We start from the raw sequence: 72089 nt of genomic DNA on the forward strand, positions 1-72089 counted from the left end.
CTATTTTACCATTTTTAGGTTTAAGCGATTGGTTATCGGCTATTTAAGTTAATTTTTCTTATTTGTCTACGATTTTACACATTGTGTAGAATTTTATAGCGACTCGATGATACCTGTTTAGGTACTTATTCTCCACGACACCAATTCCTAGGTCTGTGATATAATACCATTAGTAATTAGACTACGTCTTGTTTCCTTTACTTGATCATCCAATAAACGAAGCACAAATGTCTTATTAGCAATCTATATAACCCTAACTCAATTGTAATCTACAACTCAGAGTCTTTTGACCAAGAGTTTTCTTGAATTATCTATTTTGTAAAGTTGAAGACACGAATACCTTAGGTCTTGTATTTCAATAAATGTGGTGACTTCCTACCCATCAGCCTTACTAGTGATATTGTCCGCGTTTATTTAAGTATTCTCCTTCTACTTCAAAATGTGTTAGTTATATTCTAAGGCTTATTATTTTAATCTCTTTGATATATTGCTAATGTAAAATTTGCTTGGAGGGTATTTAAAATATAGAGTCTTGACCAAGATCCAATACCTTACAAACTATATGCTTCAATTAAAGTTGCAAATTACAATAACAATAATTATTTTTCAATTTCAAATTAGTCAGCATTAATTATATAAATATTTAATTTTTTATAACAACCCGACAACTGTTTTGAGTATTTGCACTTCGCTCGGTAGTTTACGAGCACGAGTAGCTCCGTATAATGTATTATGACATGTGTGAATCGTCAGTTTTGATTTTCAGGTAATTCGGAATTTATTTGGAAGAATGATTCTCAACTAGGAAGCTTTAAATTGGAAGAGTTGATCAATTTTAACTTTTTAGTATTTGACCTCGGATTGGAGTTTTAATGGTTCCGTTAGCTCCGTTGGGTGATTTTGGACTTAGCAACGTGTCCCGAATTGTGATTTGGATGTCCGTAGTTGAATTTGGCTTGAAATGGCGAAAGTTAGATTTTTGGAAAGTTTGACCGGGAGTGAACTTTTTGATATCGGATTTGGATTGTGGTTCCGGGAATTAAAATAGCTTCGTTATGTCATTTGGGACTTCTGTGCAAAAATTTGGGTTCATTCCGGGTTGGTTTACTATGTTTCGGGATGAGTTATGGAAGTTGAAAAGTTCAAAGTTCATTAAGTTTCATTTGGGGTGCGATTTGTCGTTTCGTTGTTGTTATGGGTGATTTGAGACCTCGAGTAGGTTCGTATTGTGTTTCCGGAGCTGGTATATTCCGACGGGGTCCCGAGGGGCTCAGGTGAGGATCAGACGGATTTCAGATCATTTTGGTACTGTTGTGTTCTACTGATTTCTGGTATCGCAGCCCTTCATCACAATCGCGATTAGCTGACCGCGTTCGCGTAGGGTTGGGGCAAGTCTTCTTCGCATTCGCGTATGAGGGATCACAGACGCGTAGGGTTGAGCTGGGAGTTGGATCTGGAGGCCTTCTTCATCGCATTCGCATAGTTGGAGCCGCGTTCGCAAAGTTTAGAGCCCGCTATGAGTCACGTTCGCGTGGAGTTTGCTGCGAACGCGAAATGTATTTTGGTGGAAGATATTTTGGTTCATCGCGAACGCAATGGATTTCCTGTGTTCGCGTGCGTAGGAGGATGCCTGGGCAAAAGTATAAAGTACTCCGGCCATTTTTACATTTTGGGAGCTATGGAGCTTGGATTAAGGCGATTCTTGAATCAATTTTCACCATGTGGACTAGAGTAAGTGTTCTTTACTCATTTTTAATTTTATATCATGAATCTATCTTCGTTTGCGGCATTTGACAGAGGGTTCCAAAAGAGAAAATTGGGGGGTTTCGTTTAAAGTTTCATAAAGAGAATTTTTGAGTTACGAACATCGATTCAGAGTCGGATTTGAGTGAAACTAGTATGGTTGGACTCGTAATTTAATGAGTTATCGGATTTTGTGAGTTTTATTGGGTTCCGAGGTGCAGGCTCGGGTTAGAATTTTTGGATGATTTTGGGCTTTTGATTAAAGATTCAACATTTACGAATGGGTTTGTTTCCTTTGGAATTACTTGATATATTTGAGTTGCTTTTGGCTAGTTTTGCGCCGTTCGAAGGTCGGTACGCGCGAGATGGAATTTTTTGGAGCATCGCTTGGCTTGCTCGGTATTGAAATTAGCTTGTTCGAGGTAAGTAACACTTCTAAACTTGGTGCTGAGGGTATGAAACCTCAAATTACATGCTATGTGATTGGTATTGAGGTGACAGGCGTGTGGGCGTGCACCATGTGAGTTGTGACTCAGTTATTTTTGTGGTACTGTGTAGTTACCTGATCTTACCTGCTGTGAGCACGTGATTTTTGTTTTACGCGACAATCGCTTCAAAAGAATTAAAAATGTATGTGTCATGCGTAATTTAAACCATGACCCGTTTGTTAGATGGAAAATTACAAAAATACGCATTTTTTCTTTTGTCCTGATTTGTTGCCGTGCTTAATTTTCCCTACTTTTAACATTTTATCCGCGTGAAATAAATATGTTAAGTGTTAATTAGTGGTGCTTGGTTTTATTTAATTAGTTTGTGTATTTAGGAAATTAGAAATAAAGAAAAGAAAACAAAATTTGTTGTAAAACGAATTTGGGCCGTGCCCATTTCAAAATCTGGAGCCCAATTGAACAGCCCAAACCCCCAGTCCAAACAGCCCACCCCCAGGACACAAAACGACGTAGTTTAACACCAAAACTACGTCGTTTCAAGGCCGATCCATCTCAACCATTCAAACCAAACTGATCCAACGGCCAAGATCTCACACCCCGTACCCACTAACAAACCCGACCCGTCTCACCCGGACCGAACCCAAACCCTCAAAATGACACCGTTTCCATTTAAGCCTTCAGATCCAGACCGTAGATCTAGATTGATCTAACGGCCGAGGTTCACCCACCCACTAACTATATAAGCCTAGATCCTTACCCTGCCCCCTAGCCAACACCCCCGCCTTCGTCTTCACCAAACCCATCCCCTTCAAACCCTAGCCGCCCATGCACACCTTCACCAGAAACCCGGCGGCCTGAACGCCGGTGACCTCCACCTGAACACCATAGAACCCCCATGCCATCCTGAACCTAAATCTACCAACCACACACTTCGAATCACCCCCAGGTCCTCGAATCTTCATTTGAAGATTCGAGTCAAAACTCGATCTACACCAACCAACCCCAGCTTCATACCAGACACTCCCCGGACCCTCCTCGTGACCAAACCATATTTGGTTTGGTCCGAATCTAACCAGGGAAGCACGAATATTAGATCTGAGTTTTGAAACCACAAGGTCCCTCGTCACTGGTTCAAAACGGTTCAAACCAAAGAGATTAAGGTCTAATGGACCTTAATCGAAGTGTTTCTCATCTGAGAAACACTTCGATTAAAGTCCGTTCAGCCTTAAGAAAGGTCCGTCCAAATCCGGGTTCAAACTTTTAACTTTTCAAGTTTAAGGTGAATCTGCTTTCTTTTCCTTTATTTGTTTTTAGCCCGTGTGATTTGTTTTAAAAGACTGTTCATATTTGTTTTAATTTTATCAACTTTTGTTTGTCCACTTTGTTTGAACCTCTGTGTTTGTCTGAATCCCTCCCCTCCTATTCTGATGAGGCATGTGTATTGGTTGTATTCCAAATTTGTACTGACTAACTAATTCCTCGAAGTACAATTCTGTTTTAATCAGTATGAGTCGAGTCATGTGTCCCACACTTCTGAATGTCTGATTTTTGGCTACGATTGTGTATGTTAATGCTAATATAGTCGAGTCGACATGCGTCGTCAATTAGTTTCAACTGTCTGAGCATAGTAAATCAACTAGCTTCTGTTGAACATTTGTTGAACCAATTAAAAACCAAATTTGTTTACTTATAGCTGTTGATTTGGATCAGTAATGTAAAAGGGATGTTTGGTTTAAATGCTGAATGGGAGGGCATGTGCACTCTTGCACAGCATGTGCATTGGTGCACCTCATGTGCATTGGTGCACAGCCTGTGGCCTGCATAAAGGTTTTTGTTTAATTTTAAAATGGTTTGACAGCATATGCTGTCAACATATCCTACTGCCCATACTTGCTTTTAGTTAAATAAAATGGAAAAGTTAAATCTGCCAGGGAATGATGGGGTTTTTATACCTAATTAACTAAAGTGGAACTGAAAAAGTTTAAAGGCACATGGGAGGGGTATGGTAATAGTCTGAACAGGCTGTTTAAAAGGGATAGTGTTGAGGCCTATAAGAGGGAAGAGAGCTGGAAATACAAAAAAAAAAAGAGATACACATAGACAGAGGGAGTGGAAGGGATAGAAGGGGTACAACCAACAATCAGAAGCTTTTTCCTCCTATCATTACTGGGTTTCAGTTGTTCAACCTGTTTCAAATCAATTCTGATTCTTTGAAATTCCAGTTGTGTCTATTAGTCGAGTGTTTTCATTGGTTTACTACTGGTCTGGTCTGTCTGGATTTCTGATTCTATTCCACTGGGTGTTGCTGCTATTTGGCTATTACTTTCTATTGGCCATATTTGCATCTCTGCACTCGAGCCTGTTTCTTGCTGTATTGTTTTGCCTGCTGCTATTCTGCCCTGTTGCTGTTGGTGCTGTTACTGCTGCTGCATTTGTTCATTGTTACTCTACTGATTGCCCTTTTTTCTTCAATTGCAAATATTCCCAGGTACACAACCTTTGAACCTTGTATTGTTGAAAGTTTGAAGTTGAAGCAGAAATAAAGAAATGAACACCAGTTTATGTTATAGCATTGGTGTAAAAAGATAGTTCGAATGTTGGTTGGGCCTGTATTCTTACTGCGAACTGCAAATATTCTGTATAAACTAGCATACATTCTGTTTAAGATGAACTGTTAGATAGCATGGCTCAATAGTAATGACAGTATGACATAGACAACATGTTTTGATTTAGTATACATTCAGTTCAGTATAACACTTGTTTGATTTAGTATGACTGTATAACATAGAGTCATGGTAAGCATTGTATGTATTTTGCCTAGACCACTGAATTGACAAAACTGTGATACTGGGTCCGGGATAAATGTATCCCCAAACAAACTCCCATACAGTCACACTAAGAGTATGGCTATGAATGCCAGTTCTCTTGTCAGTTTATTCGTTCCAATACAGGTTCGATACTGGGTTTCGGTACAGATTTTTATTTCGAAATGATGTAATGATTGTTGAGAAAAACTAATAATCATTTTTGGGTTCAATCAGTAGTAATTTTTCCTAATAAAACAGCCGATTTCTTTTATCAATTTCAAATAGGTTAGAGTGTTAAGAATAGAACTTGGAGGTCGTTAAACATAACTCAATATATGTTGTTAGTTTGTTTGCAATCTCCCTTAGCGAATTAATAAGCATATTCACTTGTTGAAGACAAAGCATGCCGTAGCTCTCACCTCATGAACAATCAATCAGGTAACCAAACAAGTTTAGGTTCGGCAAACATAATAAGGATTTAGTCAGTATTTGTCTAAACCAGCAAAATTCGGCATCATCCTTCTCTTTAAAGATAAATGTAGTAAAAATGTAGTCATTGTAGGGTACCCTTCTAAAATAATGAGACGAGCCTCGCCGAATCAAAAGGCGAATTGCGGGGCCCTCAATAATTGGTCATAATAAATACTTAGAATTTGGGACGGGCTGTTTAGTGAATTCCACTGCCCTCCCCGAAGACAATAAACACGTTAGATTCTTTAGGCGCGACTTAATCAAATTACATTCTTAAATTCGGGTGCGCATTTATGTGACCCAAATTCAAATCTCAACGGAGTCGAAATGTGTTAACAACTACGAGTGCATTGATTGTGATGTGGTTCGAGATACATTTTCACGACGTTGCAATTCTATAAAAATAAATGATAATAACAAAAGCGGTTAAAACTTAATAAGAGCACATAAGTCACAACATGTATTTAAATCAGATATTTAGCCATTATAACAATTTAAGCGACCGTGCTAGAACCACGGGATTCGAAGGTGCCTAACACCTTCCCTCGGGTCAACAGAATTCCTTACTTAGAATTTCTGGTTCGTAGACTTCATTTGGAAAAGTCGAAAATCTCCTCGATTTGGGATTCAAGATAAACCGGTGACTTGGGACACCAAAAGCCAAACCTTTCCCAAGTGGCGACTCTGAATTAAATAAATAATCCCATTTCGAATATTGTCACTTAAATTGGAAAAACTCCACCCGCGCATTTAACCCTTCGGGGCCGGGCGCGCAAAAAGGAGGTGTGACACCTGTAACCATGAAATTTCTATGTACTTGAGCTATTAAGCTGTGATTCATGTTATAACCCATGTCTAGGCTACATGTGTTATCCTGTTGGGACCATGAGGTCATATCTGTTGTTGAGTTATCTGCTTTCATTGCATTACATACTCAGTCATACGCATTCATATGCATATCATATCTCAGTCTCTGTTACCATTTATTGATATATTATATTATCATTTTGGGCTAGTTTCATGGCATTGTGAGCCCGAGACACTAGGAAGATTGATGATTGAGTGAAGCCGAGGGCCCGAGTGTAAGTGATATTATGAGATCAGGCTGCATGCAGCAGAATGTTATATTGATTACATTTATGGGATAGGGCTACATGTCGTAGCAGTTATACTGATTTATGATAGCGCTTGGACTGAAGGAGTCCCTCTGGAGTCTGCACACACCCTAGTGAGCGCGGTTAATTATATTGAATGATGGATCTTTTCTAAAGAAGTTATATACCTAGGGATGGATCTTTCCAAAGGGATGGATTTTCCCCTACTCAGTACTGAGTGAGTTATGGTCAGTTGATGTATATATATTCCGGGATGGATCTTCCCTAGGCCGGACTGGCCATATACTGCATTGAGTAATTGAGCATGATAAGTGAAAAGTGTGAGACTGAATACTCTGAGAGTATGAGTAAATGAGTTCATCTTTGAGATACATTGCATTGACATGCACATGACATACATGTATAGAGATGCATTTTCCTTATGTTGTACAGTATCACGCCATTCATGACTTCTCCCACATATTGACATATGGGCATAGAGAAGTATTTTACACTTTCTATCTGGAATGAAAATGAAACATCTTATTTATTGTTGAAAGGGTTTTTTGGGAAAAATTACAGTTTTCAAACTTACTCGTATTTTTGACGATTTCAGTAAAAGATTTGGGTTTTCACTGATATACTTGAAAACGGAACCATTTTTTGGGAAACTATGAAAAAACTAAGCATTTTATCTCTGAGTTACTATTTTTATTAATTGCTTTGCATTGTTATGAACTGTTGTTGGCTATTGGTGTTGCACTTGACCTTTGTTCCAGCTCATCACTACTTTTAACCTAAGGTAAGTTTTGTTACTTATTGAGTATATGGGGTCGGTTGTACTCATACTACAATTCTACATCTTGCATGCAGATGTTGGCTGCTGATGTTGTTGTGATCGACAGGAGTTGGAATTGAAGACATACCTGCATTCTGGTTGTAACTGCCTCTTGTTCATAGTAGCCTTATATTCATAAAACTCTGTTTATGTACTTTTCAAATAGATGATGTATTTACTTCATACCGGCTTTGTAAATTCTATTCTTAGAAGCTCATGATTTGTACTACCAGTTCTTGGGGAATGTATAAGATTTACACATTTTTTTAATTAATTGTCTTTTTAAATTTCATTGGAATTGGATAGGTGTTAATTGCCTTACCTAGCCGGTTGGGTTAGGTACTATCATGACTAGTTGGATTTTGAGTCGTGACAAATTGGTATCAGAGCACTAGGTTCATAGGTTCTACAAGTCATGAACAAGTGTCTAGTAGAGTCTTGCGGATCGGTATGATGATGTCCATACCTATCTTCGAGAGGCTACAGGACATTTAGGATATACTCCCATCTTTCTTTCTTTATCGTGCGACATTGATTCAACTTGAAGCATAACTCTTTGAAATCCTTCCACGCATTTGTATGCGCGTGTGAGCGCTCGGTATCAGCTCGGCATCAATGGCTTGTGATTCCATGGATGAGGTGCGAGATGTAATTTCTATATGCTGATGATGGGCCAGTCTGGAGGACTTGATGCCGGGTTCGAGTGTAGCTTGAGCACAGAGATTTTGGTTGTGTGAGCGCGTGCTTTTGGAATTATACATCCGATAGTGTCTCTATGATTGGAATTCGTGGGTCGATGAGTGGCTGGATGGCTACATGATGAGTATGCTGTTACTGCGAGATGTGTTCATATGGTTTGAATGTGACGAGAAGAGTTTGCTTGAGATGTAGAAAGGATTATCGGGTGCTTGATTTTTGTCTTGATACGACGTATGGTCTCGAGTTATGAGTGTATTGGAGGATCTTTCCTGTTGCTTAATGGCGGAACGAATTAGGTTCTCATGTCTTATTTTTGAGTTCGAACTCAGGAAGATTAAGTGATTGCGTAGTAGTTGTGGCTGTGAAAGAGTATAGAGAGATGCCAGTCTGAGGCAAAGTATGTGGGTTATCTCCTGTGGGGTGTCCTGAGGTTGTGTGATCCCTATGTTATTTGGTAGAGAGTTCAGTTTTACCAGTGAATTATATGTGTTGCTATTTGAGTTTGGATTGCTCGTGGAAGTTGGCTTGATTGTTACAAGGTTGAATACGAGAATTTCAGATGAATTGAGGTGTTAGATAGTTTGTGTTACATGAGCTTATGAAGGATTTAGCTGAATCTCACTATGGTATTATGGCATGAATACACTATGGTTATTATGAGTTATCGACTGTTTTGATCCATGGCTTTGAGCCAAGTGGGGGAGTCTGCTATCACCGATTTGATTGTTTGGTTGTTTGTTGTGCTGGATTTAACTTTGAGGCATACTTGTGAATTAGTTATGACTTGCAAAGATTGAGATCGAGGATGACTCGAGTAAGGAAAATTCTGGATACGGGTTGTAATACTCTATGGTTATATGGAAATCAAGGAATGATTGAGTGGTTATTCGTGAAGGAAGTAGTGTGCATGGAGTAGGGATTTATTTGATTGCATTAAGGTGGGGTTACTTCCTTGGGTGTTGGTGTTCTAATGGGGCATAGGTCGTTCGGTCCGTTTGGTCGGTTTAATTGAGATTTGAGTAGAGTGGAAGACTCTCTAGAATAGTTCTAGTGGGTTCATGATTTATATGTAGCAATTGAGAGTTTTTCGGATTTGTATATGGTTAGAACCTGAGATTTGTATTGGATGTTATCGGGACTCGCGATATTTCTATATCACTGTTTATTATACACTTCAGTATCAAGGAGGTGAAGGAAATAATTTTAGGTTCACATAAGGTTTCTTCAGAGTAGGTGTATCAATTGTGGTGCTTTGGGGTGCTTAAGAGGGAATTTAGCGGCTTATGGGCCTTAGGGCAGTGTGGTTTCATGCTAGGATCTCGTGGATTGAGTTTTGGTTTAGGATCGTGGTGTTCTGACAAGGAGAAGTGTCAACTTGAGGGTAATTCAGAAGGAACTCGGAGAAATAGTACAGCTCGGTAGTAGGTTTATCAGCACTGTATAGGTGTGACCGGTTCTTTGGATGCTTATGATATGGTGGGTTTCTACAGGTGCTTTATGGAAACAATCTTGGGTTTGGCGACCTACTTGGCTTGGTTGAGTTAGAGAGAGTTGATTGTGATGGCTTGATTATGTGCAAATGGGTTCCGGAGAGTTCTCGATGGTTTCTACCATGATTTAAAATGGATATTTCCTACTGGCGTGAGGAGTATATTGCGTGTTGTGATTTTCTCCTGGATGAGATCAAATAGAAGTTTCTTGACTGATCAGGTATGTATTCTGTTGGCGACTCAGAGTTGATCATGAGATTCTCGTATTTTTCCATATGATGGCATGATAGATATGGTGTGTTGTGTAGGATTGAGATTTGCATGTGCAAGTCACGGTTTAGTTTTGAAGGGAAGGTCTTGAATTCTTATACATCATGGACAATTTTTGATGTTTAGATGAATGCTATAACTATTTGGTATTGCCTAATGAGAGTGTGTATTTTAGAAGGTGCACTGTGTTTTGACTTCGGATGCTTCATTGGTATTGCGGTACTCGCCTGGTTGATCGACTGCTGATATTTAGATTTTGCTATATAGCACACAAGAAAATTATTGAAGTATTCCTCGTGGGATGGTCCCGTGTGAGAGATGTGTTAAATATTCGGGCGGTAGAATTGGGTTCAGATATGGTGATTCATGTGTTCTATGAATTTGGAGACCGGGAGTTCTCATAAACAAATTGTTTCGTGGTTGTGGATTGTAAAGATGTGGCCAAAGTTAGCTAGATGATAGTATGCTTTATGGTTCAGTCATTGTGGACTTTCGAAGGGTTATGTATCTATTTGTGGATAACCAGAGTTGATTTGGGGCCCATTGGTAGGCCCAATGAGGATGTATATTCTACACCGGATTGGATTAATTGACTCCGAAACTTCTAGTGTTGAGGAATGTGCCATTCGGTTAAAATTGATTTTTATTCTATCTGATATGTTCTATATGTTACTCTTCCACACTGTGAGGAGTTGTGATCTATTGGTTACATGCACACATGGTGTATTTTTATTTGGGCTTTATAGTGGAATTTGAGCAAGATGGGTATTTGGGTGATGCATGATTGATTGCTTATTGATTATGTTCTTTCAGGTTTGTGTGGAATTGTGTCATTTGCTTCTCCGTGGTTATGGTAATGCATCTTGGGTACTTGATGTTGAATTGCACGTGGTTATTGATTTTGAGCAGGATGACTTGAAGTATTTCATATGGACCAATGTTTGTATGGGATCACGCATTGCAGCGAAGTTATATTGAGATGTGATCCTTTATGTTAGATTCGCATGTTATGGTTCTACGGTGTGTGCTGGGTTTTAGCATTTTGTTGTGGCGGTACTTGTTGCGCTCGCAAGGCGGTTCTCTCGTTTGAGTCATTTTCCATGGTTGCATACATTTGAATTGTTGCGTATTGGTGCATGGATTGCACGGTTTGTGGCTCTGGGCAGTATTGATGTGGCATGTCAGTAGAGTAGTTAGTATTTGATAAGATGAGGCCGTTAGATCTAGGATGGGTGCTATCAGATTTGATTACGGTATATTTGAAAGGATAATATCGCTAATCAGTTTATAAATTGGCTATGGTTCTTGTCGAAGGAGAGGGAGCTCCATGACTTGTTGATCTGATGAATGGTTATGAGTTTTTGCGTGTTTCTTTCATCATCTGTAGTACACAAAGGCTTTAGAACGAGGTTTTGTTTGACATGAGGTTTATTACCGGTATTGGATTATTTTGAGCAGCTACTATGATCGGAAATTTTGTTACGAGTATGCGAACTGTGTGGTATGTCGGGTGATTACATCTTGGGTTGTGGTTATGGCTTGATACAACTTGTTCAGACTTATACAGTATGTAGATGCGAAGTTCGGGTCTTGTAGTAAATTTTGAATATTGGGAATTGGATTCTGTGGTTTACGGATTATGGTTGAAGTAATGATCTTCAGTTATATTATGTTGTCGCGCCTATATGGACTAGGGTGACGTGGGATCACCCCCGGGGATGTGCCTGTTAAGATTACACAACGGTTTGGCGGCTTTGGAACAACTCTGGGCACGTTAAAGGACGAACATACGTTTAAGTGGGGGAGTATGCTGACAGTCATTTTAAGAATTTGTACTTCGCTCGGTAGTTTACGAGCATGAGTAGCTCCGTATGATGTATTATGACTTGTGCGAATCGTCTGTTTTTGTTTTCAAGTAATTCGGAATTTATTTAGAAGAATAATTCTCAACTAGAAACTTTAAATTGGAAGAATGGACCAAGTTTGGCTTTTTAGTATTTGACCTCGGATTGGAGTTTTGATGGTTCCGCTAGCTCCGTTGGGTGATTTTGGAGTTCAGAGGGTGTCCGAATCGTGATTTGGAGGTCCGTAGTGGAATTTGACTTGAAATGGCGAAAGTTGGATTTTGGAATGTTTGATCGGGAGTGGACTTTTTGATATCGGATGCAGATTATGGTTCAGGGAATTGGAATAGCTTCTTTATATCATTTGGGACTTGTGTGAAAAATATGGGTTCATTTTAAGTTGGTTTGCTATGTTTCGGCACGAGTTATGGAAATTGAAAAGTTCAAAGTTCATCAAGTTTGATTTGGGGTGAATTTGTCGTTTCATTGTTGGTATGGGTGATTTGAGGCCTCGAGTAGGTCCTTGTTGTATTTCGAGACTTGTTGGTCCATTCGGGCGGGGTCCCAAGGGGTTCGGGTGAGGATCGGGCGAATTTCGGATCATTTTGGCACTGTTGTATTTTGTTGATTTCTGGTGTCACAACCCTTCGTCGCGATCGGATTAGCTGACCGCATTCGCAGGGTTGGGGCAAGTCTTCTTCACGTATGGGGGATCGCGTACGCGTAGGGTTGAGCTGGGAGCCGGAGCTGGAGGACTTCTACATCGCGTTCGCGTAGTTGGAGCCACGTTCGTGAAGTTCAGAGCTTGTTGTGAGTCGCGTTCGTGAGGAGTTTACTGCGAATGCGAAGTGTATTTTGGTGTCAGATATTTTTGTTCATCGCGAACGTGATGGATTTCCCGTGTTCACATAGGAGGATGCCTGGGCAGAAGTATAAAGTACTCTATTTTGAGGGTTTCAACCATTTTTACATTTTGGGAGCTATGGAGCTCGGATTGAGGCGATTCTTGAAGAAATTTTCACCATGTGGACTAGGATATGTGTTCTTTACTCATTTTTGATTTTATTTCATGAATATATCTTGGTTTTCGACTTTTGATTGAGGGTTCCAAAAGAGAAAATTGGGGGTTTTAGCCTAAAGTTCCATAAAATGAATTTTATAGTTTTGAACATCGATTTGGAGTAGGATTTTGAGTGAAACTAGCATGGTTGGACTCGTAATTGAATGAGTTGTCAGATTTTGTGAGTTTTATTGGGTTCCGAGGTGCGGGCTCGAGTTGGAATTTTTGGATGATTTTGGGCTTTTGATTAAAGATTCAACATATATCGATGGGTTTGTTTCCTTTGGTGTTGCTTGATGTATTTGAGTTGCTTTTGGCTAGTTTTGGGCCGTTCAGAGGTCGGTACGCGAGAGATGGAATTTTTTGGAGCATCACTTGGCTTGCTCGGTATTGGAATTAGCTTGTTTGAGGTAAGCAACATTTCTAAACTTGGTGCTGAAGGTATGAAACCCTGAATTACATGTTATGTGATTGGTGTTGAGCTGATGCACATGCTAGGTGACGGGCGTGTGGGCATGCACCATGTGAATTGTGACTCCGTTTATTTCTATGGTACTGTGTGGTTACCTGATCTTACCTGTAACCATGAAATTTCTACGTACTTGAGCTATTGAGTTGAGATCCATGTTAGAAATCATGTCTAGGCTATATGCTTAACCTGTTGGGACCCACTAAGGTCATTACTGTTGTTGAGTTATCTGCTTTCATTACATTACATTCTCAGTCATATGCATTCATATGCCCATCATATCTCAGTCTCTATTACCATTTATTAACACATCATATCATCATTTTGGGCTAGTTTCATGGCATTGCGATTCCGAGAGACTAGAAAGATTAATGACTGAGCGAGGCCGAGGACCTGAGTGTGAGTGATTTTATGGGATCGGGCTGCACGCCGTAGCATGTTATATTGATTACATTAATGGTATCGGGTTGCACGCTCCAACAGTTATACTTATTTGTTATAGCGCTTGGGCTGAAGGAGGCCCTCCGGAGTCTGCACACACCCCTAGTGAGCCCTGTTTATTATATTGAGGGATGGATCTTCCCTAGATATGGATTTTGTCCAAAGTAGTTATATACATGGGGATGGATCTTCCCCACGGGCTGGATTTGACCCTACTTAGTACTGAGTGAGTGATGGTTAGTTGATGTATATATATTCCGAGATGGATCTTCTCTGGGCCGGATTGGCCATATACAGTACTGAGTGATTGAGCATGATGAGTGAAAAGTGTGAGACAGTGAGATTGAGTACTCTAAGAGTGTGAGTACATGAGTTCATCTCTGAGATATATTGCATTGACATGCACATGACATACATGCATAGAGATGCATTTTCCTCATGCTATACGGTATAACTCCATTCATGACTTCTCGCACATATTGACATATGAGCATAGAGAGGTATTTTACACTTGCTATCTGGAATGAAAATGAAACATCTTATTTATTATTGAAAGTATTTTTGGAAAAAATTATAGTTTTCAAACTTTCTCGTATTTACGACGATTTCGGTAAAGGATTTGGGTTTTCACTAATGTACTTGAAAAGCGGAACCGTTTTCCGGGAAACTATGAAAAAGCTGAGCATTTTATCTTTGAGTTACTACTTTTATTACTTGCTTTGCGTTGTTATGAACTGTTGTTGGCTATTGGTGTTGGACCCAACCTTTATTCCAGCTCGTCACTACTTTCAATCTAAGGTTAGTTTTGTTACTTATTGAGTACATGAGTCAGTTGTACTCATACTACACTTCTACACCTTGCGTGCATATGTTGGCTGCTGATGTTATTGTGATCGACGAGAGATGGACCGGTTGTAGCTGCCTCTTGTTCTTGGTAGCCTTATATCCATAAAACTCTGTTTATGTATTTTTCAAACAGATGATGTATCTACTTCATACCAGCTTTGTAAATTCGATTCTTAGAAGCTCATGATTTGTACTACAAATTTTTGGGTAATATATAAGATTCAGACATTTTCTTTTAATTAATTGTCTTATTAAATTTCATTGGAATTGGATAAATGTTAATTGGCTTACCTAGCAGGTTGGGTTAGGTGTCATCACTACTAGTTAAATTTTGGATCGCGACATTTTTATTCATCTACATAAATGATTTCCTTGTAGTATACATACATATATATACACGTACTGCCTGATCATATGTACCTCGGGACCCAAGCCGATTTGGGCCTCGCTCTTCGCATCTCTCACATGCTTGAGAGAGAGAGTATGTGTGTGTTAATGGAGCAATATGTAATTAGATTAACCAGTCGTGCATGCAACCACAATAAGTTAATGATAATCCATTAATTAGACAACTCTTAAAAGTCATTTGGTCGACAAATTCCACAAGAAATATGGGAAGAATAAAAATATGGTGATAAAGCCATGACGCTAACCTTTTTGAAAAGATGACAACGAATAACATTCAAATCAATCTATGATTAACTTGATAGTGAAACTACATTTAAATAATGTTCCCCTGTTATCCCAATAGCAATTCGATTAGTGATATGACTCTGTATTGACTTGTGAAGATCAAAAGATAAGCTTTTAATTTTTAAGTGCTAGATTAAACAAATGTTGAAATTAGTACTAAAGTGTCTATTGAAGTTAGGTTCTTATTTTCATTTTGACACTTTAATTAAGGTTAGTTCCTATTGAATACTTCACAATGAAAATTGATATCAACTTTAAGGGACTATTTATATATTTGGTCAATAAATAAATTAAGAGAGAATATAAGTTACGAGCTAGTTCGATCGAAGTTCAATAATTTTGGTCCAAAAGTTATATTTGTCTTAACAAATATATTGAATTAATTTATTAACTTAGAATCTCATTGCTCAAAAGGACTAGAATCTCAAATTTGTAAAGTTTAAATGCTAACTCATCCTTTGAATTAGTGTTAGGTTCAATAGTTTGGAACTCTTCGGGACAAAAATCGTGACTATAATTGGCATGACTTTTCGACACCTTTTCTTTTTCTTTCTTTTTGATGAATTGACACAAAAAATAAACAATTTTATAATAACTTTGAAAGTGTGGTACAATAAGCACGCAACAAAATGAGCGAGGCATTCCAAAAGTGTTACGAAGAAACCACTAAAAATATATCCACTATATAGTGGTGGAAATGTAAGCCATGTGTCGTTTCATATAACACTATATAAAGCAATATATATAAATGGTATCTAATTGCTGCTAGTGCACACTTGTCACAAATTCACATCAAGAGATCTTTTTGCATTGCAAGTTATTCCAGAAAATGGTATATTTTTTTTTTTTGATAATCAACATGAAGTTATTAAAATAGAAGCAAGATTATGGTGGTGGAGTAATAAATACTCTTTCCTTAATTAAAAGTTTCAGGTTCGAGCCCTAAATATATAAAATATCGGACATTAACTGCGATGGCTAGTTTTTTTACTTATTTAATAAACTTAAATGTTAAAATAAAAATTAGGAAACTAAGTAAAGAATTATAAAATATTAAAATAAAAAACTTGTAATGAAATATTCTAGTAATTATAATAGAGTTATAATTTATTTAATATAATTTCAAACTATTAAGTAACTAAGACAATTCATAAAAAAAAATTCAATGCTTAGAGCCTTTTATTTTTATTAATAGAACTTTCAAATCACACATACAAATATAATTCTTTTGAAGAGCACTTAATCTACACAACCACCTTCTAGGAAGAGTTCTATTTGAATTAGGCCTCTTAGTAGCCAATTACAAATTATCATACTAATATTTGTAATCTCCTATATAGCTTCTTTGTAACTTATCTATAATTTCTCTCGGACATTGTTCTGGAATTGACAATGTTGATTGATGTTCCATAAGCTCCATGCCGTCATCGCTCCTAGTGCTAAGTCTCTCATTGTATTCTTCTTCTTTCCAAGTAGTTAATTGTTCAAAACCAAGATTTCTTCTTTCTGAATTAATTCAATCTCTGAATAATACGGAAATTTCTAGACCGTCCTCCGCTAATGAATGTCTATGATCTCCAATTTGAAATCTTGCCGCGCTAAAAGCACTCTATGATGCTATTGACGACGCTTGAATAACCAGTATATCTCGAGCCATTATTGAAAGTGTTGGAAAAGCCTTGCCACGCTCCCTCCACCATGCCAAAAGTTGTTCGTTGCCTTCTTTGTCTTTAATGCTTTCCAATCCTTGATGAAGATAAGAATCAAGTTCATCATCAACAGAGGAATCAAAACCTGTTATATCATCCATATCTTCCCATAGAACTTCTACTCTAGACTTAGAAGTAGAAGGAGCAGTTTCACCACCTGTTGTTTCCATAGATTTATATTTATCAAACATTGATCTAGCATAAGAATATATGCTAGCTTGGCAGTCTTCGAGAGATGGTTGTTCATTTTTTTGAATTGCTAAATTCTCATAAATTTTATGTATAAGTCCCTTTGCACCTCTTTTTTTTTTGAAAGATGGGTTAAGTAGAGTAGAAATTAAATAAACTTGAAGAATAGGGAAAAAATACTTTTTAAATTTTGAAATTATTTCATTAATGGCCGGTGCATAAGTTGGATTTGTTTTATACTTACCAAATATAACAGAAATTCCACAAATATACCATAATATTTGTGAAATAGTCGGATAATATATACCAGAAAATTATTTTGTAGCATAATAAAAATTTTCTAAAAATTTAGTAAGTTTTTTTTATCTCATCCCAATCAGAATTAACAATTTGATCAGCGGGGATACCATTGTCAGGACCCCAGTTCGCCCTTCGTGAACTGTCGTGACGGCATATATAAACATAAATAGAACCAACTAAAAACTGCAGAATAAACATAAATAGAACGTTTTGAGATGTCGCTCGGCATATACAATAAAAACTCTCAACTGAAATAACTCCCTGTCACGATCCAAATTTCACTAAGGGTCATGATGGCGCCGACACCGCTGTCAGGCAAGCCAACCAAAATACTTAATTAAATTCTTATCTTAATAATTTTGAAAATAAATTTTTCCTTCAATTCAGCTAGTAAAATATAATCTTTGCAAAAGAAAGGTAAATAAAAGAATGTTTAGAAGCAAATATAGAATACCCCAGAGTCATCCCAGAACCCGGTGTCACAAGTGCATGAGCTATTTCTAGGAAGCAATACAATACAACAACCGTCCGGAATACAAATTGGACAGAAGATAAATACAATAATCTGGAAGAGACTCTACTAGCTACAGGTCGTCTCGAGAAGTGCAGCTCACCTAAGTATCGGCATCAACCACGCGGCTAAGCCCACCAGGCCACTAGTGACGCATGTGCCTGTGCAACAAAAATGCACAGCAAGTGTAGTATGAGTACGAAAATAACGTGTACCCAATGAATATCCCGTCTAATCTCGAAGAAGTAGAGACGAGAGGTCGACTTCGACACTTACTAGTGGTCCAATAATGATATGTCCGTAATATAATGAATCGAGGATTTATACAAACAGGATTGTAATTCAATAGAGTGAAACATGTAAACAATTCTTTCTTTTATGTGAAATTCCCAAAATTTCCCTTTTCATCATTTACACATATATTCTCAAGCCGGGAAGAGGAAATAACAACTTTAATAAGTTTCAAGGCAAGCAATACAAGCATGCGCAAATCATGTTGAGGTCATACGACCCGATCCAACATTATTTAAACTGTGCACCTCCAGAGGGTCGAATGGCGCGAACCATAGATGCATCTATTTAATCTACTGAAGCATTTAGCTCGTTCCAGAATTTAAACACACACACAGACAATCAAGAAATCATCAGGGAACAATTATCCAAAGAAAACAAATTGTCTTTTAACAATTTAAGAAAATGGAGTTTAAATCTTTTTAGAAATTCATTTACTAATTCGGTGTGATTTAAGCAATTCAAAATTCAATAAGATTACAAATAATCCAAGTATAGCATGCTTTTGGGTCCTAGACTACCCGGACTTAAACATAATAGTAGCTGCGCACGGACTCTCGTCACCTCGTGCGTATGTAGCCCCCATAATTAGAAGCACATATTTAATTATTATTTCTATGGGGACAATTCCCTCTTACAAAGTTAGGAAGGAGACTCACCTCGCTTCGCAGTCCAATAACCAGCTTCCAAGCCCCTTCCGACGACTCAAACCGATGACCCAACGTTCCAAAACTAGCCAAATAACGGGCAAACCAATGAAAATACACCCTAATACTCATAACAATTCAATTTATAACAATTCCTAACCTCGATCGAAAAGTTGACAAAATTGCCCTCGGGCCCATGTGCCCGGGTTCCGAAATTTTTCGAAGATAAACTTTACCCATGAACTCACGAACTCAAATATATGATTTTCTCCTAATTTCATACCCAAAATCGTGGTCAAAATCCAAGAATATGAATTTTTCTAGGTTTTCCTCAAACCCCCAAATTTCTACCAATTTACATGCAAAAATTCATGCATAATCAATGTATTTAACTCAAGATAAGTGGGGTTAGCTTACCTTGTTGATGATGATGAAAAACCCAACTTGAAGCTCTCCAAATCGCCCACACCAACTGAAAATGGGAGAAAAATGACCATCTCCCAATTTTTAAAAGAACACACTGCCTCCAGCATTTTCGCACCTACGGTGCACCAGCCGCACCTGCGAAAATTTCTACTGCAGGTGCGGTGCCAGCCAACTCGCTCAAGTTCGCTTCTACGGAGCCAGGGCCGCTTCTGCGGTCTCGCTTCTGCGGAAGGTTCATCGCACCTGCCACCCCAGCCAAGCCTAGCAATTTTCCGCTCCTGCAACACAAGGGCCACTTCTTCGGCTCCGCACCTACGGCCCAAGTCTCGTAGGTGCGGTGACACCAGCAACTTCAGCTCTTCCTCCAAGTTCCAATTCGATCCGTTAACTATCCGGAATCCACCCGAGGCCCCCGGGACCCCGAACAATCATACCAACCTGTACCAAAACACATTACGGACTTGCTCGAGGCCTCAAATCATATCAAACAATGCTAAAATCATGAATCGACCTCCAATCCAAGCTTAATGAACTTTAGAAATTCAAACTTTTACATTCGATGACGAAACATATCAAATCACGTCCGATTGACCTCAAATTTTGTACACAAGTCATATTTGACATACGGACCTACTACAACTTCCGGAATTGGATTCCAACCTCGAAATCAAAAAGTCCACTTCCTGTCAAACTTCTCAAAAACCTTCAAATTTCTTTCTTTAGCCAAATGACTCCAAAACGACCCACGGACCTCCGAATTCACTTTCGATCACGCTTCCAATACCAGAATCATCATACGGAGCTACTCCTAGACTCGGAATCCCAAACGGACATTGATAACACTGAAAGGCACTTCAACCCAAACTTATAAAATTCTTCCAAAAATGCTAACTTCTACAATAGGTGCTGAAACGTTCCTGGGCCTTCCAAAACTCGATCCGGACATACGCCCAAGTCCGAAATCATCATACGAACCTGTTGGAAACTTCGAATCCCAATTCCGAGGTCGTTTACTCAAAAATCCAATTTTAGTTAATTCCTTCAACTTAAAGTTTCTGAAATGAGAATTCTCTTTCCAAATCAACTTCGAACTACCCAAAATTCTATTCCGATAATGCGTACAAGTCATAATACCTGAAGTGAAGCTGCTCATGGCCTCAAACTGCTGAACGACACACTAGAGCTCAAAATGACCGGTTGCATCGTTACATTCTCTCACACTTAAACATACGTTCATCCTTGAACGTTCTAAGAACTACGCTGGGGTTGCCTGAAATCACTATTTAACACCTCGAACACCTACTCGTGCTACCACAACTCAGCTGGGCACCCTAGCTTGACTAATCTGAAGATACCCTTTTTCACTTAGGCAAATAAGCCTTAGAGCCCTATTCCAACATCCGGAATTCTCTGCCAGCCCTGTTTCCAACATACGAACATCGTATCAATCACCACACAATGTACCAGAACATGACTGCATACCCTTTCTGAATTCACACCTTGCACCACTTTATTCACAGAACCACAATAACATTCTCTGAGCATAATAGTCAAAATTCCACGAATCTAAAGCTCCCATTGCACCTCATGACATACATAGGTCTTGATCTAACTCTTACAATACCGCCACGATGAAGGAGATGTGCAGAAATTCATAACCAACTGCCGAATCAACAATAATTGGGTCTATACTCCTAACAAGAACCATCACCTCATTCTGAACCAAATAATGGTCTTAGCTCCTTAATATACTTCATATAATCAGATTGCACTGATCCTAAATCCAATGATCTCGTCTCACCTAGTACGAACTGCTAAGGCAGTAAGCCATCCCGGACATGATCAAAAAGTCTCATATGATGCCACAATGTGCCAATAGACTACCAATTCAAACGTGATACAAAGGAGAACGAACTCTGAAAAAGAAATCCAATTGTCCCGCTTGCGAATCATACATGCGACGCGGTCAACATAATTAAACAAACACCCCACTCGCGAATCATACCTGCGAAGAGGGCACACAACTAATATGAGTTTTCCTTAGAAAAATAGGAAACAAAACACATAAAAATAGATATGGGGAACTGTACTCAACATCACACTGTTGCGGCGCGCAACTCGATCCAAACAACATACCCATGGTGGCGTGCCACCCGATCCCCACATAAAATTCACAAAGGAGTTACACACCGAGCTAGATTGCTCATTACAACAAAATACCGAATATCGGTCACAAGCACGCTAAGTGCATAATATCATCCCTGAGAAGACATATAGCGCAACAAGCTACGAACTCAAGCACAACTAAGGTGCGATATACGATCTGAATCTCAAGAGCAATTCCGCTCATATAACATCATCACTATGTGGAACCTCAACACATAAGAAATTCACCAAGCTGTCTCACAACTCACACGACGCAATTTATCATTACATGAAATAGCTTACGATGAAATAACACCCCGACTACTCTTCTATAAGGAGCGCATTGCTAAATTGAACACATCTGGCCTGATATAGAGCCCATATTCACATTTAAATCCATCCACAGACCTCAAGCTTATTCTGATCGCACAACTAAGCTAATAACCTTTCAAAAGTCCACAATAACTTCCCTTTTGTCATAACACACAAGAACAACCATTATAACCAGAGTAATCCTCCACAGTCCACAACCCAATAGACCGAGTGCCCTCCAGCCATCAATTCTCAATTTAACGTCATCACCACAATCTTCATACTTAGTTTAACTCTTCAATCAATCAAGTGATTACATGCCACACTTATACAACCTTCCCGCGGGGCACGCTCCCACAACCTTCCATGACAAATAACAGGTCTGTACATCCAAACCATCGGCCTCACTAATGCTGAAAAGTGATCAAAAACCCTTGACTAGGATGCAAAGCCTTTTTCACAAAACACCGATATCAGGTGACGCTGAGGACAATACCTACTTACTTTAAACATCCAGACTCCTCTTCTTCTCATCCGAGCTCGTGACATCCTTGTCAACACCGAACTGCAACCTTGATCCTCACTTCAAATTCTATACCACTCACTGCACCCAACATGCCAATATACGATAGAACACGATTTTTATCATAACTCTGGAATCACTAATAGATTAACACTTCATCATATAAAAACTTTTCACTTAACTCACTTTAGGAGAACTATAGCAACACACAAGTGAATTCTCATATCCGTAGAATATGCAAATCTCTAACTAGTGGTCTATGCCACCACAGCCCTTCTGGGATCTGCCTATACATAACAGGCCATAACAGTAGAATACTCCTTGAATCACATCAATTACGATGGCCGAGATACCTCGCACATACCGCCACAAATCCCTTGCATAACTTGATCACGCTGAAGGAACTAATCACTACCACAAATATGCCAATTCAACTATGGCTAACCAATCTATCTTCTTCAAATTTATCCTTGATTACCTCAGAAATAATAATAACTCCATTCAACACATAACACACTCCATTCGCACTTATCCAGAGTGACCATGAATCATGAGACCATGCTGTATCAAATCCCATGAACCATTTCATACCTCCCAAATGCTACACTGCAAGTCAAAACACCATAGAACATTCTGTGCCTCTTCTCATAAGCTACTACAAAGCTTGATTCTTAACTGTACCTATAGGCTCGCAATCATTAGGCACCATACTTTGCCCCTCTGAATCCACTAGAACTATTGATTGGAGCCACCCGCTCTGACTTGGCCCCGAATGTATCAACTCCATGATTCTTCTAGCACATGCATACCCCCTCGATGAAGCACCCGACAAAATCACTTCCCTTGAAACCTGTATCTGTACAAGGCATAAATCCTGAATCCTTCTCCAAGTCTAAACATGAGCCAATAAGGCCAACCATAGCACACCTTTAACAATCCCTTTGCTCAAATTACCACCTATGTCCTTTTCCCGTAGTTGAAATAACCCATCAATATGCTAATAACCAAAAACCTCGCAAGTAGTTAACCATGCAACCCAATCATAGGCGTTGGGACTCTCCCACTTAGCTTGAAGCCACTATTACATACCTCTGGAATTCACCAAGATTATTTATCTTTTATTGACATGACCTCGCGTAATTAAACCGCCAGATTCCTTAAAATCCTTCCATTAGCACTTCATGAACACCCTGAATTTCCATTAACATACACATATTCGACCTCTTACCGGAATGGCCAGTAAAATCCTCCGCAGAAGCTTCGCCAACCACGCTACCGCTAACCTGCTCACAGGGAATAACCCACCTGTGGAAATCACTTTCCGACATCTTCCAATGCTGCTGCACGTGGTACAATCACTATGACATCAATAACCCATCCTGAGTCCTAGCTCACTCTCTAGCTGCACAAGTCTATTCACCCCTCGTGGACATCAATTAGATGCGCGACAACATCCTTCCAATTCAAATTTATGTTGTATCCTTCTTCATTTCAAGTAGATCATTTTCATTATATCAAATCTCCTACCGCATAATAGCCCATGCTCCAAATTAAATATGTTTGCCCCAATCACCAATCTCTAAAATTCCCAAATCATTCCAAACTCTCATCAAGGTGCATAGTCATCCTACCACAAAGCCCATATGCAACTCCGCCACTCTCCCACTTTGGCGGAATTCACCCCTTTAATTGACTACTCGATCTTTGCTTCTTATACTTGGCCTCCTAGAAATTTTAACCACCCCTGACACTCCCCACATGTCCTTCCTCATCCTTTGCCGCTCAATTGTTGCCTTAAATAAAAATCTATCTTCTTAACACTTGAATCCACAAATCGCTACTAACTCTAAACCTCTCCAAAGATCATTTTTCTTAAGCTGTCAACATTAGAAACACCGATTCAATCTTGATCCACCGCACCCCGCGATATCTAACAACTGTTTCTCCAATATTATTTCATAATATCTTGCCCCAAAGGTGAATTGCAGAGGACCATAACACCGGCAAACTTAACACATATTATCGACGACGATAACACTATATCGTAGATGAAAATTCCACCATGCTTGAAAATACCAAGTCTCGTTACTTCCCCTACCCAAATCTAGACATTCATAGGCCAATTGCTTTTCCTCCACCAAAAATAAGATACTGAATCTCAGAACCATGTACTGTGCAAACCTCATTTAAAGTCATTCACTGCCCCGACACATGGGCATGTATCCTACCATCACGTCATTACTGTGTGATAATCATTCATGAGCATCAAAACAACCTGTGCACGGATTCAAAGCTCTCAGAGGTACAACCACTAAGCTGAAAGGACAAGATATCCTTCCGCAAGGCGACGACAATAGCCCAATCAACTATACCGGGAGAAACATCCCGCACTACATCCGTAGTACCATTACAATTCTTCAATTCTCGATTTATAACAAGCGCATCGCGTTGCATAAGATTGGATAGGAAGGAAATAAAGGCATAAGTCTCAAAGAATTAAATCGCATGATGAGGAATCAAGAAAGGAAGTGTTCCTAACAACCCTATAGCCTCTCGAAGATAAGTACAGACATCTCTGTACAGATCCGCAAGACTCTACTAGACTCGCTCATGACTCGTGAGACCTACAGGAACCTAGTGCTCTGATACCATGTTGTCACGACCCAAAATCCACTAAGGGTCATGATGGCGCCGGACACCGTTGTCAGGCAAGCCAACCAAAATACTTAATTAAATTCTTATCTTAATAATTTTGAAAACATAAATTTTTCCTTCAATTCAGCTAGTAAAAGATAATCTTTGCAAAAGAAAGGTAAATAAAAGAATGTTCAGAAGCAAACACAGAATACCCCAAAGTCATTCCAGAACCTGGTATCACAAGTGCATGAACTATTTCTAGGAAACAATACAATACAACAACTGTCTGGAATACAAATTGGATAGAAGATAAATATAATAATCTAGAAGAGACTCTACTGGCTGTGGGTCGTCTCGAGAAGTGCAGCTCACCTAAGTCTCCGCATCAACCATGATGCTACACCCACTAGGCCACTAGTGATGCATGTGCCTGTGCAACAAAAATGCACATCAAGTGTAGTATGCGTACGAAAATAACGTGTACCCAATGAGTATCCCGTCTAATCTCGAAGAAGTAGATACGAGATGTTGACCTCGACACATACTAGTGGTCCAATAATGATATGTCCATAATATAATGAATCGAGGATTTATATAAACAGGATTGTAATTCAATAGAGTGAAACATGTAAACAATTCTTTCTTTTATGTGAAATTCCCAAAATTTCCTTTTTCATCATTTACACATATATTCTCAAGCCGGGAAGAGGAAATAACAACTTTAATAAGTTTCAAGGCAAGCAATACAAGCATGCGCAAATCATGCTGAGGTCGTACGACCCGATCCAACATTATTTAAACTGTGCACCACATGAGGGTTTGTGACGACCCGGTCGTCTTAAGAATTAACGCCCCGATCCCCTATTAATTGTTTTTCCCAAGTTTATTTCTGCTATTTTGATTTACCGGGATGTTCGGTTTTGAGTTTCGGAGAGTTTTGGGACACTTAGTCCCTAAATGAGAGCTTAAGTGTTGGAAAGTTGACCGTAGCTAGAACAATGTGAAGATAGCCTTTAAATGGAAATTCGATGGTTCCTTTAGCTCCGTCGGGTGATTTTGGGTCTAGGGGCGTGTTCAGATTGTATTTTGGAGGTCCGCAGCTAATTTAGGTTTGAAATGTCAAAAGTGGAATTTTTTGAAGTTTCCGGTTCTATAGTGAGATTTTGATCCAAGGGTCATAATGAAATTTCGGAAGTTGGAGTAGCTAGTGTTGAATGTGACGTGTGTGCAAAATTTCATGTCATTCGGACGAGGTTTGATAGATTTTTTGATGGAAAGCGTATTTTGAGAATTTTCGAGTTCTTAGGCTCAAATCCATGGTTAATTCGAGGTTTCGATGTTGTTCAAGGTGTTTTAATGATTGGTACAAGTCTGGATAGTGGTTTGTGACTTGTTGGTGCCTTTGGTTGAGGTCCTGGGCCTCGGGATGAATTCAGATGGTTGACGGAAGGATTTTGGAGTTGGAAGTTTGCAGCAACAACTGGTTTTCTATCATAACCGCACCTGCGGTTTGGGTCCCACAGGTGCGGAGCCGCAAAAGCGGCAGAGCAAGTGCAGATGCGGATTTGGGGAGGACCAGCAGGTTCCGCAGATGCGGGTAATTCACTGCAGAAGCGGTACTGCACCTACGGACGGGTAACCGCAGATGCGAAAATTGGCGTTTAAGTGAAAGTCGCAGATGTGAAGTAGTCCTTGCAGAAGCGGGATCGCAGATGCGGTCCCAGGACCACAGATGCGGAAACAGCTAGGCAAAAATATAAAATTTTGAGGGTTTAGTTTCAAAAGTTGAATAATCGATTTGGATCTTGGGAGAGGGTGATTTTGAGAGGAAATTGAAGAGGAGATCATTGGGTAATGATTCTTTAACCCTTTCTAGTCATATTCCATCAATCTATAGTTAGTTTCATCATTTAATTTCGGACTGGAGATGAAAAATTGGGGAAAAGTTGGAAAAAAGTTCTTAGACCTAGAATTCGACTTTTGGTTGGGAATTTGACCTTAGATTTGGATAAATTTGGTATGCATGAACTCGTGAGAGTATAAGAATTTTGAAAATATATATTTTACCCGATTCTGAGATGTGGTCCCGAGGGGTGTTTTGGTCATTTTACCTAATTTCATGCATTAGCTTAGAATTGTTTTGTAGAATCAGTTACTTGAAGTGTTATTTACGTTATGAAATTGAATTGAATAGATGTGAGCCATTTTGAGTCGAATACTCGTGGCAAGAGCGTGGGTTCAGATTGATTATTTAGCCTGTTCGAGGTAAGTGACTTGTCTAACCTTGTGTGGGGGACCTTCCTCTTAGGCTTTGGTATATTTGATATTTGAAATGCGTTGTACGTGAGGCGACGAGTGCATACTTGAGCTAATTGTTGAAAATCCGGTTTTCTTTTAGTAATTTCAATTGTGTTCCTTTTCCTGTTTCATTTTACTTGTAATTTAAACGTGTTGTTAGCTTAGAAAAAGCATGTCTAATTGACTTAACTGTTTAGTTGCTTAAACTGCCTTAATTGAATTATGTGAAGCATGTTAGGTTAGAATTACCTATTTACTTGGTACAAAATTGAGCTTAATTGAGTATTCTTGTGTTGTTGCGGTATGTTTTACTTTGGGACTATGGGACGGCATCCCTGGAGATCCCCCGTACATATTTATGATTTGAACTGAGTTGCGGGATATCGAGAGATCCCTGACACATATATTGAGGATACCTAGAGATCCTCGGAATACCAAGAGATCCCTAGCACATATTGAGGATACCGAGAGATCCTCGGGATACCAAGAGATCCCTAGCATATATTGAGGATACCGAGAGATCTTTGGGATAACAAGAGATCCCTGGAATATTTGAGGGTACTAAGAGATCCTCGTGATACTGAGAGATTCCCGGTTATTTCCTTGTGATTCGTTTTGCCTCTGTTCAGTTATTGAATTCCTTGTTTTCCTGTATTAAATTCTTATCATTACTTTCAACTGTACTGCTTATCTTATATTGTCATGCCTTAATATTCTTTATTTTAATCTCAGTAGGGCCCTGACCTTCCTCATCACTACCCGACCGAGGTTAGGCTTGGCACTTACTGAGTACCATTGTGGTGTACTCATGCCCCTTGTACGCATGTTTTTCATGTCCAGATCCAGGTACTGTGACTTAGTCCTATCATCCTTGAGGCAAGGCGACTGCCCCAGGAACTTCAAGGTATATCTGCCGCGTCCACAGACCGAGGATTCCCTTTCTATTCTAGCGTTTAAACATTTGCCCTTCTGTATTTCTTTCCTTATTAGATATTCTGGAGTTAGAGTACTGTGTAGTGATCCTTAGCTTGTGATTCATGGGTTTTTGGGTCTTGGAAATATGTATTGTTTTGAGAGTTAAATATTGTGTATGCCAAGCGGCATTTTTAAACACTGTTTTATCTTTCTTTATTCTATCTTAATTTGTTTTATTTGCACTTGGTTTATCTTCCGCAATTTAGGCTTACCTAGTTGTAGAGGAGTAGGTGCCGTCACGATGATTCACGAAGGGCGAACCGGGGTCATGACAAGTTGGTATCAGATCTCTAGGTTCATAGGAGTCATGGATCACAAGCCGGTTTATTAGAGTCTCACTGATCGATACAGAGACGTCTGTACTTATCTACGAGAGGCTATGTAACTGTTAGGAAGATTTCACTTTATTTGATTTCCTTGTCGTACGATATTTCACTACCCGAGATGATCTGGAACCCGCACCCCTACTACAACCGTCAGAGGCAGGGGACGGGGTAGAGCCCGATGACGCACATATGGTGCAGCCAGAGCACCTGTGCGAGCTGCCACCGAGGTACCACCAGTAGTTCCAACCGGAGTTCAGGCACCAGACACGCCTACTGCTACTACTATTCCAACTTTTCAGGAGACTCTGGCACAGTTCATGAGCATGTACACCATTCTGACTCAAGCAGGGTTGCTTCCCCTTGCTGCAGCTACATCTCAGGCCGGGGGAGGAGCACAGACTCCCGCCGCCGGCACTCCTAAGTAGCGAGTGCATATTGAGCAGGTACCTGAGATTATTCCTGTACCGCCTACAGTACCAGTTCAGCCCGAGGACAGGACAACGACTTCCGAGGAGGAGCAGCTGAGGCTTGAGAGGTTCAAGAGGTACAAGCCTTCTGTATTTAGCGGTCTAGCGTCGGAGGATGCTCTGGGATTTTTAGATGAGAGTTACCGCATTCTCCATACCATGGGTATATCAGGATCGAGCGGGATTTCCTTCACTACCTTCCAACTTCGAGGAGTCGCCTATGAGTGGTGGTGTACCTATGAGTTAGATAGTCCGGATGAGGCTGCTTCACTGACTTGGACTCAGTTTTTAGATCTATTCCTGAGAGAGTATGTTTCTCAGAGCCTTAGGGATGCATGGCGCACAGAGTTTGAGAATTTGCACCAGGGTGCTATGACTGTCTTAGAGTATGCTGTTTGTTACACCAGTTTGGCTAGGCATGCACCAGCCTTGGTTTCTACTATTCGCGAGAGGGTTCACCGGTGTATTTAGGGCCTTATTCCTGGCATCAGGTATGGCATGGATCGTGAGTTGGAGATGGATATTTCTTATTAGCAGGTGGTGAGCATTGCTAGGAGGATTGAGGGTATGCATGCTAGGGAGAGGGAGGAGAGGGAGGCCAAGAGGTCTTGAGAGTCGAGTCATTTCTCTGGTGCTCGTGCCCTAGCAGCAGGTCATCATGGTAGGGGTTATATGAGTTGCCCTATTCATTCAGCTCTTCTAGCAGCTAGTGGTATTCCAGCTCCTCCCAGATCTCAGGAGCCTTATTATGCACATCCGGTATCTAGCGTGCCTCCTACGCAGGGTACTTTCAGAGGTCAGTCCAGCAGGCCTAGCCTGAGCCAGTCACAACCACCACATCCTCCCAGAGCTTGTTTTGAGTATGGTGACACACGGCATGTGGTGAGGGATTGCCCTAGACTTGGGAGGAGTGCACTTCCACAGACTTCTCAGCCACTACATGCCCTACAGAGTTCTCAGGCTATGATTACAGCTCCAGTTACTACCCCACCTGCTCAGCCAGCCAGAGGTGGAGGTCAGGGAGGTAGAGGTCGCCCTAGAGGGGGAGGCCAGGCCCGATACTATGCTCTTCCTGCCCGTATCGAGGCTATTGCCTCCGATTCTATCATCACATGTATTATACTAGTTTGTCACAGAGATGCATCAGTTCTATTCGATCCAGGCTCCACTTATTCATATGTGTCTTCTTATTTTGCTTCGCATTTGGGTGTATCTCAGGATTCTTTGAGTTCCTCTGTTTATGTTTCTACTCCAGTGGGAGATTCTCTTATTGTGGACCGCATTTATCGGTCGTGTTTGGTTGCTCTTAGTGGTTTTGAGAGTAGAGCCAATTTATTGTTGCTCGGCATGGTAGATTTTGATATTATCTTGGGCATGGACTGGTTGTCACCCCATTTTGCTATTCTTGATTGTCACGCCAAAACCGTGATGCTGGCTATGCTAGGTGTACTGCGTGTTGAGTGGAGGAGTGGAGGGGTACTTTAGATCACACTACCAGTAGAGTTATTTCTTTTCTTAAAGCTCAGTGTATGGTTGAGAAGGGGTGTGATGCGTATTTAGCTTATGTGAGAGATGTCAGTATTGATACCCCTTCAATTGATTCAGTTCTTATAGTACGGGATTTTCCCGATATGTTTCCAGCTGATCTTCTGGGCATGTCACCTGATAGAGATATTGATTTTGGCATTGATCTATTGTCGGGCACTCATCCATTTCTATTCCTCCGTATCGTATGACTCCTCCTGAGTTGAAGGAGTTGAAGGATCAGTTACAGGAATTGCTTGATAAGGGTTTTGTTCGGCGTAGTATATCACCTTGGGGTGCTCCTGTCTTGTTTGTGAAGAAAAAGGATGGTTCTATGCATATGTGTGTTGATTATCGCCAGTTGAACAAGGCAACAATGAAGAACTATTATCCTTTGCCTCGTATTGATGATCTGTTTGACCAGCTTCAGGGCGCACAAGTGTTTTCTCAGATTGACTTGCCCTCAGGTTACCATCAATTGAGGATTCGGGGGCAAGATATCTAGAAGACTGCTTTCAGGACTCGGTATGGTCATTACGAGTTCCTTTTTATGTCATTTGGGCTGACCAATGCCCCAGCAACCTTTATGCATTTGATGCATAGTGTGTTCCGTCCGTATCTTGTCTCGTTTGTCATTATCTTTATTGACGATATTTTGGTGTATTCCTGGAGTCGGGAAGATCATGAGCAACACTTGAGGACTGTGCTTCAGACTCTGAGAAAGAAGAAGTTATATGCTAAGTTCTCGAAATGTGAGTTTTGACTGGATTCAATGGCATTCCTAAGCCACGTGGTATCTAGTGAGGGTATTCAGGTGGATCCGAGGAAGATAGAGGCCGTACAGAGTTGGCCCAGACCATCCTCAGCTACAGAGATCCGCAGTTTCCTTGGTTTGGCGGGTTACTACCATCGTTTTGTGGCGGGGTTTTCATCGATTGCAGCCCCTATGACCAGGTTGACCCCTAGAAGGGTGCTCCATTCTAGTGGACGGAGGAGTGTGTGGCAAGCTTTCAGAAGCTCAAGATAGCTTTGACTACAACCCTAGTTTTGATATTGCCTACAGGCTCGGGGTCTTATACGGTCTATTGTGATGCCTCGTAGTTTGGCCTTAGAGCGGTGTTGATGCAGGACGGTAGGGTAATTGCCTATGCATCCAGACAGTTGAAGATACATGAGAAGAACTACCCTGTTCACGACCTTGAGTTAACTGCTATTGTTCACGCCCTGAAGATTTGGCGCCATTATTTATACGGGGTTTCCTTTGATATTTATACTGACCATCGGAGCTTGCAACACATGTTCAAGCAAAAGGATCTAAATTTGCGCCAGAGGAGGTGGTTAGAGTTGCTGAAGGACTATGATATCACTATTCTGTATCACCTAGGCAAGGCCAATGTGGTGGTCGATGCTTTGAGTCGCTGGACGCAGAGTTTGGAGAGTTTGGCTTATTTACCAGCATCGAAGAGACCTATGGCGATGGATATTTAGGCCTTAGCCAGCCAGTTTGTGAGATTGGATCTTTCGGAGCCCAGTAGGGTTCTAGCTTGCGTGGTTTCTCGGTCTTCCTAATTTGATCATATTAGGGAGCAGCAGTATGATGACTTTCATTTTCTTGTCCTCAAGGACAAGGTTCAGTACAGTGATGCCAGAGATGTGACTATTGGTGATGATGGGGTATTGAGGATGAAGGGTCGGATTTGTGTACCCAATATTGATGGGCTTCAAGAGTTGATTCTAGAGGTGGCCCATAGTTCGCGATATTCCATCCATTCCGGTGCCGCAAAGATGTATCAGGATTTGAGACAACACTACTGGTGGAGGCGGATGAAGAAGGTTATAGTTGGATTTGTAGCTCGGTGCCTCAAATGTCAGCAGGTGAAGTATGAGCACCAAAAACTAGGTGGGTTGCTTCAGCAAATAGAGATTCCGGAGTGTAAGTGGGAGCGGATCACCATGTACTTTGTAGTTGGGCTCCCATGGGCTTTGAGAAAGTTCGATGCTATTTGGGTGATTGTGGATCGGCCGACCAAGTCCGCTCACTTTATTCCTATGTGTACTACTTATTCCTCAGAGCGATTGGCGGAGATTTATATCCGGGAGATTGTTCGACTGCATGGTATTCCGGTTTCCATCATTTCATATAAAGGTACTCAGTTCACATCACGGTTCTGGAGAGTCGTTCAACTTGAGTTGGGTACTCGGGTGGAGTTGAGTACAACATTCAACCCTCAAATAGACGGACAGTCCAAGCGCACTATTCAGATTCTTGAGGATATGCTCCATGCATGTGAGATTGAGTTTGGAGGGTCTTGGGACCAGTTTTTGCCATTGGCAGAATTTGCTTACAACAACAGCTATTAGTCCAGCATTCAGATGGCACCGTATGAGGCTTTATATGGGAGACAATGTAGATCCCCGATGGGTTGGTTTGAGCCGGGTGAGGCTAGATTGTTGGGCACAGACCTGGTTCAAAATGCTTTGGAGAAGGTTAAGGTGATTCAGGATAGATTCCGTACAGCCCAGTCCAGACAGAAGAGTTACGCGGACCAGAAGGCTCGTGATGTTTCCTATATTGTTGGAGAGCAGGTTCTACTTCGGGTTTCGCCTATGAAGGGTGTTATGAGGTTCGAGAAGAAAGGAAAGTTGAGTCCGAGATTTATTGGCCCTTTTGAGGTATTGAGGCATATTGGGGAGGTTGCGTATGAGCTTGCCTTACCTCCCAGCTTGGTTGGAGTTCATTCGGTATTTCATGTTTCGATGCTCCGGAGGTATCATGATAATCCTTCGCACGTGTTGGATTTCAGTTCAGTCCAGTTGGATAAGGATCTATCCTATATTAAGGAGCCAGTGGTAATATTGGACAGGTAGGTTAGAAAGCTGATGTCAAAGAACATTGCATTAGTAAAGGTTCAGTAGTGGGGCCAGTCAGTCGAGGACGCGACCTGGGAGACCGAGCAGGATATGTGCAACCGTTACCCTCATCTTTTCACTACTTCAGGTATGTCTTTATGCTCGTTCGAGGACGAACCAATGTTTAAGTGTAGGACGATGTGACGACCCGGGCGGTCGTCTTAAGAATTAATGCTCTGATCCCCTATTAACTGCTTTTCGAAGTTTATTTCTGCTATTTTGATTTGCTGGGATGTTCGGTTTTGAGTTTCGGAGAGTTTTGGGACACTTAGCCCCTAAATGAGAGCTTAAGTGTTGGAAACTTGATTATAGTCGGAACAGTGTGAAGACGGCCTCAGAATGGAAATCCGATGGTTCCGTTAGCTCTGTTAGGTGATTTTGGGCTTAGGGGCGTGTTCAAATTGTATTTTGGAGGTCTGTAGCTAATTTAGGCTTGAAATGCCGAAAGTGGAATTTTTTGAAAGTTCCGGTTCGATAGTGAGATATTGATCCGAGGGTCAGAATGGAATTCTGGAAGTTGGAGTAGCTCTGTAGTGTTGAATGTGATGTGTGTGCAAAATTTAGGTCATTCGGATGAGGTTTGATTGACTTTTTGATGGAAAGCGTATTTTGAGAATTTGGAGTTCTTAGGCTCAAATCCATGGTTAATTCGATGTTTCGATGTTGTTTTAGGTGTTTTAAGGATTGGTACAAGTTTGGGTAGTGGTTTGTGACCTGTTGGTGCCTTTTGTTGAGGTTTGTGACAAGTTTGGATGGTTGATGGAAGGATTTTGGAGCTGGAAGTTTGCAGCAGCAGCTGGTTTTCTGTCATAACCACACCTGCGTTTTGGGTCTCGCAGGTGCGGAGTCGTAGAAGCAGCGAAGCAAGCGCAGATGCGGATTTGGGGAGGACCGGCAGGTTCCGCAGATGCGGGTAATTCACCATAGAAGCGGTACCGCACCTGCGGACGGGTAACCGCAGATGCAAAAATTGGCCTTTAAATGAAAGTCGCAGATGCGGAAATAGCTGGGCAGAAATATGAAATTTCGAGGATAGGTTTCAAAAGTTGGAAAATTGATTTGAAGCTCGGGAGAGGGCAATTTGAGAGGAAATTGAAGAGGAGATCATTGGGTAACGATTCTTTAACCCTTTCTAGTCATATTCCATCAATCTATAGTTGGTTTCATCATTTAATTTCAGATTGGAGATGAAAAATTGGGGAAAAGTTGGAAGAAAGTTCTTAGACCTAGAATTCGACTTTTGGTTGGGAATTTGACCTTAGATTTGGATAATTTTAGTATGCATGAACTTGTGAGAGTATGATGATTTTGAAAATATAAATTTTACCATATTCCGAGACATGGGCCCGAGGGGTGTTTTGGACATTTTACATAATTTCGCGTATTAGCTTAGAATTTCTTTGTAGATTCAGTTACTTGAAGGTTATTTACGTTATGAAATTGAATTGAATAGATTTGGGCCATTTGGAGTCGAGTACTCGTGGCAAGAGCGTGGTTTCGGATTGATTATTGAGCCAGTTCGAGGTAAATGACTTGTCTAACCTTGTCTCAGGGACCTTCCCCTTAGGCTTTGGTATATTTGATATTTGAAATTCCTTGTATGTGAGGTGACGAGTGCGTACTTGAGCTAATTGTTAAAAATTCGGTTTTATTTAAGTAATTGCGATTGTGTTCCTTTTCCTGTTTCATTTTACTTGTAATTTAAACCTGCTGTTAGCTTAGAAAAAGCATGTCTAATTGACTTAACTGTTTAGTTGCTTAAACTGCCTTAATTAAATTATGTGAAGCATGTTAGGTTAGAATTACCTGTTTACTTGGTACGAAATTGAACTTAATTGAGTATTCTTGTATTGTTGCGGTGTGTTTTACTTTGGGACTACGGGACGACATCCTAGGAGATCCCCCATACGTATTTATGCTTTGAATTGAGGTGCGGGATACCGAGAGATCCCTGGAACGTATATTGAGGATACCAAGAGATTCATAGCACATATTGAGGATACCGAGAGATCCTCAGGATACCAAAAGATCCCTAGTATATATTGAGGATACCGTGAAATCCTCGGGATACCAAGATATCCCTGGCATATATTGAGGGTAATATGATATCCTCAGGATACTGAGAGATCCCCGGTTATTTCCTTGTGATTATTTTTTCCTCTGTTCAGTTATAGAATTCTTTGTTTTCCTGTATTAAATTCTTATCGTTTCTTTCAACTGTACTGCTTATCTTATACTTTCATGTCTTATATTCTTTATTTTGATCTCAGTAGGGCCCTTACCTTCCTCATCACTACCCAACCAAGGTTAGGCTTAACACTTAATGAGTACCGCTGTGGTGTACTCATGCCCCTTCTACGCATCTTTTTCTGTAGACCGAGGAGTCCCTTTCTATTCTAGCTTTTAAACATTTGCCCTTCTGTATTTCTTCCATGTTAGACATTCTGGAGTTAGAGTACTGTGTAGTGATCCTTAGCTTGTGATTCATGGGTTTCCGGGTCTTGGAAGTATGTATTGGTTTGAGAGTTAAATATTGTGTATGCCGAGCGGCACTTTTAAACACTGTTTTATCGTTCTTCATTTTGTTTTAATATGTTTTATTCCGCACTTGGTTTATCTTCTGCAATTTATGCTTACCTAGTTCTAGAGGACTAGTTGGCGTCACGATGGTTCACGGAGGGCGAACCGGGGTCGTGACAGGGTCGAATGGCGCGAACCATAGATGCATCTATTTAATCTACCGAGGCGTTAGGACCATTCTAGAATTTAAACACACACAGACAGTCAATCAAAAAGTCATCACGGAATAATTATCTAATGAAAACCAATTCTCTTTTAACAATTTAAGAAAATGAAGTTTAAATCTTTTTAGAAATTCATTTACTAATTCAATGTGATTTAAGCAATTCAAACTGTCAATAAGATTACAAATAATCCAAGTATAGCATGCTTTTGGGTCCTAGACTACCCGAACTTAAACATAATAGTAGCTACGCACAGACTCTCGTCACCTCGTGCGTACGTAGCCCCCACAATTAGAAGCACATATTTAATTATTTCTCCTATGGGGACAATTCCCTCTTACAAAACCAATGAAAATACACCCTAATACTCATAACAATTCAATTTATAACAATTCCTAACCTCGATCGAAAAGTTGACAAAATTCCCCTCGAGCCCACGTGTCCGGATTCCGAAATTTTTCGAAGATAAAATTTACCCATGAACTCATGAACTCAAATATATGAATATCTCCTAATTTCATACCCAAAATTGTGGTCAAAATCCAAGAATACAAAATTTTCTAGATTTTCCTCAAACCCCCAAATTTCTACCAATTTACATGCAAAAATTCATAAATAATGAATGTATTTAACTCAAGATAGGTGGGGTTAGCTTACCTTGTTGATGATGATGAAAAACCTCAGTTGAAGCTCTCCATATCGCCCACACCAACTGAAAATGGGAGAAAAATGACCATCTCCCGATTTTTAAAAGAACACACTGCCTCCAGCATTTTCGCACCAGCCGCACCTACGGCTCCGCACCTACAGAAATTTCTACCGCTGGTGCGGTCTCAGCCAACTCGCTCAAGTCCGCTTCGGCGGGGACAGGGTCGCTTCTGCGGAAGGTTCGTCGCACCTGCCACCCCAGCCAAGCCCAGCCATTTCCCACTCTTGTGACACAAGGGCCACTTCTGTGGCTCCGCACCTGCGACCCAAGTCTCGCAGGTGCGGTTACACCAACAACCAGCAACTTCAGCTCTTCCTCCAAGTTCCAATTCGATTCGTTAACCACCCGAAATTCACCTGAGGCCCCCGGGACCCCGACCAATCATACCAAACAGTCCCAAAACATATTACGGACTTGCTTGAGACTTCAAATCATATCAAACAACGCTAAAATCATGAATCAACCTCCAATCCAAGCTTAATGAACTTTAGAAATTCAAACTTCTACATTCGATGACGAAACCTATCAAATCATGTCCGATTGACCTCAAATTTTTCATACAAGTCATATTTGACATTACGGACCTACTCCAACTTCCGGAATTGGATTCTGACCCCGAAATCAAAAAGCACTTCCGGTCAAACTTCTCAAAAACCTTCAAATTTCTATCTTTAGCCAAATGACTCCAAAACGACCCACGGACCTCTGAATTCACTTTTGATCGCGCTCCCAACACTAGAATCACCATACAAAGCTACTTCCAGACTTTGAATCCCAAACAGACATTGATAACACTGAAATGCATTTCAACCTAAACTTATGAAATTCTTCCAAAAATGTTAACTTCTACAATAGGTGCTGAAACGTTCTCGGGTCTTCCAAAACCCGATCCGGACATACTCCCAAGTCCGAAATCATCATACAAACCTGTTGGAACCTTCGATTCCCGATTCTGAGGTCGTCTACTCCAAAATCCAATTTTAGTTAATTCTTTCAACTTAAAGCTTCCGAAATGAGAATTCTCTTTCCAAATCAACTCCGAGCTTCCCGAAATTCAATTCCGACCATGCGTACAAGTCATAATACCTAAAGTGAAGCTGCTCATGGCCTCAAACTACTTAACGATGCGCTAGAGCTTAAAATGATTGGTCGGGTCATTACACTCCCAAAATCCGGAATCTCATGAAATCACAAGCTAAGGATATTACATAGTGTTCTAACTCTAGAATATCTAAATAAAAGTGAATACATAAGGGCTATAACTACTAGAGAGAATTGAAAAGTACTCCTCGGTCTGCAGACTCGGCAGATATACCTCAAAGTCTCTAGAGAATCGCCTCGCCTCAATGATGATACGGCTGAGCCGGAGAAACTGGATCTGCACATGAAAAACATGGGCAGAAGGGGCATGAGTACACCACAGTGGTACTCAGTAAGTGCTAAGCCTAACCTCGGTCGGGTAGTGATGAGGAAGGTCAGGGCCCTACTGAGGTTAAATAAAGTATAAAGTAAAATAGTATAGAATATGACAGTATAATTAAGTGCTAACAGTATGAAGTAACACAGGGTAATAAGAATAACAACAACTATGACAGAGACAAAATAATCACAAAAGAAATACAACTCAACACAGAGATAACAACCAGGGATATCCCAAGATACCGTCATGTAGTCCCCAAATTTAAATACTTGGGGATCTCTCAGTATCCCGAGGATCTCTTAGTATCTTTAATATGTGTGCTGGGGATCTCTCGGTATCCCAATGCTCTCTTAGTATCCTCAATATATGTGTTGGGGATCTCTCGGTATCCCTTGGATCTCTTAGTATCCTCAATATACGTGCTGGGGATCTCTCGGTATCCTGCTTTTACAGTCCAAACCAATATATGTGCAGGGGGATATACTAGAATATAAATCCGTAGTCTCAAAGTAAACACACAGCAGCAACACGAAGAATACTCAATTCAATTCAAATTCCATACCAAGGTAAAACAGGTATTTCTAACCTAGCATGCTGCACATAATCCAAGTAAGGCAATTTAAGTAAGTAAAGCAATTAAGTCAATTAGACATGCTTCCCTAAGGTAACAGTAGGCTTAATTGCAAGTAGTATAAACAGGAAAGGAAACACAATTATAGTTACTTAATGAAAACAGGATTTTCAACAATTAGCACAAGTACACACTCGTCACCTCACGTACAAGGCATTTCAAATATCAACAATACCAAATCCTAAGGGGAGTTTCCCCCCACGCAAGGTTAGGCAAGTCACTTACCTCGAACCGACTCAAAATCAACCCAAAACCACGCTCTTGCCATGAGTACTCGACTCCAAATGGCCCAATCTATTCAAATCAATTCCATAATGTAAATATAACTTCAAGTAACTGATTCCACTAATTAATTCTAAGCTAATACGCGAAATTAGGAAAAATGACCAAAACGCTCCCCAGGCCCACATCTCGGAATCGGGTAAAGTTACGGATTATGAGCCCCCATTCACTCACGAGTCTAACCATACCAAAATTATACAAATCTGACGTCAAATCCCCAATCAAATCTCGAAAATTAGGTCTAATAACTTTTCCAAAATTTCCCAATTTCTCACTCCAAATCCGAAATTAAAGAATGAATTTAAGCATAGATTCGTGGAAATTAGTCAAAATCGAGTACGAATTACTTGCCCAAAACACCCAGGTGAAAATCTCTCTCAAAATCGACAATCCCGTGCTCCCAAATCAATTTTTCCAAGTTTTGAGACTAAATCCGTTCTGCCCCTTTTCTGAATAGTGGAACCGCATATGCGGCTCTGGGACCGCACCTGCGGTCCCGATTCTGTGGAACTCAAGTCGCTTCTGTGACATTTCATTAAATAGCAACTTCCGCACCTGCGGTTCCCTTACCGCACATGCGGTCTCGCAGGTGCGTTCGCCTTCTCGCACCTGCGATTTTCTAGAGCCTGGCCAAATTCCCCTTCTGCTGTCCCCTAGCCGCTTCTGTGGAGTTGCACCTGCATTCCCATTCACGCAGGTGCAGTTATGGCAGGTTCAACCAACATCAATTTTTTCCTAAGTTCAATTCAACTTTCGTAAAGCACCCGAAACTCACCCAAGGCCCCCGGGACCTCAACCAAACCTACCAACCAATCCTAAAATATCATACGAACTTATTCCAACCTTCAAATCACATCAAACAATGCTAAAACCACGAATCGCTCTCCAATCCAAGCCTAAGGATTTCCAAAACTTCCAATTTCGGGTTTCGATCAAAAAGTCTATCAACCCTCATCCGAATGACCTGGATTTTTGCACCACGTCACATTCAACACTACAGAGCTACTCTAACTTTCGGAATTCCATTCCAACCCTTAGATCAAAATCTCACTATCGAACTGGAAACTTCAAAAATTTAACTTTCGGCATTTCAAGCCTAAATAAGCTACGGACCTCCAACGGAATTCCATTCCTAGGCCGTCTTCACACTGGTCGGACTACAGTCCAAATTCTAAAGTTTAAACTCTCATTTAGGGACTAAGTGTCCCAAAACACTCTGAAATCCAAAACGAACCTTCCCCACAACTTACAATAGCAGAAACAAACACAGGGAATGCGGTTAATAGGGGATCAGGGCAGTAATTTTTAAAAGGACTGGCCGGGTCGTTATAACCATTATGCATATTAAATACCTTTTGTATAGGTACCCGATAATCATAAGCAAATTTAAGCATTTCATAGGTAGAATTCCACCTAGTACAAACATCTTTTGGAACTTTTCTAAATGGAAGGTTAACACTGGCACATTGTTGAGCAAATTCACGAAGTCTACTCGCTTTATTAGCATGAAAAATATAGTCGCAAGTATGTTGTATTTTACTACAAGCATTAGAAAATAAATTAATACCATCTTTTACAACGAAATTAAAAATATGGCATGCACATCTAACATGAAAAATTGCTGGATTAATTGGACAGAGTCTAGTTTTTAAGCTAGTGTCACGACCCAAAACCTGACCCGTCATGATGGCACCTATCGTGGAACTAGGTCAGCCTCAACTCAACAACCAAAACAATAACAACAAGTTTGAAAACATTAACGGAAGATTTTAACAGTTAAAGAAAATTATTTAAAACATAAAAAATTCCAAGAATAGATACAATCCAGCCCAAAACCGGAGTGTCACTGAGTGCATGAGCGTCTAGGAAAATACATAGAAATTGAAATATAACTAGAGAATAAGAAGGAGATTCAAGGCCTGCGAACGCCATGCAGATACCTCAATGATCTCCTAAGCCTAAAGACTCGATCAACAACCACCACTGGGTCTAAAAGTGCCTGAATATGCACGCAAGGTGCAGGGGGTAATATGAGTACACCAACTCAGTAAGTAACAAGTCCAAACTATGGACTGATAGGTAGTGACGAACTAAACCTCAGCAGTTATAACACATTTAAATGGAATAGTAAAGTAGGCATGCTGGCAGTTAATTATTCAACTCAACAGTAAAACAAGACACCAATCCGAACAATGTGAAGAATAAAGCTCAGTAAATCTCTCTTGAAAATGCCAGAAATGTATGAAAATGCACCATGTGCTCCCACTATCAAGTGCTCAACCACTCGGTACCGCATATGGCCATCCGGCCTAGGGAAATCCATCCCGGAATATATATAACACTTAACACTAACTTCAAGTCAACGGGTACCGAGGAACAAGGGTAATCCAACCCTGAGGAGAAATCCATTTCCAGGTATCAATACTTCAGACAAATCCATGTCTAGAGAAATCCATCCCTCAATAATATCATCTGCGCTCACTGGAGGTGTATAGACTTCGGAGGGGCTCCTTTCATCCCAAGCGCTATAACAAGCCAATGAAGGCATAATCAATAATCTGCTGCGGTGTGCAACCCGATCCCATAACTGTCACTCATAATCAGGCTCTCGACCTCACTCAGTCATCACTCTCCAGTCTCACACATACGGGCTCACAATGTCATAAAACTACCCGAAATAATGATATGATGTGCCAAATAACAACGACTGTGACTGAGACATGATATTATATGCACAAACAAGATTGAGTACAGAATATCAATGAATACTAACGAGATGACATCAAGAAATGACCACTCGGGTCTCAACAATATTGGCATGAAGTCCTAACATGATAATTAGCATGATTTTACAATTCATTTCCTTAATCATATAATCACAACACAATTATCACCAAGAAAGAGTCACTAAGTAGTGCCAGGGAATGAACCAGGCCACGATTGTCAAGGTGCACACCCACACGCCCGTCACTTGGCATTTGTGTCACCTCAATATTAATCACATAATACATCGTTCGGGGTTTCGAACCCTCAAAACCAAGTTTGGAAGCATTACTTGCCTCAATTCAAGCCAAATCCTACTCCGCTATACCCTTACCTCTGGAATTGGCCTCCAAACGTCCCGAATCTAATTAAAAACAATACAATGCAATCAATATAGGCCAAGGAATCAATTCCAAATGAAATACTATCAATTCAAACCAAAATCCCAAATTTTCCCCAAACTCGGCCCCCGAGCCCATGTCTCAGAATTCGACAAAAATTACAAAACTGGAAACTCCTGTCACTCCCGAGTTTAAACATACCCAAATCATCAAAATCTGACCTCAAATGGTCCCTCAAATCCTCAATAAAAACTCTCCAAAAATCAAGCCCTAACCCCTTCAACTTCTTTTCAATTTCCCACAAATTCCATGATCAAACAGTGAAACAATCATCACAAACACAAAATATAAGGTCCAAGTAGCTTACCCAACTGATAACCCTTGATTTCTCCTGAGAATCACTACCCAATGCTCAAAACCCGTCTTCAAAAATAGAGGAATCAGGCAAAATTCACGAAGGAAACCTTTTATACTTTCTGCCCAGCGTTTTTCGCATCTGCGGTCGCCATGTCGCTTCTGCGACGCCGCACCTGCGGAAAGTCCCTCACAGGTGCGGTTTTCACTTAAACTCCAGATCTCGCTTCTGCGGTCAAACACCCACGTATGCGGTATCGCAGGTGCGGTCCCTTATTCGCCCTTGCAGCCTTCATAAGCTTCCCAATTCTCCGCATCTCCGGCCTCCCTCTCGCATCTGCGACATCGCACCTGCGGTCCCCAATCCGCAGGTCCGAAAATGACAGAAGTAGCAGCTTCAGCTGCTCAAACCAAGTTCCAATCTTTCCGTTATCCGTCCGAATTCATCCCGAGGCCCTTGGGACCTCAACCAAAAATACCAATAAGTCATATATCACTATTCAAACTTATTCACACCTTCAGAACACTCCAAACAACATCAAAATACCAAATCACCCTCGGATTCAAGCCTAAGAACTCCTAAACTTTTGAATTCCGCGAACGATGCCGAAACCTATCAAACCTTGTCCGAATGACCTGAAATTTTGCACACATGTTGCAAATGACACTACGGACCTGCTGCAATTTCCAGAATTTTATTTAGACCCCGATATCAAAATTTCCACTGCCGATCGAGAAACGCCAAAATTCCAATTTCACCAATTCAAGCCTAAATCTACTTTGGACCTCCAAATCACATTCCGAAAACGCTCTGGTGTCCTCACCATCTATGAGGGAATAGAATAACAGAAGTTTAGTACAAGAATCAACTGATTCACTCGACAAGAATTCAAGAATGTGGAGTTTTTCCTAAAGGTTCTGCAGCCTCTCGAAGATAAGTACAGACTTCTCTGTACCGATCCGCAAGACTCTACTAAACCCACTCATGACTCGTGAGACCTATGTAACCTAAGATCTGATACAAACTTGTCACGACAAAAAACCCGACCCGTCGTGAAGGCACCTATTGTGGAACTAGGCCAGCCTCAACTCAACAACCAACATAATAACAACAAGTTTGAAAACATTAACGGAAGCTTTTAGCAGTTAAAGAAAACTATTTGAGTCATAAGACATCCCAAGAACAGATCTAATCCAGCCCAAAACCAGGGTGTTACTGAGTGCATGAGCGTCTAGGCAAATACATAGTCTATTAAAATGTCTAAAGGAGCAACTGAAATACAACTGGAGAATAAGAAGGAGAGCCAAGGCCTGCGAACGTCGTGTAGATACCTCAATGATCTCCTAAGCCTGTAGCCTCGATCAACAACCGCCACTGGGTCCAAAAGTGCTTGAATCTACATAAAAGGTGTAGGGGGTAACGTGAGTACACCAACTCAGTAAGTAACAAGTCCAAACTATGTACTGATAGGTACTGATGAACTAAACCTCAGAAGATATAACACATTTAAATGGAACAGTAAAGTAGGCATGCTGGCAGTTAATTATTCAACTCAACAGTAAAGCAAGACACCAATCTGAACAATGTGAAGAATAAAGCTCAGTAAATCTCTACATATAAATACTAGAAATGTATGAAAATGCACCATGTGCTCCCACTCTCAAGTCCTCAACAAATCGGTACTGCATATGGCCATTCGGCTTAGGGAAATCCATCCTGAAATATATGTATAACATAGACTTCAAGTCAACCGGTACCGACGAACAAGGGTAATCCAACCCTGAGGAGAAATCCATCTCCATGTATCAATACTTCGGACAAATTCATATTCAGGGAAATCCATCCCTCAATAATATCATCCGCACTCACTAGAGGTGTATAGACTCCGGAGGGGCTCCTTTCAGCCCAAGCACTATAACAAGCCAATGAAGGCATAATCAATAATCTGCTGTGGCATGCAGCCCAATCCCATAACTGTCGCTCGTAATTAGGCTTTCGACCTCATGAGTCATCACTCTCCAGTATCACACACACAGGCTCACAATGCCATGAAACTAGCCTGAAACAATTATATGATGTGCCAAATAACAACAACCGAGACTAAGACATGATATGATATGTATGAACAAGACTGAGTATAGAATATAATTGATTACTAATGAGATGACAACAAGAAACGAACACTCAGGTCTCAACAGTATTGGCATGAAGCCATAACATGATAATTATCATGATTTTATAGTTCATTTCCTTAATCATATAATCACAACATAGTTATCTACAAGAAAGAGTCACTAAGCGGTTCCATGGAATGAACCAGGCCATGATTTTCATGGTTCACGCCTACACGCCCATCACTTGGCATTTGCGTCACCTCAATAATAATCATAGAACACATAGTTTGGGGTTTCGAACCCTCAAAACCAAGTTTGGAAGTGTTACTTACCTCAAGCCAAGCCAAATCCTACTCCGCTATGCCCTTGCCTCTGGTATCGGCCTCCAAAAGTCCCTAATTTAATTAAAAAACAATGCAATCAATATAGGCCAAGGAATCAATTCCAAACGAAAAACTATCAATTCAAACCAAAATCCCGAATTTCCCCCAAACTCGGCCCCCGAGCCCATGTCTCAGAATCGAACAAAAATTACAAAACTGAAACTCCTTTCACTCCCGAGTCTATACATACCGAAATCGTCAAAATCTGACCTCAAATGGTCCCTCAAATCCTCAATAAAAACTCTTCAAAACTCAAGCCCTAACCCCTTTAACTTCTCTTCAATTTCCCACAAATTCCATGATTAAACAGTGGAAAAATCATCACTAACACAAAATATACGGTCCAAGTAGCTTACCCAACTGATAACCCTTGATTTCTCCTGAGAATCACTACCCAAACCTCAAAACCCATCTTCAAAAATGGAGGAATTAGGCAATATTCGTGAAGGAAACCTTTTATACTTTCTGCCCAGCATTATCCTCATCCCCGGTCACCATGTGCCTTCTGCGACATCGCACCTATGGAAAGTCCCTCGCAGGTGCGGTTTTCACTTAAACTCCAGATCCTTCTTCTGCAGTCAAACACCTACATCTATGGTATCACAGGTGTGGTCCCTTGTGTGCACCTGTAGCCTTACTCAGCTTCCTAATTCTGTGTCTGCGACCTCCCTCTCGCATTTTCGACATCGCACCTGCGGTCCCCAATCCCCAGGTGCGGAAATGACAGAAGCAGTAGTTTCAACTGCTCAAACCAAGTTCCAATCTTTCTGTTATCCGTCCGAATTCATCCCGAGGCCCTCGGGACCTCAACCAAAAATACCAACAAGTCATATACCACTATTCAAACTTATTCAAACCTTTGGAACACTCCAAACAATATCAAAACACCAAATTTCCCTCGGATTCAAGCTTAAAAACTCCTAAACTTCCAAATTCCGCAAACGATGCCGAAACCTATCAAACCTCGTCCTAATAACCTAAAATGTTTGCACACATGTCTCAAATGACTCTGTGGACCTACTCTAATTTCAAGAATTTCATTTCGACCCCGATATCAAAATTTCCACTGCCGGGCGAGAAACGCCAAAATTTCAATTTCGCCAATTCAAGCCTAAATCTACCCCGGACCTCCAAATCACATTCCGAACATGATCTTAAGTCCTAAATCACCTAACGGAGCTAACCAAACCGCCAGAATTCACATCCGAGATCATCTACTCATAAGTCAACATCCAGTTCATTTTTTCAACTTAACCTTCTAAATAAGAGACTAAGTGTCTCATTCCTTTCCAAAACCACTCCGAACCCGAATCGACAAACCTGATACCACACAAAATAGCTGAACAACACATAAATAAATAGAAATAGGGGAAACGGGGCTATAAATCAAGAAACGACCGGCTGGGTCATTACTCTTTCCTCTCTTAAACAAACATTCGTCCTCGAACGAGTCAAGAAACATACCTGAAGCCTCAAACAGGTGTGGATATCTGAACCGTGCTAAAATTCAAAGCATGAGACAGATCGCCAATATACTTCCGGAGCATAGAAACATGAAATACTAGATGCACCCCCTACAAGCTAGGTGGTAAGGCGAGCTCATAAGCCACATCCCCAATCCTCCGAAGCACCTTAAAAGGCCTGGTGAACCGAGGGCTCAATTTTCTCTTCTTCCTAAGCCTCATAACACCTTTCATGGGTGAGACCTTAAGTAGAACCTTCTTTCTGACCATGTAAGACACATCACGAACCTTCCTGTCAGCATAACTCTTTTGTCTTGAATGCGCTATACAAAGCCGCTCTTGAATCACTTTCACCTTGTCCAAGGTATCTTGTACCAAGTCTGTACCCAAAATTCTAGCCACGCCCGGCTCAAGAATGAACTCCCGAAGCCCATCTACATTAGGTACACATATCCGCCCCTGGATCCTCAACACCCCATCATCACCAATAGTCGTATCACTGGCATCCCCGTGCTGAACTCTGTCCTTGAGGACAAGCAATTGAGGATCATCATACTGGCGCTCTCTGATGCGATCAAACAAGGAAGATCGAGAAATAACACAAGCTAAGATCTGACTGGGCTCCGAAATATCCAACCTCACAAACCGATTGGCCAATGCCTGAACATCAACTACAAGAGGTCTCTCCTCAACAGGAATATATGCCAAACTCCCCATACTCACTGCCTTTCGGCTCAAAGCATTGGCCACCACATTGGCCTTTCCCGGATGGTACAATATAGTGATATCATAATCCTTAAGCAACTCCAACCATCTCCGCTGCCTCAAATTGAGATCCTTCTGTTTGAACAAGTGCTGGAGGCTACGACGATCAGTAACACCTCACAAGACACACCATATAAGTAATGCCTCCAAATTTTCGACGTGTGAACTATGGCAGCCAACTACAAATCATGAACGGGGTAGTTCTTCTCATGGGGCTTCAACTGACGAGAAGCATAAGCGATAACTCTACACTCCTGCATCAACACACACCTAATACCACTCTAGAATCATCATAATATATTGTATATGAACCTGAAGTTGATGGCAAAACTAACACTGGAGTTGTGGTTAAGGTAGTCTTGAGCTTCTGAAAGCTCGCCTCACACCCATCCGACCACCTGAAAGGAGCACCCTTTTGGGTCAATTTAGTCAAGGGTGATGCATCATCGGAGCCAACCCTACACCACTATGTGGTGGTTCGAGCGGTCGAAGCAGTGTTTACCCGAGATGGTCGGGATCGAATCCACAGGGAGCCAGAAGTAGGAATTAGATTCCTATCTAAACTAGAGATGCGTATTGCTCTTAATTACTCTTCCAATCATCTTTGGTATTTTGATTACTTCTAATATTATGCTAATAAGATGCTAAATTAAGCTAAGAGTAAGATACTTAAAAGGTTGTCTAAATGGTTAAAGAGGCACTAGGGAAGTGACTTTCTCCTAGGTGAATACTTGACGGGTTCTCGTATCTAAGGCAAAATTGTCATGTTGGGGATTATGATATAACCAATGCACGAAAATTATCACTATATACCTCTCGGTAGTTTGAGTGATTTTGCCCTAATTGACTTTCTCAAGACCAATTGGGTATAATAATTTGTGCAAGCAATTTAGGTTCAAGTCGGGTATTACTATCTCTAGGTTTAACCCTTTAATTGGGGCTATCAATCTCTTGAATACGCCCCAATTCCTTGTTGAACTAATTTTCCTAGACTCAAGCTCTCTTTCTCAAGAAGAGCCTAAGTTAAAAAGGCACAAATTAGTGTTTGAAACCACTAATTCAACATTAAAACCCTAAATTAGTCCAAATATCAAACACCCGTAGACTTTCAAGCCTTAAAATTCAAGACCCATCAAATACCCACACTAGGGTTGAGCCACAACCCTAGCTAATGGGTCTACCTACTCATAATAATGGAAGAAAACAAAGAAATAGATGAAGAAAAAACCATAAGATTTAATTACAAGCTAATAATTGTAGATTCAATGATAAAACCACTATAAAATTACTCAAAATGGTTAAGAACAGTTGTTCACGTGCTTAGCCCAGGGTCAGATTACAAAGATGACCTAAAAATGGGAAAATAAAGTATTTATACAAGGCCAAATTTATTGGACAAAAATACCCCTACGGGGGTAGTGCGGTCCGCACAAAATTGAGTGCGACTGCGGTAAGGATTCTTGGCTTTAGATCTCTACTCTCTGAACTTGACCACCACGGCCGTGGTGGCTTCTTCTGCGTCCGCACAAAAAGGACTGCAGACCGCATTGGCTATGTCCTCAAAACTCTCAACTCTCTGAACCTCATCTTTGCAGACGACACAAACTCGATTGTGGTCGTGATGAGACCATTGAGGTCTGCACAAAATGCTTTGCGGCCGCAATGCTTGAGTTTCCAAAATATGCACCTCTCTGAATCTCCTCACTGCGGACCGCACTAAATGGAATGCGGCCGCAGTGGACCTGTTGCACTAAGCTTGGTACTTGTGTATGTTTCACTCCTTTTTGAGTTGGTTTTGACTAATTTTCACTTTTTTGACAAAACCCTGCAAACAAATACAACATATAAGCCTTTGGGACTATTTTTTATACATTTTTAATCAAAACTCAAGTAAGAAGGAGTGTAAAATGAACCATAATCCCTAGTTATCAACTCCACCAAGCTTAAGCTTTTGCTTGTCTTCAAGCAAACAAAATAAGACTCACCTCCTTGAGAGTAAATCCAAAAAAATTCAGCTAACCTAAATTGACCTCATCTAACATCAATTGGGACTAACAATTGCCCTCAATTCAAATGAATCATTAACAACATTCACTCTTTTAAGCACCATGGTTTTAGTGCGACACAAGAGCATCAAGAATTGACTCAACCCATTAAGGAAAACTCTTTCTACTACTTTGGTCATTGTGGAACCCAAACTCGCACATCCTCAACTCTCCCTAAGCAAACCTCACTTTTAGATTGTAGCACTTAGAATGAGGATAGTGGAAACATACTGATCTCTCTCAAAGAAAGGTCACAAGTCCAGCTCTAAGTACCATAAGATTGCCCCTTATGTGAGTCACCACTAATGAAAGCTTCATTCAACTCAAGATCATATAGGGCTTTTGTGGAGATATAGTGAAGGCTTTTGGTTTAGGGTAGCAAATGTTTTGTCTAAGTAGGTTCCATCTTCCCTTTAGCACTTCATTTGATTCATTTTGGCACATATTCTCTTGACTTTTTAAGTCATTTAACTTCTTTATGAGGGGTTAGAGAGACACACTATCACTCTTTCTTGTTCATTTCAAACCTTTTTATCCTTTCTCAACTTTCCACACCTTTCATCTCTTTACTTTTATTGAATCCCTTCATTTTTTTCTACATTGATCATTCTTTTTGTCTTTTTGATTTTCTTTCTTTTTCATGGACTTTCCTTTTCTTCATTTTTTAGTTTTTACCACTTTGTTGCATTCCTCATCTCTCCCCCCAAACTTATGCTTTTGCCTTGTGCTAAGGAAAGATCGGGTGACAAGAGAGGGTATTTTTAGAACGGAAAAAGGCTTGTATCGTGGTTTTTGAAAGAAAAAGGTCTATGGATCAAAATGGTTGACTAGGGATATTATCATTGGTAGGATATGGAGGTGTTCAAGACATCATTCACATCAAGGAGAGCCTATAATCATATCTCAAGTCAAACTACGATTAGAATTTCGCCTAGACAAACATTCAGGGCAAGTTCTAGACTATTGTCTCGGGTCTTGGACTTGCAATTCAAACTCTCACCACACAGGCTATAGGATTGTTAAAGAGACAGAGTCGGGGGGCCACAACAACCTTAGCTAAGATTTGAGCACACAATAGTCCCCAAAAACTACTTGATAATTATCGGCCAATGCAAGAGTCTCAAGGTCACAACTTTCACCATCCTATACACAACAATTTGTTTTTGACCATAGGATCAAAGGCAAATGTGTTAGGCTCAAGTGAAGCTTTGCTTGAGGCACCATTAGTTATTAGCTACTATTTACACAAAAAGCAAAAATAAAACGAACTCAAACCTTTAAGAAGGTTGTCATGCCATCCATCATCGGGAAGAGCCACCCGGTTCACACAAATTCCACCTTTGGAAAGAACCGTGGCATTAAGAAAACCAAAGGCTTATTGCATGCAAAAATTCAAAACAAGAATTTACGAAAATAAAATAAGAAGCTATGAAAGGAAAAATCCGAAAAGTAAAATGAATATATACAAGAGGGGATTTAGTCGAATATACATAAGGGAGAATGAATATATACATTAGAACGTAACTTTATATACAGACTCAAAGTAAAAAGTACAAAAAGTGCAATAAAATGATAAAATTATGTACATACCAAAAGTAAAAAGAAATCATAAAAAGAAAGTAATGTCATATATACAACCTAAATCATCCCAAGAGGGCTACCCCCTCAAATGAAAGCTAGCATTGTCCTCAATGCTAACTAACCAAAATAAGCACAAGAAAAGATAGAGAGGAAAAACAAACTCCCAATTGACCCTCCGTCTGCATAGGATCATGAGTCTAGGTCCCTGGGTCCTCAGATTGCTCGGGAACCTATGACTGGATCCCTGTCACTAGTATCTGTACTGGGTCCTGGGCCTATACTGGAATCTGGGGCTGGCTAGAGGAACCTCCCTGTGGGTCCTCCAACTCTATAACAGCATCATCAGTATGAGGAATCACCCTTTTCCTCTTGGTTGGACTCTCTGTCTCCTGCTCTGGCTCAGGCTGGGCTGTTAGAGCCGGGTCATGTAATAAAAGATCCAAATGCAAGCGATCAACCTTCAACATATCTACCTCTACCCTTAACTCCTTCACGGACTCCTTCGACGCCCGAGTCTTCTTTAATTTCTTCGTTTCTTTGGTCAACTCCTTCAATGTTTTTCCATGTGAACCCACAACATCCAATATTAATTGTTGGCTTTCCAGGAGCTTCTTCTGGTTCTCCAGAAGCTCCTTGAGAGTATCCTCCACTGATTGTGGGACCTATGGCTGAGGAGGTGCAGACTGGGCTGCCACCAAAGTAGAAAGTATAGACAATTTAGAAGTAGCTATCTGCATCCAGTTGTTGATACTGGCAAGGGTCTGGCTCAAGCGGTGGGCAGTCAAAGGATATGCTGCGGATGAGGGGATATCTGGAACTGTAGAAGTGGAGGGTCCTAGGTCTATGTCTGGTGTGGCTGAAGAAGACTGAGTAGGAGCCACTACTACTACTGGCTCTTCAGACTGGCCAGTTGAAGTAGTGGCTTTGTCTTTAAGGTCCTTAGGGTTGTCAAGACCCTTGGTGCTGTACCAGGAGAAAGGTGCCTTGGCTTTCACTTTCACATCAAATCTTCTTTTCTCCACATCTAGATCCTCAAAATACATGGTCAGGAAATTTGGGAAGGGATAGGATCTATCACCTTCATTCACCACCCGCATAATCACACTGGACATCACATTCCCGATGTTGATCGGGTACCCCGCCATGATCGATGCCACCAATATAACCCGGGAGATAGGAAGAGAGTTGTCGTGAGTGGTGGGGTCTATCCTGCTACAAACAAATGTCTCACACCCTTTTGCTTCAAAGTTCAGGGTTCTCAAAATTTTCACTCCCGCGTTCAACCAATCTGGGGTGGTACCTGGGATTGCCAAGTACTCTACTAACCAAGGACGAGTAGCCTCACCCAATTCCACCTTTTCTAAGTAAAATACCTTATTCTCCTCTTGAAAGCCCAGGTAGCCATTGATCGTTTTTTTATCAAATTTTACTTTCAAATTTCACACATTAGTCACTGTAGTTCCCTTTTTGATGTGGGCAACATTCATGTAAAACTCCTTCACCAAGTGCTCATTTGCATCCTCCACGTGGCTTATGAAATAGTCCCAGCCTGCTCTCTCTTTTAACTAACTCGGCACATTGGGGTTATGAGGCAAAAGGTCCTTTGTGATGAATTTCCGCTCAGGTATTAACTTCCTCCCGGGCCACCATTCTCTGAACTTGTGGTAGGCCACTTCACTCACAAACCTGTCTTTTCATGCTTCCGGGTTCCTGCTTCTCTCTACTCCTCCTACTTGGGGCTCACCCCCTCCTTCTTCTTCTACGCTACCCTCACCGGATAGTGAAGTTGTAGGTGAGGTAGAATAGGCATTGTCACTGCCCGCAGCTGAGCCTCAGACGACTCAGAAGAAATTTGCACTGACGCTTGGACAGTAGGGGTGCCCAGAGGTGTATCTCTAAATCTAGGCCTCTCCGGCTAATCAGGAACATATTCTGGCATGGAGTCAGAGTCGGATGCCTCCTGGGAGGGCATATACTCACTTCCCGACTGGGAAGGAGCTCTATCAGCAGCCCTTATGATTCTTCTGGTGTCCTTGATAGCTTGCCGGGCTTGTAGGGTCAATCTAATCATGCCTCGTCCCATACCCCGGAGGACTATCCTTTCCTTATCTGTTTATCACCTCTGCCTCATGATTTCACCATTATCTGCAAAGAGAATGCATTATATTCTTGTTAGTATCCCAATATCAGATGAAGTAGTGCAAAATAAAATTGCAGACAGTTGAAAATGAAAAGCAGAATTGCAGACCACAAACCACACAAAATGAAGTGCGTCCACAAAGAAGCTACTGCGGACCGCACAAAATGCACCGTGGTCCGCATTGAGGTGGTGGTTAGACTACCCACTCTTTGATAAAATTCACCGTGGACCGCACAAAATCCACCGCGGACCGCGGTAAGCCAAAAATAGTAATACCAGCCTAGGGTTTCAAATTTTGCTGAATTTAAGACTAAAATCATATATTATTAATTCCCTAGGTGTTCAATAATTAGTTGTCACTAATTAACTCTAACCCTGCATGATTAAACAAACCTATTATATAGAATTGAAAGAAAATGGGAAGAAAAAGAAGAAAAACTAGCTAATTAAAAGAAAATAACAAAGTTAAAAACTAAAAAAAATTAAGATTACCAGTTAGTGAGATGCAACACAGATGATTGACAGTGAGTGAATGAAATTGTTCAGTTAGGGCTAGTGTGAACAATATTTTTTTACTATTTTAGAGCAAACGATCGAAAAGTTTGAATTGAGGGCCTCAAGTCCTATTTATAGAAAAAGGACCTGGGGACCGCATCAGCTAGTCACCGCGGACCGCAAAAATCGCACCGCGGTCCGCGATACTCACAAATCAGAAGCCTTGGGGAGATCTTCACTACGGACCACAAGAAATGTAATGCGGTCGTAGTTGTCCACTATGGACCGTACAAAATGCATTGCGGCCGCGGTGGAAAACTTCAGAGAACCCCATTTTTTAACAATCAACCTTGCGGACCGCATTGAAATGTTTCCCCCACACTAAGGCTTTTGCGGCAGCACAAAATGCAATCCGACCGGAGTGCAACTTCAGAGAGTGTGCATTTTTTCCAACTTGGTCCTACACTGCATTAAAACACTCCTACAACATCTCACAACCAGTTAGTCCAAAAGTAAATCCTATACTACAAAGAAAATCAAAGAAAAACAAAAAAGAAAGACACATGAGTTGCCTCTCAAGAAGCGCCTAATTTAACATCGCGGCATGATGCATGTTACCATCAAATCACTTTAGATGGAGCAGTGCCACCACGTGGCTGTCATAAATCTTGCCCAGGTAGTGCTTGACCCTGTGCCTATTAACTCTAAAAATCTCCCCATTTTTGTTCTTTAAGTCAAGTGCACCAAACGGAGTCACAAACACCACTTCAAAACGTCCACTCCATTTCGACTTAAGCTTTTCCAGAAATAGACGTAACCGAGAACTGAACAAGAGAACCAAATCGCCCACTTTGAACTCCTTACCACGAGCATATTTATCATGAAGGTACTTCATATTGTCCTTGTACAAGGACGAACTGGAGTAGACATGGAATCAGAATTCATCAAGTTCATTAAGCTACTCCACACGAAGATTTGCTGCCACATCACATTCAAGATTCAGCTTCCTCAAAGCCCACATGACCTTATGCTCTAACTCAATCGGTAGATGGAAAGCTTTCCCAAATACCAACCGGTACGGGGACATACCAATCGGAGTCTTGTAAGAAGTCCTATAAGCCTATAGAGCATCATCCAACTTCTTTGACTAATCGGTCCTATTTGCATTGACCGTCTTTGACAATATACTCTTGATTTCCCTGTTTGAGACTTCAACTTGGCCAGTCGCCTGAGGATGATAAGGAGTAGAAACTTTGTGATTGACACCATACTTTGCAAGCAAAGTGTCAAAAGCTCTATTACAAAAAGGAGACCCCCCCATCACTTATGATTGCACGAGGAGTGTCAAACCTTGTAAAAATGCTCTTCTTGAGAAACGCAACTACACTCCGATCTTAATTGTTGGGTAAAGCCACGACTTCAACCCACTTTGTAACATAGTCAACCGCCACAAGAATGTATGTATTCCCACACGAGCTAACAAACAGGCCCATAATATCAATGCCCCATACATCAAAAATATCAAATTCAAGAATGGTATTGAGATACATCTCATCTTTCTTCGAAATTCCTCCCGCTCGTTGACATTCGTCACATCTCTTCACAAGTTTGCTTGCATATTTGTACAAGGTTGGACAATAAAACCCGCAACTAAGAACTTTTGAAGTCGTCCTCGCCCTGCCATGATGGCCACCATAGGGAGAGGAATGACAAGCCTCTAAGATACTTACTTGCTCCTCCTCCGGGACACATCTTCGGATCACACCATCCATGCAAATCTTGAACAAGTACGACTCATCCCAATAGAAATCCAAACTATCACATTTGAGCTTCTTCCTTTGGTTAGAAGAGAGATCATACAGGATTATACTAGTCATAAGAAAATTAGAAATGTCTGCAAACCATTCACCGACACACAAAGGAGTTGTTTGTTGGAAAATGAATCACTGATCTCTAAGCCATCACGAGGCCTCCCCTCCTCCTCCAGGCATGACAAGTGGTTCGCCACTTGGTTTTCACTACCCTTCCAGTCCACAATATCCAAATCAAACTCTTGAAGTAACAAGACCCATCACATCAGTCTAGCTTTGTAATCTTTCTTCGTCATCAAGTACCGGAGTGCGACATGATTGGTATGAACTATGACCTTAGCACTAATGAGATACAACCGAAATTTCTCATCGTGAACACAATAGCCAAAAGCTCTTTCTTGGTCACCGTGTAGTTCACTTGAGCATCATTCATCGTCTTGCTCACATAGTAAATCCGATTAAACATTTCGTTCACTCTTTGACCCAAGACTGCCCCAACCACAACATCACTTGCGCCATACATAAGCTCGAAAAGCAAGCTCCAATTGGGTGTGGTAATAATAGGAGTGATGGTCAACTTGTGCTTGAGAAGTTCAAAGGATTGCATACATCTCTCATCGAACACGAACTTGGCATCTTTTTCCAATAACTTGCATAAGAGATTCAATACCTCGAAAAGCCTTTGATAAATCTCCGGTAGAACCCCGCATGCCCAAGAAATCTTCTAATTCCCTTGACAGAAGTAGGGGGAGGGAGCCTTGAAATCACATCAATTTTTGCTTTGTCCACCTCTATACCATGCTTTGAAATTTTATGCCCAAGAACTATGCCCTCCTCAACCATGAAGTGACATTTCTCCCAATTAAGAACAAGATTGGTTTAATTTCTTCACAATGGGCCAACACTCTATCAAGATTTTTCAAACATTCATCAAACGAATCATCCACAACACTAAAGTCGTCCATGAATACCTCCAGAATATCTTCCACCATATCGGTGAAAATGGCCATCATACACCGCTGGAATGTAGCCAGTGCATTACACAACCCAAAAGGCATCCTAAAGAAGGCAAAGGTGTCATATGGACAAGTGAATATGGTCTTCTCCTGATCTTCCGGAGTAATCAAGATTTGATTGTATCTAGAATACCCATCCAAAAAATAGTATAAGGCACGCCCAGCAAGTCGATCTAACATCTGATCAAGAAAAGGCAATGGAAAGTGATCATTTCGGGTCACTTTATTCAACTTGTGGTAATCCATGCACACCCTCCACCCGGTGACGGTCCTGGTAAGAATCAACTAATTTTGCAAATTTGCAAACACGGTCATGTCACCCTTCTTCAGCACACATTGCACCAGCGAAGTCCAAGAGCTACAGAAATGGGGTACACAACCCCGGCATCCAACCACTTGATCACCTCCTTTTTCACAACTTCTTGTATTTCCTCGTTCAACCTCCTTTGATGTTCCAAGGAGGGCTTTGCCTCATCTTCCAGAATAATCTTGTGCATACAAAAGGCGGGGCTTATCCCCCAAATATCAGCTAAGGTCCATCTAATTGCCTTCTTCCACTTTTGAAGCACCACCAATGTGGCATCAACCTGCATGTTAGTAAGACAAGAAGTAAGAATAACTGGCAAAGTTAAACTAGGTCCTAAGAATTCATACCTGAGGTGTGGAGGCAATGGTTTCAACTCTGACACCGGAGGTTCCTCGATTGAAGGTTTTGTTGGTGGAGTCATCATATTCTCAAGATCCAAAGAGAGTTTCCTAAACTCAAAAGAGTAAGAGTCCATTCCATGTAAAGCATTCACGCACTCCACTTGGCCTTCATTCTCATTTACATCAAGATTCAACAAAACTGCCTCTAGAGGGTCCTCTACATTGATCATTGCACTAGTATTATCAACTATCACTTTCGTGACAAGGTCCACAAAGGAGCACACCTCAGAACTGTTGGGCTGCTTCATTAACTTGCACACATGAAAGACAACTTTCTCATCACCCACCCGGGAGGTAAGTTCCCCTGCTTCCACGTCAACTAAGGCCTTCCCAGTAGCAAGGAAAGGTATTACCAATATGATTAGAACCTTATAATCTACCTCATAATCCATGATCACAAAATAAGCTGGCAAGATAAATTTGTCCACCCGGACAAGGACATCATCAATAATACCCAATGGTCTCTTCATGGTTCTATCCGCCATTTGCAATCTCATGGAAGTCGGCCTCGGTTGCCCAATACCCAAAGTCTTGAAAACTGAGTAGGGCATCAAGTTGATACTTGCCCCCAAATCACATAGAGCTTTTGCAAAGTCTGCACTCCCAATGGTGCAAGGAATGGTGAAAGCACCGGGATCTTCTAGCTTCAGAGCCATTGAGTGCACTATTGCACTAACTTGGTGGGTCATATTGATATTTTCACAATCCATGAATCTTTTCTTTGTCACCAAATCCTTCATGAATTTAGCATAACCCCGCATTTTCTCTAGATCCTCCACCAAAGGCACATTAATGGATAAGCTCTTCATCATGTCAATAAACTTCTTAAAATAATTCTCATTTTTCTGCTTCGCGAGCCTTTGAGGATAAGGTGGAGGTGGCCTTGGCAAAGGAGCCTTGGCTTTAGGCACAACCATTTCTGACATGTCTATTACGTGTTCCCTAGACGGGTTCACATCATTCTGAGTCTCCACCATGGCATCTTGAATATCAATACTCACTTCCTCATTCATGTTCTCATCAATCACATTTTTAACCACCAAAGGAAGCACATCTTCTTGCAACTCGGCTTCATCACTCAAAATTTCTTTTTGTTTGGAGGCATTTACTTCACCACCTCATCCACTTCTTGTAGTTACCACCATAATATGACTGTTTCCACCCTTTGGGTTAACTACCATATCACTTGGTAGAGCTCCATTAGGGCGAGTATTCAAGGATTGTGAGATTTGGCCTAATTGAACCTCCAAGTTTCTGATTGAAGTATTGTGGGAAGCCAACTGAGCATCAGAGTCCGCATGCTTTTTCATCATCTGCTCAAACACCATTTCAATTCTCCCCATTTCATTGTTAGAAGAGCTTGGACCTTGGGATGGAAATTGGGGTGGATTGTTCGATTGTTGATACATTGGGGGACTTTGAAAGTCTTACCCCCGATTTCCTTGATTGTCATTGTACCAACCACCCTGATTTTTATTACCACCCCAGTTGTTGTTGTTGACATTCCAATTACCCTGATTGTTCTTATTATTGCTCTGATTGCCCCTATTAGAATTTTTGTTGTTGTTTCCCTAATTACTATTCACTTATTGTTGTTGATTGCCCCAATTGCCTCGGGGTCTCCATTGTTGTTGGTTGGAAAAATTGCCCCTTTGGCCCTGATAATTGTTCACATATTGTACTTCTTCATTCTGCCCATCATAACTATCATCTTGGAATCCACCACAATCATTGTCATATTGATCTGAACTCCCTTGGTTCTGTTTACCTCTTTATCTTCTCTTATTCACTAGCATGTTGACACCTCCATAGCATTTACTTGGCGTGGATTTTGAATCTGTTGTAACTGTGTCTTCGCTAGCTGGTTCATTATTGTTGTCAACTCTGTTATAGCCTGCCTATGGTCATGTAGCTCTTTATGCAAGTGAGTGACCGTGGAGTCACCCTGTAGCACATTGGCTCTACTTTGCCAAGCGGAGGACGTGTCAGCTATCTCGTCAAGAATGTCACAAGCCTCATCATAAGACAGCTTCATGAAATTACCCCCAGCAAGTTGGTTCACTATGCACTGATTTGTTGTGTTAATGCCCCGGTATAAATTCTTGTTGTATCATTGTCTCAGTCATATCATTGTTGGGACATTCCTTTACCATGGTTCTATATCACTCTCATATCTCAAGTAATGGCTCGGTGGGCTCCTGCTTGAAAGCTAAGATCTCATCTCTCAATGCTGCTATGTGCCCCGGTGAGAAAAACATTGCAATGAATTTATCCGCCAACTCATCCCAAGTAGTGATGGAATGGTTGGAAAGTCATTCAATTCAATCCAATGCCTTCCCTCTAAGTGAGAAAGGGAATAGTCTCAACCGAAGTTCATCTTCTGACACACTAGTTTGCTTGCTCCCCTAACAGGTATCCACGAAACCCTTGAGATATTTGTAAGCATTCTAATTGGCAGCACCCCTGAAATACCCTCGCTGCTCCAACAATGTTAGCATCACATTTGTAATTTGAAAATTGCCCGCCCGGATCTGAGGTGGGACAATTGCACTAGCATATAATTGGTTGTGGAGCACTCGAGCACCCACTCTTGGAGGTTGCGAGGGAGGGTCTGGAATATTATCGTTGGCCTGGCGGCCTCTCCTTTGTCCTTGAGGAACAATATGAAACCTCATCATCAATATTGTCATCTAACTCCTCCCCGGGCGGAAGATCTCCAAGAGGTGCGTTGTTTGCTGCCATTTTGTACCTGAAGTTGCGACACACCCAAATTAGTAACGCAAAAGGAAAGAAGAACAATAGACAAAACTACTTAGATAGATAGCCAAAACTGTTAGCTCCCCAGCAACGGAGCCAAAAAGTGATCGGAGCCAACCCTACACCACTACAAAGTGGCGAGAGCAGTCAAAGCAGCTTTTAACAAAGATGGTCTGGATCGAATCCACAGGGAGCCAGAAGTGGGAATTGGATTCCTATATAAACTAGAGATGCGTAATCTCTTAATTACTCTTCCAATCATCTTTGGTCTTTTGATTACTTCTAATATTATGCTAATAAGATGCTAAATTAAGATAAGAGTAAGGTACTTAAAATATTGTCTAAATAGTTAAAGAGGCACTAGGGAAGTGACTTTCTCCTAGGTGAATACTTGACGGGTTCTCGTATCTAAGGCAAAATTGTCATGTTAGGGATTACGATATAACCAATTCACGAAACTTCTCACTCTATACCTCTCGGTAGTTTGAGTGATTTTGCCCTAGTTGACTTTCTCAAGACCAATTGGGTATGATAATTTGTGCAAGCAATTTTGGTTCAAGTCGGGTATTACTATCTCTAGGTTTAACCCTTTAATTGGGGCTATCAATCTCTTGAATACGCCCCAATTCCTTGTTGGACTAATTTTCCTTGACTCAAGATCTCTTTCTCAAGAAGAGCCTAAGTAAAAAAGGCACAAATTAGTGTTTGCAACCACTAATTCAACATGGAAAACACAAATTAGTCCAAATATCAAACACCCATAGACATTCAAGCCTTAAAACTCAAGGACATTCAAATACCCACACTAGGGTTGAGCCACAACTCTAGCTAATAGGTCTAGCTACTCATAATAATGGAAGAAAATAAAGAAATAGATGAAGAAAAATCCATAAGATTTAATTACAAGCTAATAATTGAAGATTCAATGATAAAACCACTATAAAATTACTCAAAATGGTTAAGAACAGTCGTTCACGTGCTCAGCCAAAAGTGAGATTACAAAAGATGACCTAAAAATGGGAAAAAGAAAGTATTTATACTAGGCCAATCTTTCTGGACAAAAATACCCCTGCAGGGATAGCGCGGTCCGCACAAAATTGAGTGCGGACACAGTGAGGCTTCTTGGCTTTAGATCTCTACTCTCTAAACATGACCACAGCCCCACAGTGGCTTCTTCTGCGTCCGCACAAAAAGGACCGCGGACCGCATTGGCTATGTCCTCAAAACTCCCAACTCTCTGAACCTCTTCTTTGCGGACCGCACAAATTCGATTGTGGTCGCGATGAGACCATTGCGGTCCGCACAAAATGCTTTGCGGATGCAATGCTTGAGTTTTCAAAATATGCACCTCTCTAAATCTCCTCACTGCGGACCGCACTAAATGGAATACAGCCGCAGTGGACCTGTTGCACTGTGCTTGGTACTTGTGCATGTTTCACTCCTTTTTGAGCCGGTTTTGACTAATTATCACCTTTTTTACCAAACCCTGCAAACAAGTACAACATGTAAGCCTTTGAGACTATTTTGTTTACATTTTTAGTCAAAACTCAAGTAAGAAGGAGTGTAAAATGAACCATAATCCCTAGTTATCAATGTAATAAATGAAAATCCCTTAACGAATTGACGGTAATAACCCGCCAAACCAAGAAAGCTGCGAATCTCTATGGCTGAGGACTGTCTGGGCCAACTCTGGCCCGCCTCTATCTTCTTCAGATCAACCTGAATACCCTCACTGGACATGACATGCCCCAAGAACACCACTAAACTGAGCCAAAACTCACACTTGGAGAACTTGGCATAAAACTTCTCCTCTCTCAACCGCTGCAACACAACTCTCAAATGCTCAGCATGCTCCTCCTGAGTACGCGAGTACACCAGAATATCATGCTCTTGCTCCATGAAGCTAGTCAAATAAATCTACAATATTTGACTAGTGATACCCTGAAAGTTATCTTAAGAATGTCCGAGTCCCTGATCTTTAACTAGTGATACCCTGACAGGAGATCAATCTTGGAGAACACTCTTGCTCCATGAAGCTAGTCAAATAAATCTACAATATGAGGCAAATGATACTTGTTCTAGATTGTGACTTTGTTCAACTGCCTGTAATCAATGCACATCCTCATCGTGCCATCCTTTTTTCACAAACTGAACAGGAGCACCCCAAGGCGACACACTAGGCCGAATAAACCCCTTATCAAGGAGTTCCTGAAGTTGCTCCTTCAACTCCTTCAACTCCATCAGTGCCATATGATACGGCGGAATAGAAATGGACTGAGTGCCCGACACCAAATCAATACCAATGTCAATATCCCTATCTGATGGCATGCCCGACAGGTCTACAGAAAACACATTCAGGAAGTCCCTCACTACTGGAACTGAATCAATACTAGGAGTCTCTGCATTGACATCCCTCACAAAGGCCAAATGAGAAAGACAACCCTTCCCAACCATCTACTGGGCCTTCAATTATGAAATAACCCTACTAGGAACATAATCCGTCGAACCTCTCCACTCAATTCATGGCACCCTAGGCATGGCCAACATCACTGTCTTAGCATGACAGTCTAAAATAGCACGACACGGAGATAACCAATCCATGCCCAATACCACATCAAAATCAACCATACTAAGTAACAAGAGATCCACTCAGGTATCTAAACCCCCAATAGTTACCACACACGTTCGATATGCGCGGTCCATAATAATAGTGTCGCCCACCAGAGTAGATACACAAACAAATGAAACAAGAGACTCATGGGGCATATCCAAATAATGAGCAAAATATGATGACACATATGAAAACGTGGAACTAGGATCAAATAATACAGAGGCATCTCTGTAACAGACTGAGACAATCTCTGTGGCAAACTGAGACAATACATGTAATCATAGCATCTAAAGCAATAGCATCTGGTCTGGCTGGGAGTGCATAGAAATGGGCCTGACCACCACCTCATCGACCTCCCCCTTTAAAGTGACCCCTAGCTGACCGACCTCCACCCCGATCTGGCTGGGCGGGTGGGCAAGTAAATGGTGCTGAAGCCATAGGCTAACTCCTCTACTGGGATGAACCTCCCATAAGATAGGGACAAAACCTCTTGATATGATCCAAATCTCCAAACTCGAAGCAACCTCTACCGGCTACTGCCAATGGGGACTAAAGGGAGCCCCGAGTACCGGGATACCCACTAGAAGAACCAAGTATAGATGAATCCTGAACCGATGGTGCATGAGTCGAACTCTAAGCTGGAAGAGCACTGAGAGATGAGTGAACCTAATGTGAAATGTGAGTACCATGGCCAGATGATCCACCATGGTGACCCAAACGAGCTAGATGACCATGTCTGAATGGACGGCCTCTACCGTGCTGGAACTAACCTCCAAAAGGAACACCACCAAAACTACCACATCCCCGAGGCCTCTTGGCCTCCCCCCCTAAACTCTCTCCCGGCGGCGAACTGACTCTATCTCTCTGGCAATGTCAATCACCTCCTCAAAGGAAGTGCCAGATACCCTCTCTCTAGTCAGGAAAATCTGCAGCTGATAAGTGAGGCCATTAACGAACCTCCTGATCCTTTCCCTATCTATGGGAATTAGCCAGATAGCAAGACAGGCCAACTCGAATGTGCGCCCCCTTTTTTCCCTTTTGATGGGGAAGTCCAGGTTTCGACATTCATAGGGGGAGATTGTGAGCACGTGATTTTTGCCTCGCATGAATTACTCCTACAGAATCTCCAAAATTAGGATTTTTCTTTTATTATTTGGTTTTTAGGAATTAATTGTTCAATTTTCGAGTTTGTTTACATTTTGTGTGCATAATTAATTTTATTTAAATCATGAAAAATAGCAAAACATATAATGCACTGCATTCAGGATTTAATTTTACATTTTTTAGATTAATTAGTAAATTAGTTTGTTTTATAAAATATGAAAATCACAAAAACAAAAGTTCATTTTGCATTTTAACTCTTTAATTTTGAATTTTATAATTTTTCTTTAAATTTAGGATTTAATTAATTATTGTAAATACTACGATGATTGTTTAATCTAATTGGGTAGGTTAATTTAGTTTTGGAAAATTAATTTAGGTTTAATTTTGAAAAGGAAAGGATTTGAAAATAAAATGAAATTATAAAGAAGAACAAAATCTGATATTTGGTTTGTTTTAATTCAATCTCCCCAGGCCCAAGTGTATTTTTTTCCCAAACTCGCTCAAAACCGGCCCAGATCCGCGTCCCAACTCGGTCCAAACCCCTAGTAACCAAAACGACGTCGTTCTGATAACCTTTTGATCACGACCGTTAGATCTCCTTAATCCAACGGTCCAGAACTGGGTACTTCTTGATATATATATATATCCAAACGCCCGTACCCCAACCCCTCATCTCTCATCTCCCTCAGACCCCTCTCCAACCGGACCTGAACCCTAGTAGCCGCCCTTGAACGCCCACCGCCTGAAGGTGGTGGCACCATCACCAACCACCCTGAGATTAACACCCCACAATCTCCTCCAACTCCAACTCCACATCCCAAATCCCCAAACAACTCCTCTCAAATCCTTCCAGAACTAATCGAATTTCCGATTAAGAATCGAAACCTGCCACCTCTGTTCGACCCCAAATTAATACCCTAGGACCGTCCTCTCTCCCTCATCCCAAATCCTCACTCAGATTTCTTCAAACATCTCTGGAACTCCTCGAATATCAAATCGAAGAGTCGAGCCTTAAGAGTCTAAGGTCGGAATCATGCATGCAAATCTTTCTAGTTTTTCGGGTGTTTCAAGTCGGTTTTGACAAAAAATAGTGACACTCGTTTGTTCTTCACCAAGAACAAACATTTGCCACTGTGTTGGGTCAAATCAGTGCCTCAGTCTTGATTTCAAATCTAGCTGGTAAGTCCCGTTCATCTTTGTTTTCAAAATCGACTATGTGTCACCTCTATTCCTTTCCTCTCTTTTGATTTGTTTTCTGATTTATTAACTGTCCTGTTAGAACCTTTGATTTGGTCACTTAGATTAATTAGTTAGCCTAATCAGTTCCTTGCCTGTTTGTGATTATTAATTAGTCGATTTGTTTGGTTTTTAAGTATTCTGAATTTATTTGGGTTTCGTCTTTGTTATTTGGGCTCGGAGGTCAGTCTAAAACCTCATTTTAAAAGAATTTTATTTGGTTGAGTCCGAGCCCATTGAATCATTGAGCCTGTTTGGGGATTCATAGCCCATGTTCAAGTCTGCCTGGGCTTCAAGGCAAAATACAGGGATAATAGGGGTAAATTGGGTAAGTCACTTAAGGGAATCTTGCTATAACCACCCAAGAAGCTGCCTAGAAGCTGCAAAAACAGACTAACTTGACCAATAAGTCAGTAAATGAGGGACTAAGTAGCAAAAAGGAAAATTTGAAAAGGACTAAATTGAAATAACTGAACCCTTAGGGCTACCCTAGTAACTTGCCTATAAAGACATTGTTACTTGAGGCTCAATTCAGATTTTAGAAAGCTAAGAAACTCAGGAAAAAAAAAAGAACGGCTAAAATTTGAAGAAAAATCACTGTTCCATTGAATTCCATTTCTGATTTTTTGAATTCCAATTTGCTAAAGCAATCTTTGGTTCAGTGGGTGTGTGAAATGGCTTGAACTTGTTCTTCTTTTAAAGTCTGAGGTTGAGTTCTGGATCGAGGTCACCGTTTCATTGGTGTTTGAGTTGATTTCACTGGGTATTTGGTTGAATCTGACCTTTCTTGCTGCTGTTGATTTCTACTGTTTTGGTTTACTGCTACTGCTGTCATCTAAGCTCATAATTTTCTTTGTTTACTGTTGTAATCAGGCACACGCCTCTATTTTCATTCAATGTAAAGCTTTTGACATGGTATCAAAATGGAGTTATGGAGTTTCGAGTAGTGATTGTGGTTATGTGTAGTTTATTGAGTTGTTTCTATTTTCATTAGGGAGTTATGCTTCTTATCCCCCCCACCCCTGAATATGTGACCAAGTGATTAGTATTCTGAACATTGTAAATTACATAATAGCTTAGGAATGGTGTTGCTTCTAGTTTAGGTTATATGTATCCATGTGGTTAGTTGTTTTTACTTTAAGATCTGGGTCCAAACTTTGCTAAACATAGCTGATTCAAGATCTGTTGGTTATCAAGTATGCACTAGCTTAGGTTTTGCTCTAAGTTTGGTGTAATATGGACTTGAGTCTTGCTTCATGTGTCTCAATGCTAATGCATGTTTACCTTCCTATAGTAGGAATCTTAGTTTTGTTTTTCTTCATCTTCCTTTAGATCTAGTAATTTGAAAGATCAGGATTCAAGCAATGAATCATGGTTTGATGAGATGCCAAACTTGTTAAGGTGTTCATGATAGTTGACAAATTGGTTTTGTTGAAATCAGTCGGTGTCCCTAATGCAGATTTTATGTTTAAGTTGGCTGTGAAAAATTATAAGTTGTTAGTTTATTGAAAAAGGTTCTATTCATATGAGGTCTATTTGAGATTTAAATCCTCAAGTCTGTATTTCAAGTTAGTTTTGAGATTTAGAAGGTAAAGCTGGCTTATAGCTAATTGCTAGACTTGGATTTTCAATGGCTTTTTAATCTGCAGTGCTTTCATTTGTTAAAATTCCGTGTAATTGCCTACTGCTAAGTGAAATGAGTCCAGAGGTTGTTTGCACATGTATTGGCCCCATCGACTGGTTTTTGTTGAATTTCGCTGGTTATTGGCCTGCAGGGACTCGATATTGAGCCCCTCACTCAGACGCGTTGAGACTTTGAATTTGGGCTCATTTCTGGGCCCAAGTTTGACAGCTTCCTTCGAATGATTTGGGTCTTTCCTTTTTTCGATTGGATTTCACATTAACGAAATGTTACTTCCTTTTTTTACTAATTCTTAGAGGTTAAGTTATTTGTTTACTTAGATGAAATTTCAATCACTTTAGAACTTTAGTTAATTAACTACACTCCTTTAATAATTTGAGGAGAGCCATATTAGATAAAACAAATAGTTATGGCCCTCCGAATTTAGTTAGAATATCCTTTTAAAATGGAATTGAGGTGCGCCACGCCAAATAAAATCACAAATGCGTGGCCCTCATTTAATTATTTTAAAAATCCTTAGAACTCGAGGCGTGTCATTTAGGAAATCTCCATGGCCCTCACAAAGTTAAAAATGTGTAGTTTCTTTAGGCGCGGTATTTTAATAATATTACCTTCCTAAACTCCGGTGTGCATTTTGTGTGACCCAAATCCAAATCTTAACAGCGTTGAATAAGATGTGTTCATATTGCGGGTGCATTTCATGTGGCGCGATCCAAAGACATGTTTTACACGACGTTAAATCTTCTTTAAAAATAATTAAAAGCGGTTTAAATAAATTTAAATGTACCTAGGCTAAAACATGTATTAAAATCAGATAATAGGCCAATTATGATAGTTTAAGCGACCGTGCTAGAACCACGGAATCCGGGGGTGCCTAACACCTTCCCTCGGGTTAACAGAATTCCTTACTCAGAATTTATGGTTCGCAAACTTCAAAAGGAAAGTCAAAATCTTCCTCGATTTGGGATTTAAAAATGAATCGATGACTTAGGACACCAGAAAACAAACCATCTCAAGTGGCGACTCTGAACAAAAAATGAATAAATAATCTCATTTCGAGTAATGTCACTTAAAGTGGAAAAACTCTCTTGTGCTACCTTCGGGGTGTGTAAAAAAGGAGGTGTGAAAGAGATAACTTGTTTCCTTTTCAGAATTTGGATATTTGGAGAGTCGCCACCGAACGAATTATGGTGCGTTAGGCACCTTAGAGTAATTAACTCATGTAACTAGTTTGCATTACTAGAGATTAGGGTAAGGGCTTGAAATAACATTGAGGGAAAGGTGTTAGGCACCCCACGGTCCACAACGGTGGGTCCTGGCCGAACTTAAACTATGTGAATTAGTCATTTTACCAAATAAACAGTTTTAACACATACTCGCAAATAAAGGCATGTTTTGACATTCTAAGTACATGTATGATTTAAGTAATGAAAACAAGGGAAGAGGTTTGAACAATTCACACATATGTAAAGAAAAGTAAATTCATTTAAACAATGGGAGTTGGAAAAGAGGGGTCCTAGGTTGGTTAGCCTAGAGGATCATACCAACACAATACCCGGTAATCACTCCTCAATGAGGGGCTACCCGTGACATTAGTGCGTAGTCATCATATCCTTACTACCCAATTCCCTGCCCTTGGTCATAGCCTAAAGCGTTCTAGCAACCTTGAAAGATATCCTATGCTTGCACTACTCGTCCCCTCCTTGTGGCCCTGGAGGAATTTAGGAACTCTAATTTGGGTAGTTCTAGACCATCCTAAGGTACTTAAATGAGAAAAATCTAGGTATCAGTAAAAACAGTTAGGATTGCATTAAAGAGAGAACAATTAAAGGCTCACATTTTAACTCCATAAACAGAACAAGTAAGTGCACGTCTCAAACAACAGTTTCAGGTATTTAAGAGAAAATCTTAGAACATGATATCTAGGTGAGTAGAGAGTATGCAATATTAAGTTTGGACCAAAGTGTCAAAGACCTATTCAGCTTGCCTACTGATTTTAGACCTGTTGAATATGAGCAGTCACAGATAACAGAACATAGTTTTACAGCTTGCATAGTATTAGTCGCCCTACAGGTTTGCCTAGGCGTATAATAGTGATATCCTATAAGCATGGTATCTATTATTGATCAGGAATGAAGTAAAACAATAAACAATTTTAAACGGTCAATTTGAATCCTATAGGCATGTTTTCTAGTGATATTGATTAACACGTTATAGTAGGTTATTAAAACAATTAAGAGTCTGCAAACACGAGTTTAAAGTTAAACTGATTTTAGGTCTAACTAAACTGGTTTTAGATCCTATAGGCATGATTTCTAATTGAACATAAGGTGAAGCAAGCAGAATTATTTGACCAAAGCAAAATCCATATAGGCATGGTTTCTATTAAAGGTGATTTAAATTCTATAGGCGTGATTTCTAAGGAGATGAATTTGAATACATGCTGTAATGAAAACTGAACTTGAATTACTTTATACCCTATAGGCACGATATCTAATAAAATAAAATGGACCAGGTAGAATTCATTTCAGCCAAGAAATCATATAGGCAGATTGTCTAACACAGCACATGTAAATTAGAATAAACCCTATAGGCATGTTATCTACCCAACTTTACCCATAATATACAACTACCCTCCCTTTTCACTAGTCACCCCAATATTTGTTTACAATTAATTATTACAGACCAAGAATTGAATGAATTACATAAGTACAAATATATGTTAATCTATAGGGAGCCTTAAGTAGGCCCAAAGTAGTTTCCAAAGCCTTTAGTAGTCTCAAATACCCAAAGTTTCATAGCCACTTTCATGTCTAGGAGTCAGAGTTCCCTAAAGACATCAAGGATCTCGGGCAGTGCTCACACTTAGACATTTCTCAAATAAGAACTGATTTATGTGTAGTGTGGAAGTGCCAGCCTTGATATGCCAGAGTTCAGAGAGATCTCAATTGTCTCTAAGCAGTACACATACCAGAGGGGCAAGACTTAGTATCCTAGGAGTAAGTGAAAGTGCATAGACAGTATAAAGAAAGGTCTTAGGAGTGAAAGAATTTCTGAAAACCAGTACTGATTTAGTGATAAAATAGTTTGAGGAACGTGTAAAAAACAATTTGCAATTACAACACAAGTCATAGAATAAGCAGCTTTAGGAAGTACTTTGGCAAACAACTTTCACACAAGGGAAGAGGGGTTGGTAACACGGAGAATACACCTTAATAGAGTTCTTAAGGGGTTCTACAGAACTTGTAAGTTAGATAGAATGCAGGTCATGCAACAAAGATCACAGCAGAAACATGTTAAGGACATATAAACAACACAACTAGAGTCACTCTAGGGAGATTAGCTAACTTAGCATGAGTGAGGCAGAACATGCAAGGACTTAAATGGACGTGCTAGGAAAATATTAACAAGTGTAGGCATACTAGTTACAAAAAAGCAAAGTTTAGGCATGCTAGATAAACAACAGTCAGTCAAACAGGCTAGCTACATATGTAGACATGTTAATCAATATAGCAGACAAGCAAGTAAAGTGGAAACATGCTAATCACGGATTTGAATAGGCAGTACTTGGCATGCTAGGTAAGCAGTAAACAGAAGCAAGAATAGACTCAAGTCATATGAACTAAGGTAGTAAATAAACACATAGATTTAGATTCTTAAAATTAATTAGAAGCATACCTAGTTAAAGAAAGAAAATACAACATGTGAGACAGGTATTGTGCAATTTCCAGCCTTGGCTTGCAGCCGACTAGAACAACAGAGATCACAAGTAGCAGAGAGAGCAGAAAAAGCCTTTTTAGAGTGTAAAAATGGTAGTTTTTGAACTATTGTTTGTTTTTAGAAGTAGGAATAGCTAAGGGCATATATAGTAATCAAGAGTTAAACAAAATAAGGTAAAGAATAAATTATGTAGCGATTAAGGAAATTCATAGAATCAGTCACACACGTGAAATCAGTAAAGTCTTCCCCTTAATCAAGGGATAATCAATTAACTGTAAAAGCAGGACAGATATTTAAGGAAGAAAGTCAAGTAAGACTTGGGTACAGAGTAGGTAATTAGGGGTGAATGAACAAGAGTTCATTTAAGTAAACAATTAGTAAGAATTAGCATGTAACATCTTTGATTCAAATAAGGCAAGAGAAAACTAATTAAGGTAAGAAGTTCAATCAAACCGAGTAGAAAAGTAAGAATCAAAGGTTTTGTTAAGGAAAAGAGTTCAAATCAAACCAAAAATAAGAACTTCAGAATAGTCAAGGGTTTAATTAAAAGAGAAAATTACATAAAGAGTCAGCAAATATCGCAGACAATTCAAATAGGCAAGGAAGGAATAGTCAGGACTCAACACATAGGTTTTTACGAAGCAAATTGGTAAATCAAAAATTCAAAACAACCCTTATTTAAGGAGAAAAATATAGGTTTACCATGAATAACCAGAATAAACATTGACATATAGAATCAGTAGAAAAGTTGAACCAAGAAACTTAGTAGAGGTATATTAAGATAAAAAATCACAAGACATCTAATTGGCTAAAGAAAAATCACAAGAACCAAAGCAAGGACAAAGTCATTACACAAGAAACTCAGAAACCAAATAAAAATGTCGAAAAATATTAGGGCTTTTAGTATAAACGAGTTAAGGTTAGAGCAAACCTTACGAAATCGGTTAAAACATATAAGAAACAGAAGATTAAATACTCAAAATTATCAAATGTTTTTGGAAAAAGAAATTTTCGGGAAATCCTAGCTTTAAAAATAAAAAACCATTCGAGAACCCGAAGGTTCTTGTAAATATCAGACAAAATAGGTTCAATCCATCTCAGATCTTGCACAGATCTGAGAAGTTCAAAGGACAAAAATTAGGGTTTCGGGAAGAACAACACAGAGGTGAAGAAGCAAGCTTAGAAACCCATAGATCTAAGGCAATATAGGAAGATCTTACTTGGAATCAAATCGGAATAGCCTGAAATAGGCGAGAAAGGGCCATATGCAAGCAGGCTAACCTTGGTCCCTTGAGGACCTTGGAGATGGTGATACCAGTACACGAGAGGCCATTAGAGGCCCGGGGTGGTGAGAAACCACCATGGATGCCATAGATGAGTGACGGCGAGGTCCGATTAGGGTTTAGACTTGATAGCATTTGACAGAAGAGGGGATTAGGTGACGGCGATGAGGGTGTTAGAAAGATTAAAGTTTGAGAGGGTATAGGTTAGTTTATTTTAGGAAGGTGGAATCTGGTCCGTTGATCACAATGATCAACGGCCAGAATTTAACTAGAGTTGGGCCAGGTAGATGTTGGGTTTGGGCTGGGTAGATTTAGGCCAGATTTAATTTGAAATTGGGGTTAGAATTGGGCTGGGCAATTAGGCTAAATTTGAAAGTAGGGGCCATTTGTTAAATACGTAATTAATTGTTAAAACAATTTTAAAAAAGTTAATAAATTAGTAAAAAATGATTTTCATGTATGGAAATATTTTAAAATAATTACTTAATATTTAAAATATAAAAGGCTATTTTTCGGTAAAAATAATCCAATAATGTATGCATAAGCTATAATTGCAAAGTAATTGT

This window comes from Nicotiana tabacum, chromosome 18 (assembly GCF_000715075.1).
Source record: "Nicotiana tabacum cultivar K326 chromosome 18, ASM71507v2, whole genome shotgun sequence".
NCBI lineage: Eukaryota > Viridiplantae > Streptophyta > Magnoliopsida > Solanales > Solanaceae > Nicotiana > Nicotiana tabacum.